The 72,089-nt window shown below is 40.8% G+C and overlaps 1 protein-coding gene and 1 long non-coding RNA gene across 2 annotated transcripts in view; both read right to left on the bottom strand.

Moving 5' to 3' along the window:
* Positions 1–13,157, bottom strand: part of LOC137870469 (cadherin-2-like) — an 86,389-nt gene extending 73,232 nt beyond the window's left edge. Inside the window, exons 1-2 of the mRNA XM_068707774.1 lie at positions 12,987–13,157; positions 6,302–6,440 (exon numbers count right to left, since the gene is read on the bottom strand). Coding sequence (XP_068563875.1) covers positions 6,302–6,440; positions 12,987–13,028 — 181 coding nt within the window. The 5' untranslated portion in view covers positions 13,029–13,157. The remainder of the gene's footprint in view (positions 1–6,301; positions 6,441–12,986) is intronic.
* Positions 13,158–46,212: 33,055 nt separating this feature from the next.
* On the bottom strand, positions 46,213–54,586 carry LOC137870158 (uncharacterized). Its single transcript, XR_011102687.1, has 3 exons — positions 54,472–54,586; positions 53,487–53,599; positions 46,213–46,568 (listed from the first exon to the last, which is right to left on the bottom strand). It is a non-coding gene; the product is annotated as an uncharacterized lncRNA (long non-coding RNA).
* Between the last annotated feature and the right edge of the window lie 17,503 nt (positions 54,587–72,089).

Genomic DNA, 72,089 nt, shown 5'->3' with positions numbered 1-72,089 from the left:
CACAGATGCTTGTGATAGCCCGTGGCCTGTGATCTTTGACCTCAGGGCCATAAAGATCAATAAGTTCATCACACTGAGTGTACGGTTGTGTCTGGCAAATTTGATCATCTTTTGAATGAAGTTGACAATTTGTCTTCAGCGCGGTGCTCTGGTCCTCAACGAATCCACATCAGTTCCAACTTCAACGTGGCTGGCAGTGAGGTCTGCCTCATGAGGAGATGAGGGGATTTACTCTCTTCCTTCTGTGGTTGCCATCCCTGTAGCATCGTTCAGGCCACTACCGTCAATGTCACAAACCAATGAGATGGACTATTTTACAACACTGGATTAACAGCATCAATGTGATGAAGCACCTGTCTATCAGATATTATGCATATCTGGTTATATTACCTATAAATCAACAGAATTTCTAGAAAATGAATGATGGCTTTTATCCCTACTACCCACCACCGAACTGGTCGTCAAAATATTTTTGATCTGAAAGAGCTGATGATGTAGAGCGGACATCCATCCAAAATCAAATGAATAATTTACCACCTCGGAGTGGTACAAATTGAGTACTTTCTGCTACAAAATTCAACATTACATCAGGTGCAGAAGGGGAAACGTATAACAGCAAAGAACATCCCACTGCTAAGACGTTAATAAGCCCCTCTGAGAAAAAACAATGCAAGAGCAGTTGTCAATTGACAGGGGGGGGAAATAAAGAAGAGTGGGACTGATTCAAATAGAGAGAGCGAGAGAGGGAGAGAGAGAGAGAGCTCATTCTGTATATCGGCCGCCCTTTCCCGAATCCGGCTGCGCGGTTAGACAGTGATATATGAGGCTAGAATAAAGTAGGGCAATCCCCTGCATGACAAGAGAAGAGTACGGAACGGGAAAAGAAAGGGAGGGAAAAACAAAAAAGAGAGGGGGATTTAGAGGGAGGACGTGGGGGAGATGAATGCTCTTCGTGTCTGCTGGCTCGTTGATGGGGATGGGGGTTTTCCGCGGCCGTGTCTGTGGTAGCGCTGACCTGCAGCCGCATCGCTGGCTCACACTAACCGCCTGAATAGGAAGGATGGATGGGAAAACGGGAAGGTCAGAGCCGTCAGCCCTGCTGCGCTCCACAGGAAGTACAGGATGGCCGCTGACCTCAGTCTGACTCACACACACACACACACACACACACACACACACACACACACACACACACACACACACACACAGATACTCTACACACATGCAGACGCAGCATAAAACAGCACTGGAGTTCAAATGTACACGCACAAGAATATCACAAATCGAAACCCACGATGACACACAGGAAGAGGACCCACACAAACACCCAATCATGGCTAGAAAAGCACACCAAAACTACCTCATGTATTTCTTTACAGATAGTCAGTACACACACACACACACACACACACACACACACACACACACACACACAGTTATTTTTGCTCCTTTCCACAGAAACAGAGACCTGACTCACCGCTGCTTTCAGACAGTTTTCAGTTAAGTGTTGAACCATTTGTATTCACATGACAATGTGAGCTTCACCCCAGAATCAAAGCTACATATCTTTCCTCTTACCTATAGTGCCATTTATCAGTCTAGATAGTTTTGGTGTGAGATGTTTAGTTTTAGGGGTTTTGGCCTTAGAGATGTCTGCATTCTCTCCAATATAATTGGACTATATATTTGAATACTAATGATGAGTATTCAGTGCCTTACCTTAGAAATATAAGGATATTTATATAATTTTTCAGCCAAACTTTTAAATGTCTTCACACAAGCAGCTTATGACAAACTTGGCTAAATAAAATCGCTTAAAATGAGCCCTTGATATCTACACAGGGAGCCGGTCCTCTTCCACAGAGTCCGCTATGTTTCTACAGTAGCCCAGAACGGACAAACCAAACACTGGCTCTAGAGCAGGGGTCACTAATAGGCGCCGTTGTATCCAGACCTGGACCTATAACCAGATAGATAATTGAGAATTATTACATTTTAACAGAGCGCTTGTATTTTAACCGGCACAGCTTTTCTAGCCTTTACGGCACTCGATCAGCGGGACAGGAAACACACCGACCAATTGCGGTTGTGTTGTTAATCGTATCCCTTGACGCTATTCAGCCAATCAAATATGTATATTCTGATAAGCGTCTGACAGCTTAACCAGAGCCTTTAACCAAGAATGGACAGACTAATATCTTCATTCTTCCTGCAGGCATTTAAAATCTGTGTGTCTCATATGTAGAGAGACCGAGTGAGCGAAAGGGTATTCAGTTGGTTGCAATCCGCAACCTCACCGCTAAATCCTACACACTGCTCCTTTAAATCTTTTTAAAACTAGGTGCCACAGTAATGACACTCGAAAAAGTATCGCGGTTTTGTACTAGGATTGTCCTCGACCGAAGAAACTCATTAACTAACACTCATACAATTTTGTCAATTCATTGATTAGGTGATATAATTGATGGATCTGTTCCCCCATAAAGAATCACACAGAAGCAAAACTTTAAATCTTTCTTTATAAACTACAAAAAGTATAAAAAAAAAAGAGTATTTGACTAAAGACAGCCAATTAGTCGACTTATGGACTGTGAGGGAACAACGCTGCCCCATACCCAATAATAATAATTCCATGTTATTTGTGTGCATCACGGGGAAGCAGTAGCTGGAGAGGTGCCTGTTCTTCCCTGCCGAGGTGCCCTTGAGCAAGGCACCAGACCACCCAAAACTGCTCCCTGGGCACTGTATAGCAGCAGCGCACTGCTCCCAATACTAGGTTAAATGTACAGACTATGTTTCACTGCGACTATAAAAGTTGATTTACTTTCACATTTACATCATGCAAATTGGATTGGGCCTGATTCAGGGAGTGGTTGATGGATCCGATAGGCTACATAAAACCTGATGGGTATCCAGTTCAAAGACTACGGAGATAGATGAAGAGAGGACTTTGGATGAACTCTTCATCAAAAAAAGCCTGCAGTTTTAAAAACAACAGACTGTATCATATAACCTTCCATGCTACTTCCTGTTTCCTCTATACCGTCCGTCTCTATCAGTGTGACCGAGTCTCTGCACCTCTAACCTCCTTCCCTTCACAAGACACTCCGTCAGTCGGTTTATAATTATGTATACCCCCTCCATCCTCTCATTAATTATTCAATCTTCCTCTGCTCCAATTAAATAATTAACAGCGCCCAGAGCCGTCAGACTGTAACCCTGCAAAGACACCCCGCGCCGGTCCTCCAATCATCTTCAAGCGGCTCAATGACTCCTTCACATCCCGCTACAGAGAGAGCAAACTGATCACGATACACAATTTGATATATTTTCGATTATGTCAGTGTAAAAGTTTCAACCCAACCATGTATAAAGTAAGTAGCGCGGTACACTTCAGCACAGTGAAACAATGCAAGCTGTTTTCTTTGTCTCTGCCAAAACTCATTATTTTCCAGGACACCTTATGATTTTTTTTTTGGCTTCATATGTATGAGAGAAAACAGTTTGGAAGTTTTTGATGGTGAACAGTTTGAGGTGTGGGATGTCAGACAATAACCAACAACACACAATATTTCTCTCTTCATCTTCGCAGCTGCATATGATGTAGCAAATTAGTATTTGTTACACTGACTGAATAAACAACACGGCCCCCCTTTACCTACACACACTGACAACCCCCCACCCCCCACACACACACACACACACACACACACACACACACACACACACACACACACACACACACACACACACAGAACGAGTTTTGAAACTCTCTCCTCTTGCTTCCCTCGCCGCTCCGTCAGCTTCAGTCACTGTTGCTTTGTTACACTTCTCAGAGCTCATACAGCTCCACTGAAGCAAACATGTGATCTCACACTCACACACACATGCGCATGCACGCGCACGCACGCACACACACACACACACACACACACACACACACACACACACACACACACACACACACACACACACACACACACACACACACACACACACACACACACACACACACACACACACCTTCTCGGCGCTGAGTCGTTTCCTGGTACTCTGATGTGGTCTGAAAACGCCTGTTCGGCTGGTCAGCTCTTTGTCATGCATTCATTCAGTCATTATTTCTCCAGACAGCAAAAGCCTGCTTAATATTCATCCACTTTCACACGCTCACACTGGTTAGCTTCCCTGCACGACCACAGGCTCCTTCTGTTAAACTGCAGAGCATCTCGGCATAGGAAGTAGAGTCCCGGGGGTTCAAACTGGCAACCTCTCCAAGTCCAGAAAGTCACGAGCTGAACTGTGTGCGCACGGCGCTGGCAACACGATCGCTCTCCAAACACAATGTCAATTTATGGCAGACGTCCAATAGCGGACACCTTATAGCGGACGTCTTATAACAGACGTACTTCCTGAGCGGAGGCAGCTGCCGGCTAACACATCGGTGTGGAGATATTGGTTGTCAACACACGTTTCTACCAGGACAGACTCATGGAGACACGAGATGCAGATTAGTCAGACTATTGATGGCCCTCTGGTGAACATGTTTTAAACCGCATCCAAAACTATTTTAGCACGTTTCTCTTCTACTAGATATTAAAATCTGTTCAAGATGGTTTCGTAACAATGTGAACACCCACTGGCCTCCTCTGGTGTGGTCAGAACAACCCCGGAGCTGAACGCCGTTAAAGCTGTGGAGAGGACAGCGGACTGCTGTGGAAGCCTTTGGGTTTCTGGGATTTAGACACCGTCGGGGAAAAAAAAAAGGCCCGGCTGAGGATGCACTTCCTGTTGATCCGGCACTACACTGCAATAATAGTTCGGTCTGTTCTCTGCTCATCCATCACTGTGTGGTTTGGATCTGCCCAACAAACAGGACCAGACTACAACGGTCTGCTGAGAGAATCATTGGTGCCAACTAGCCTGTGTATCTGAGATTTTATTGTTAATAAATATAAACTATTGTTTGTAACATGTACATATCACTTCACATGTGAATCTTAGCAGCTGTGCAATATTTGCTGAATCGACTGTAAGCGGACAGGTGTAAACATATGATGTAGTCGTCCACCTCGGTCCAGGGCTGGGTGATGCTTCAGTATGAGGATGTATTGTCTTTCAGTGGAATCACGCTGTGATGGAAACACATATCCAGATATCACGATACACCATGACGTCATCCAAACTGATAACAATAAGCACATACTGACTCAAATTTATCTGAAAATCTGAATTGATAACAATTCTGCTTACAGGAAGACCACAGTGTAATTAAATCAAACTATGGTCTCAATCTGATTACTCTGCATTTGTGTGGATGTGTGTAGATATAGTCAGTGTACAGCTGGAAATATTTATTCATTTTCTCTGTATGATTATATTTAAAACTGTTATGTCTATTCTACACTAAAGTTCTTAATAAATTGAGAAAATGATTTTCATGTATCAAGTGTTAAATTTCACACAGGGGTTTAGGCTTCACAATGTGGTTATTTCATACAGACTGTTTATTAATTTCTGTGTATGTACAATGACAGCTGGTATGTGTTAATGACATACAATGGTGGATTCAAAAAGCAAAACAGGCTACAGGGTCACCAAAGGGTTTCAGTCACAGGAATCCAAGCCAGCATCATCACCAAAGAGGAGGAGCCTTAAGCCAGCCTATCTACAGACACACTGTTCATTGATCGGCCTGCTGCTGATACCCTGAAGCCCAGTCAACAATACTGATCACTGCAACCCCCCCCACACACACACAGATGCTGATTGATCCTGGTTCTTCGTGTGAAACGCGGTCCGTTACCACGTCAACGGATCGCTGCAGTGACGTTCTTCTGGAGGCCTGCAGTCAGCTGAAGAAAAATCCATTTAGACGTTCCTTTTCTCTTTGGCTAAACTGGTGGTTTTATTATTAAAGATCTGTGCGATCATCTCACCGCTTACGTTTGTTGGACCAAACAATCTCAACAATTTCTTATATATCTTAAAGAGATGAAGACGGAAACATACGTCAGTGGTTTCACCAAACCACTCCAGACCTGAATCACAGTTATGCGTCACTGAAATATCTAAAGTGTAGAAATCAGGCCAACGTGGACTGGACCACATCCAGTGTATCAGTCTAATCCATCTCCTCACTCAGTCTCTCTCGACAAACTCAGTCCTCTTCAGGCTCCATTATGGTTCACATATCTGCAGGACTCTTAAACAACCCCCACCCAACAGCAGGGGATTACTACTGGAGCTGTCCCCGCTGTGCGTGTGTGTGTGTGTGTGTGTGTGTGTGTGTGTGTGTACTGACCGTTGAAGACGGCCTGTCCCTTTGCCAGCTCCTGGTCCACTTCGATGACGTATTCCTCCTGAGTGAAACCCCTCATGCACGGCAACGATCCCAGCTCGCTTGACAACGGGCGCTCGGCCTCTCCGCCCAGAGCAACAAGCTGGAGGAGAGAGAGAATAAAGAGAATATTCTTTGAATGCATTTAAGTTTGTGTCGCGATGCCCTCGCGACATCCTGATGCTGGTGTTTTTGTTGCCTTTTTAGTGATTTTGTCTGAAGTCGAAGACTCTTTCTCCTGTCGGCCTTGACGTGTTTTTTTCCATCAACCTCATTTAAAACTGGAAAAATGTAAAGACACTAACACAACAAATCTTACTTTTTTTTTCTTTTTCTTTAAATAAAGCCGAGGGCTGAATATCATTGTGGGTAAACAGACCAAGGACAGACGCAATCAGCACGGACTGCAGATTTAGTCAGCGTTTGTTGTGCAAACTTTGCAACAGTGAAGCAGAAGAAGAAGAAATGTTGTGCGTCAAAGGGAACATAAAAAAATCCAGTCGAGCGGTCCGAACCAGGAGAGCGTTATTAATCACCATGAGGAGCAGCACACAACTGGGTCAATTCATTTTGATGATAATTAGCGTCTAGACTTTTGTCTCTCTCGTTGTTCGAGCCCAGGCCCGACATTACCCCCCTCCCACTCCTCACATCTCACACACACACACACACTACTCCCGCTACTCCTAAAGGCATCTGTTGTAGTTTGTTGGTGTGTGTGTGTGTGTGTGTGTTGTTGCATTGGCGAGGGGGGGGGGGGCGCTCTTCAGTGATTAAAGTAATGAAGCAAAGAGGGGGTGCTGTGATTTGCTTCCACTTAACCTAAAAACTTTAAACCCTCACATCCTCGCTGCCCATCCTGACATGTTTGGGAGGAGGTGGGGGGGGGGGGGGGGGGGGGGGGGGATTTAGCACGTCTGGCTTTCATCTCTTCCCCTATTAGCAGAAGGAATGGGGAGAAAAACACTTAGTACAGCTCTGGTCGGATGCTGTGCTTCTGCGTGATGCTGCACAGGCTTCGGCGGGGACATTTAGAGGGCAGGCAGTGAAGTGAAGAGGAAGAGAACCCAGAGGTCATGCCAGGGCACGCAAATATCTCCGCTCGTGTATTATAAATAGAGGAATAGGGCTTTAAAAGGAAAGGGTGACATTTCACTGTTGAGCTTGATAGTATTTGAAAACAACCTCACCACAAGAGCCACTTAGTAGCTACTAAGGAGTAATTAAACGATAAAACAATAATGTGATAATTAAAACATGAAATTGCTACTTTTTGTGTTAAAATGCACTACTTAATTTGGCAAATGGTCATTTATGACTACTTTCTGATATTTCATAGGCATCAGAATCAGAATTAGCTTTAGTGGCCATGTATGCGTGTCCGTACATGGAATTTGACTCCGGTTACACATTGCTTCCCATTGTACATACATACATAGAATATATAATAAACAATAGAAATATAAAAACAAGGACATTAAAAACAACAAAGTACAAGAGAGAAACTAAGCATAAACATTTAAGTACTATGTACAATATAAATATATATCGAAGAATATATATATGAGCATAAAGAACATAAAGAACAACAACGATGGATTTGGGATCATTTATCAGATTTTTGAGGATGTAATTAGCAGATCAGCTGAAAACAAACATTCCTGTTTCAGCCTTGTTTTTGTCTGAGAAAGAAAATCAAAGCATGTAGTGCATTCGTTGTACAACACTTTATGATTAATGGTGGAGGGCACTCTGATTTATGGCCTGTATTGCTTCGGCCGGTGGTTTTGACTTCTGAACCAAAAGATGTGTTTCATGTCAACATACGTGTGATCAGCGTTTCCACCTTTGTTGTTTTAAAAAAAGTAATTCTCAATTACGTTTCGGCAAGAGAACTACTTGGTGAGGTTAAGTCAGTGGTTTCACATGAGACATGAACAGTGGTCTCCTGGGTGAAAGTCCCATGCGATGAGGATCTCCTGCTCTCCTTAGAAAATCCAGAGAGACCTCCACCGTAAGCTGCTGATGTCCCGACACAGTAGTTCCACCCACAGTAAATATGAGACAAGGCCTTTCCTCCGTGTGTTATGTGTAGACACAAAGATAACAGAGTTTCAACATCCGGCCTGACCTCTTCTTTAGAGGCCGGGCTCCCACCAACACGCTCTGGGAAGAGACTAAACGGGTTGTCATGTGCATGATGACCGGACATGTGAATCATGTCATGAACTCTCACCTGGTTCAGCTGATGAGCAGAACACACTGTGGAATCTAAACCCTGAGAGAACAGTTTGTACACTGAACATCGCTTGAGAATACGTTGATAAGTTACACCAACAAATCACCACACAGGCTGCCCATTGAGCCGAGAGGATGGAGTTCAACGATGTGTAAGCTCATGACACCGACACACACACAATGACCTTCGTGTACTATAATTAGGGCTGTAACTGAGGACTATTTGACTTATCTATTCCTCTGCTTTTGCTTCATTGTGTTCTATTAGAGAGGAGGAAGTCATCCTTTTACATATGCGGTAACTTAACTATTGTGTTTGCAATAAAATAAAATCCCTTTTCACCTGAAAACTTTTCAGATTTTAATGTAAAGCACAGTTATGATGTTCTATTTAATTAAATATTAAATTGTATTAAATAATCCAAAAACTGCTCAGATGTCAAATTAGAATATTGCAGTCATTTCATGTAATTGAAATTCCAATGATCACATTCATCTCCTCAAGTAAAACAAACTATGATAATTTATAATAAAAATCATTTGGTTAGCAATTATAAAATATTCCAGTGAGAAACGGCGATCATAGCAGTGAAAAGGCAAACAGCCATATGTATGCAGACAGAGAGTTGTCTGACCCTAAACCAGGTCTTTCTTCCTCCAACGGTTTGTTTAAAACTGTCCAAAACCTTCCAGAACATTGCACCAAATAAAATCCAGAGACATAGCTACAGTCATAGACTGAATATAAGAAGTGGACGTAGTCAACATGGTCATACCACCGCATTGGGCCTCTGGTTCGGCATTTTGCCGCTATCTTCGCTATCTTGGTTTTTTGCAACCACAAGTGACTTGCTAAGTATAATGCTGAATAAGACATTTTTAGGCAACTAAATTGTCACAAAAAATACGAGCAACTTTCAGACCGGACAACGCTGTGGTAGCCCCGCCCTAAAGCATACTCTGCTTTATTGTCTGTGACTCTAAATGGACCATAATTTACTAAATGAACATCATGCTGTATTGAAGACTTGAAACTAGAGATTGAGACCATAAACTCATGTTGATAATATTTACTGAGGGAATAAATCAAGAGAGAAGTAGAGTCATTTTCTCATGGACTTCTATACAAACAGAGGAGTCGGCCCTGATGGACATTAGAAATAATGCAAGTTCAAGGCACTTCAATAGCTAATTAGCTATTAGCTAATGGGTGGATTGAATCTTGGGATAGTAAACACAAAAACTACTAATTTCTTTGTTGTTAGCACTCAGTCATTCTGGTGTGTTTTCTACCTCCCTGATGGAGATTTATGACTTGCAGATCGACTAATACATGGTGCAGAGGGAGCACAGAGTTCTGCAAATTTTCTTTCCAACCATATAAGAAGGTTATTCACTATGTAGGCAGTGAGTTAAACACACCTGGACATCTGGTCCAGCTGCTTACCCAGACCTTATCTGTTTCATTATATGGCTCATCTATTCCAGCATACATAACATAGAAGGAAAAGGTTTGCTATAATGTGTTCCAGTGAGACAAATGAATGGCACTTTTCTGGGATCAAAATAAATCTGCATCAATATAATCATCAAGTACAGGATTCACACATGAAAGAAGTTTGCCTCAACCAGCCCTTTTGGGGGAAAAGTCGACCGACCGGGTCGTGATCAGAAGAGCGGATAGTAAACATCAAACCTTATCTACTTCCATTATCCTCCCTTGATTTAACTAAAGGATTTGGGAAATGGGGGATTGTTATCTCTACAGATGCTCTGCCCATTGCTGTTAACTAAATTAAAGCTATCTCAGTAAACGGTGAGATACAGAGATATGTGGAACTAAATCACTAACCATATCACGACACCTGATATGTACTCAAGCCACAACCACATACAGTAGCATACAGTAAAGGTGCCTTCAGGTACACGTATAAAACGTATGATCAAAGCCATTGTAAAAAGCTACAAAGACAAATGTTTGGAAGCTTTTAAGGGATTTAAGGTAAGCCAATGAGACTGCTGACCTGGCGGGTTTTGGAGGTATAGCAAGGCACTGGTGATGTGATTTATTTAGGACCTGACCTTTGACCCCCCTGACACAGCGCTGTGCTCTCTATTGATTTTTCCACAAAGTGTGGATCACCTCTTTTTCAGTCGACATTGGATCCTACTCGAGGGGCATTTACACGCTCCATTTTTTTTACACGCTCCATTTTTTTTTTGCTGGCTGTGTTTTCTGAATAAATTTGAATAATGCCTCTTTAAAGGGACAATCACCCCGAAATCAAAATGACATTTTTCTCCTTATCAATCTAGATTGTTTTGGTGCGAGTTGTTAAATGTTGGAGATATCAGCCGCAGATATCTGACTTCTCTCAAACATAATGGGACTATGTGTCATTCGGCTTGTGGCGCTCAAAGCACAAAAAACATACATATAGTTCCTTCATCAAACTGCTCACTGTGGATTATCTTGAGTAACCTGGTCCAGGTTCTGGAAAGAGACATTGCTGTTCGAGTTTTTCAAATGTGGTTTTTCCACCTAAAGTCGAGTGTCATATAGTCCCATTATATTGGAGAGAAGGCAGACATCTCCAGGGTCGATATCAGGCGGCAACCTCTGGTTCTGCCGAGTGAAGCTTTCTCTCTATTGGCCATCAGGGGTCGACTCCTCTGGTTTGAAAAAGAAGTCTGATTGTATAGAAGTCTATCAGATAATTAACCTACTAACTAAATCTCACTTGATTAATTACCTCAGTAAGCATTGTAAACATGAGTTTATGGTCTCAATCTCTAGTTTTAAGTCTTCTTCAGACTTCAATACAGCATGATGTTCATTTAGTAAATTATGGTCTATTTAGAGTCAAAGACCATAAAGCAGGGTGTGCTTTAGAGCGGGCTTACTGTGATTGACAGGACGCTGCCGCTACCAGAGACGAATACTGAATCTCTACATCACGCATCCGCATTCCAAATATGGTAACCTCCGTTCATTGGTTGCAAAAAAAACAACAACATGCCGTGGCCGTAATCCAAGATGGTGACGGCAAAATTGTCGAACTCAAGGCTTCAAAACATCAGTCCACAAACCAATGGGTGATGTCACGATGACCACATCCACTTCTTAAAACAGTCTGTGGTCAATATCTCCCAAACTAGACAAGTGGCACCAAAACAATCTAGACTGATGTATAGCACTATAGATGAGAGGAATGATATACATTTTAGATTTTGGGGCTGAACTGTCCCTTTAATATTGTTACTGGACATTTTTCAAAACCCTAGGGTTAGCAAAACACATTTTAAATGAAACCTTGATTAAATACTAAAACAAATAGTAGCCCTACACTCAGGATAGAAGCTTCACGAGAGTTTTAGTGACTAGAACAAACGATAAAAAATGCTGGCGTGGTTCTTCAACAATTGTAGTCTTACTTCTGTACAGCAGTTGGCCCAAACACCATGTCTGGACTGGAAGCCCCCCCCCCCCCCCCCCCCCCCCCCCCCCCCGTCCTGTTCCTCAGCCTGCACGTCAAACTATTAAAAAATGTGACAATTGCTTAATGCTCAACCCGCCAGGTAACACGATTCGAGACGTGAAAAAATGGTGTTGTGGTGCAAGACTTTATCTCAAATCACACCATGTCCACATGACCACGACGCACACAGGCCAAGGGGCCAATACAGAAGTATAGAATGTTGAACGTTAGCATAGAACACCAATATGTGGAATGGTTGCAGGGCACAGACGCTGCACGCGCTATTGACTAGACAGGACGCCCAATTGAAGAACAGACACGACTCATAAAAACGTCTTGCTCCAACACCGTGTGCCCGGTTAACGTTAGAAAAGGACACCTTACAAATTGGCAATTTTTTTAAATGGAGAATGGCGTGTGCTCACCGAGACGCTATGTATCGGGGGGGTTGATTCAGTCCGGCTAAACTAGACTACAGCCCGACCAAAAGTCAAGCACCTGCTTCCAGCAGAAAAGCACCGTGAATTGTGCCACGGATGAGACGGGATGACATGCGCTCATCAGCGGGTGAGTGGGTGTTCATTAACGGTTATCTCCCTCCTATACTGCCGCATTTCGTTGGTTTTGATCATGCAGAGGACCCCATTCCAGTTCCAACGCGTTCCTCTTGTTTGTTTGATAAATTACTCAGCGTGCAGCGGAAACCGGGAGCAGGTCTGGGATCAGCAGCATTGTACTGCCAGTTGCTCTGTGTGATTCTGTCGGCCCTTTTTTAAATCACGATAGTTGCGGATCGCGACGACTTAAAAATAACGAACTAAACATGAACTAAGCATGAAGCAAGCGAAAGCAGCCGCATTGTGACCGCTGTGTATCCCGCTGCAGCCTCCGCTGAGCGGAGCTGACTCGGTGTAAAATTATTGTTTTTTTACCTGCAGAGCCGTCATCAGCATCCAAATCCCCAAAAGATACATTTTTTTTGTGTTGTGATATAATTCCCCCTTTCCGGAACCGACAGAGTCCGCTGGACGTCAGGTGATTAATTCCCGGTAAACCCCGGCGGCATGAGGCAGCCTTCCACCCTCCACCAGCTCTCCACTGTGTCTGGCTGCTCTACCCGGCGCAGCGGCGCTCCAGCCTGCCCGGGTCCTCTTTCACCACCTGCCGCCTCAGTGCCGCCCTCTAGCGGGAATCGGGGGCACTGAGCCCGGCTACACAGACGGAGGCTTCCTCTCCGTTCATGGATTATTATCAGGCACTGGCTCCTGATATACTTAAAGCTTCAGCCATAAGGGGATTAATATAAACATAGAGTGATAACAATAAGCCAGGTGCAGCTAAAAAGGGTTTCAAGTTTCAAGTTATTTATTGTCATATGCACAGCAGTTATGAGGAGCGGTCGTTCGCGATGAAGATCTCAGATCTCAGGCTCCTTCCAACGATGCTCATTAAATATTAAGAAAATCACGCAAGTGAAAAAAAAGTGAATAGAAGAGATAAAATAGTGCAATGTTAAAATACAGAGATAAAATATAAGACAGAATATAAAATAAGATAATAATAATAAAGTCAATGTGATCAGGGATTAGTAAATGTGTATAGTGAGGGCTAATAAGTTATAATATATTATGTATATACACTTTGGCTTCGCTCTGATGAATGGCCTTCCTTCTACACTGCTGGTTGTGGTCCTCCATGGATGGCTCTGTGATGATGCGCTGTGCAGTTCTCACCTCTTTAGAACATTACAGTTGAGTTGAGGGTGGTGCAACTGCCAACCAGGTGGTGATGCAGCCGCATTATACTCTCATATATCCCTATTAAGCTTATTTTGAGCAGCAGCTTCCCATGGGAGCTGATTATTAAAAATACAAAACAATAGTTCTGCTGCAGTTACTTTCAGACCTGCCTTATCTAAAAGTTCAGGATATTTTGTGAGTTTTATTCAACATCCTAAAAAAGTGGCCTCAGGTTTATAAGTAAAGGGAAAGGCAGTGTGTGACAGCAGAGCTGTCATCGAGCCATGATTTCATGTCTGCCCAAAAAATCCTGAAAAAAAATGTTTTTAAACAATTTCATATGTTTTCAGATAAATCTCAGATTTTACTTTTAAACTTTTGACAGTAAAGGTGGAAAAATAAGGAATTCTTTGCAAAGCAGTTTGAGCCGGTCAGCTCCTCGATCTCGCTCGGTTTAATTAACCACAGAGAAGAGAGCTACATACTCAGACACACATCTTTGTTCTCTCTTGCTTCAATCGCTGTGAGGGGAGCTGGCGTCACATTTTGAACTATCGCGTCAGAAAAGCTGTATAGAAACGGCAAAATTGGATAATGCTTCTATAAATTGCGAACCCTGAAAAAAATGAAGTTGTGAGGTGTCTAAAGAAAACAGTCATATTCAACACAGAGGCACATTCTAGTGGGATACATAATTGGGTGTCTTCTGTGGCATTGAAGGAACTTTGTCAAGAAATTACTCAAGGGACATCACTTGGACGTCACTACCAGGCAGGGGGAGTGTGACTTTAAAAGCAGAGCTAGAATAGAGGACATTCTTGAGAAACATCACCTTTCATGCACGTTTTCCTGATCCTTTCAGTTTCCAGCTTTGGATCAGAAACTGATTGAAAGTCGAGAAAAGAAAAGCTCGAGTTTTATTCCACTGCTGCGACATCTCCAACTACTGTTGGCCCAGTTGGTCCTGCATGCTGTTCCCTCTAAATCCATGACCCCAGCTCAGTCCTCACACATTACTGCAGATAAGCACATCAAACGGTTGGGCCTTCATATTTGTTGGCAGCTTCAATTTCCTGCTGTTTTCCCTTCGGAGCGACACGTCTTGTGCTCAGTTGGTACCAGCACTTTAAATGTCCCCCTCTGGTGTATGGAGCCAGAGTTTAAACTTCAGTCACCCACGACATGTGTCCTTTTCTATTTTCAAAATGAAAGTCAAAGACAAGATAGTGTGTGATATATATATATATATCGCATATATATATATATATATATATATGCTATATATATACTATATATAGGCTATATATATATAAAAAAATAGTGTATATATATATATATATATATATATATATATATATATATATATATATATATATATATATATATAGTGTATATATATATATATATATATTATATATATCCAACTTGTTTTAGGATATGTAAAAAAACAAAAAAAAAAGTACAAACCTACATTTTGTCTGTCAGGCTTCATAACGCTGTAGTATTTAGTGGAGGTGGAGCGATGACAGTGGAACACCTCGTTGGCAGAACGAACGCTTTCATTTGCACAATAATGACCCTCAGCCATCATCTGACAGGAACACAGATGGTCCTCTAACATAATTTAACACAGCGCAGCAAAAAGCACCTCTGATACACGATTAAACATGTAAAGGACTCTCCCCCAGCCAAATGTTAAGCGCGTTTGTGAAATCAAATTTGGAGTTCTACTTTAAGCCACTTAATGATTGGCACGAGTTTGAAAGCATCTATTATATGTTGGTACTGGAGAGCTGCTGTGTGTTTCTTCACCGTTAGTCCCCGGGTCAAAGAACCTGAGGGGAGCACAGTGGTTGTAAAGAGTGTCTCACAGGTGAGATCAATCATCCTGATGACTTTAACCTGTGGTTGGACACTTCACTGACAGCTGGAACTCCAGAGAGAACACTGGACTTCCCCTGGAACTAAGAGTTGTTGTGTATCCATTAGCTTAGAATGAGCCCGTCATATCTACATAGAGAGTCCTCTTCTCAGAGTCCTCCATGTTGCACCACCATGTTTCTACAGGAGACCAGAATTGTTTTAGTTGTTGCTGTTTACATTCCTTATGATGCAAATTTAAAAAATTACTGTTTTTGATTTGTTGTTTGTCATGTGTTTGCTGTGTTACAAATGGGCTACAACTGAATTTTGTTGTGCATCCCTGTGTTGCATAATCCTTGAATCCTACCTTTAATTTCCTTGGACATGATAGTGAAGGGTTAGGTGTGAACACAAAAGGAGCAAAACTGGACAAATATTAAGAAAGCAGACTGTTCCACTTATCAGAGTCCTTCAGCTCATACGACCACAAAGGGCATTTGTTCCTCCTCTCTAATACAACCCACAGGAGTGTTTCCTAAATCAGCACTCCTAATGGACTTCATTCTTCCTATGGGCAGTTTAAAACCAGCATGTCTCATGTGTTCAGAGACAGTGACGATGCGCCACAACAAGGCAAAGCACTAATCTTTTGAGCAAATGTACAGACTCAAATCCGAAATGTAGGTACATAAAGATAAACTATCTAAGAGCCAAATATGATCAGAATCCTAACACATGAATTCACTGTCCAACAATGAAGTCAACAGAGAGGAATAGAGCTGAAACAAGTGGTTTAATAACCACAGATAAAGCCCCTGCACACACATTTCTCCTTTTAGAAGATGAGAATGGATATTGTAGCTTTTATTATTGACATCACTTCATTGACATCAGTCATATTTTTCAAAAGCTTTCTGTTATGTATTTTATTGTTTAAACAGCACATGTATGTATTCAATTGAGTATGCATTATTTATAATTCATTGTGTTCAATTTGAAATCTGACAATGAATATTGTTGAAATAGTAATCAATTGAACTTTCTATATTTGAAATGTCAGTTGTTGACTACATACAGATGTTGATACAACTGTTAAGCTAATTCAATATATATGGGAATAAATCATAGTGCAAGTTAAACATTATTGTGATGCTCCAGAATTTTGCACAAGGAAATTCTCTATAACTGCACCTCGCTGAATTTGAATTGAATACCCCTGACCTATGGGGTTGTCTTTGGGTAGATGACTGTCTCTAGCAGACAGTTATAATGCTTTTAGGAGTTTTGTACAAGAAGATCTGTAAAGTCAGGATTATATACTAGAAGCATTGAAAGTTCAACTTGGCATTCTAAAGAGATCAATGCGTGCCATAAAATGAGGATGAAAGGTTTGAATACATCCTCACTGAAGGCACGATAAAGACTGTGTCATTATTGACCTTGATGACTTTACTGCAGGCGGCAACCTCCGGTTCTTCCGAGTGAAGCCGATGCAGAAGTGTCTTTGCAATCAGACTTCTTTGTAAAAAGAAGTCTGATTGTATAGAAGTCTGTCAGATAATTAACCTACATCTCACTTGATTTATTAAAAGCTGCAGCTGCAGCAATACAAATGCATATGTTGTGCTGCCTCCAGTCACTATTTAAGACCTGTAGTTAAGGATTACATGTTGATAGTCAGGATGTTACATGGACCTGTTTTTTTTACCCTTCTACATGCATGAAATCAAATAAGTTTGCTATATTACCTGTTTTAAACAGTTTATTATATTACTCCTTTGTGAAATACTACATTATTGTTATATTATTATTATATATCTCCAAATCAAAAATGTTTTAGTTTAAAGATTTTAAACTTTAGTAGTGAAAGCCCTCCTTAAAAGTATAGCACCATATTCATAGAAAAGAAAAGAAAATAATGAATAAATTGGTTACAATGCACAAAGTAGCAACTTTAACTTGATGTAAACCGTCCAGATCATGTTGCTAAAGGCTTTCTTGCAAACTGAAGTTGTTGGTGATGGACCTCTCAGGTCACAGTGGTCATCCTGACACGTCTTCCTGTGGACACAGTGTTCTCCTCAGGTGGTGTTGTTCCTGCTGGAGAGAAAGATGGGAGCCAGCCGAAGAGCTTTTCTCTCTCAGCTCGGTGGAAAGAACGGATTCCAGGTGGAGGAGCTGTTCAGGTGACATTTAATGATATGCAGAGAAATTAAAGTTTATAGTAGAGATGAGTGGTGGTGGTGGTGGTACATTTACTCAGATGAGGTACTTGTACTTGAGTGATTTCATCTCATGTCACTTTATACTTTTACTCCTCTACGTTTATCACAAATTAAGATTTTTCAACAAAAGTTGATAAATATGATGTTTTGTTCAAATTTAAACTGTCGATTGACATTTCACGGTTCCAGCTTCGCAAATGTGAAGATTTGCTGCTTTTCCTTTTTTCATAATGTGAATAATGTTAGTGTTGTAGTGGCCATTTGTTGTATAAAACAGAATAAAACAAATAATAAACAAACGCCACTGATGCACCGTGGTTGGTAATTTACGCAGGCAGGAAAGAGTACATTGTCCATGCAGGCTTCCGATTTTCTTATTTATTTGGTAAAGCAAACAAAACGAGCAAACAAACAAAAAGAACAAAGAAACTCCTGTCTCACGCTGTCTCTCCTGTGCTGTGCTGGTAAAAAACTATAGGCCCACCCCGGTGCATGCTGGTCCTATCTACCTACTCCTATATATAGCCAAAGGTGTCCACAGTGTTTACCCAAAGAACTAACAAACTAAATAACCCAAAACTAAGTATACTTAAACAACAAAACATAATATAACTAAACAAATTACTATTAAAGAGAAAAAGCAATCTTAATACATCAAACAATAAATCTAATCTAAATAAACAAATATCTAGCATAATTAAACAATACTACTTATTAATTAAATAACAAAATACTAATATCAAATAAATAGCTCCAACAAGTGTATTAGTAATATTGTTAATTATGTTAATGTATTAGTAATAATGTGAATAATGTTAAAATGTTAGTAATAATTGTACTAATATTCAAATATGAGTAACATTGTTAATAATGTTACTGTAGTAATAGTAATAATGTTAATATATTATTAATACTTTTAACGATAGTAATATATTAGTAATATTTTTAATAATGTTAATGTCTTTTTTAATAATTGTAATATATTCATATTAATTTTAATAATATTCAAATATGAGTGTAACTGTTAATAATGTTAATGTATTAGTAATATTGTTAATACATTATAAATATTGTGAATAATGTTATGGTCTTGGTAATCATTTTAATAATATTCATATATTTATAGTCATTTTACTAATATTCAAATATGAGTAATATTGTTAATAATGTATTAGTAATAATGTTAAAATATTAGTAATACTTTTAACAATATTAATATATTAGAAATATTTTTAATAATGTTGATGTATTAGTAATCATTTCAATAATTTTAATATATTCATAGTCATTTTAATATATTCATAGTCATTTTAATAATATTCAAATATGAGTGAAACTGTTAATAATGTTAATGTATTAGTAATATTGTTAATATATTAGAAATATTGTAAATAATGTTAATGTATTGGTAATAATTGTAATAAATTCATAGTCATTTTAATGTATTCGTAGTCATTTTAATAATATTCAAATATGAGTAAAACTGTTAATAATGTTAATTATATTAGTAATAACGTTGAGGTTTGGACTAAACAAACATTGTGAAGGTGTCACTTTGGACTCTTTAATAACTGTGATGCTATTTTTCACTATTTTAATAACAAAAAAATCAATTAATGTAGAAATTAATCAGCAGATGAATCCATAATGAAAATAGTCGTTAGTTAATAGTTTAAAATGAGCTCCAGCTCAACCAACTACAACAGTAACATCCTGCTTTTACATTAGTGCATGAGTCATAATAATCTGATCGTAGAATATATAGCAGTAGAACATTCACAGGGGACATTTTTCTTCTTTAAATACTTATTAAATCAAACATACAAAACTATCATATGCTGATTGAAAGCATTAAACACAAAACATACCACCTGTACTACCTGCAGCTACAGTCGTGTGTGTGTGTGTGTGTGTGTGTGTGTGTGTGTGTGTGTGTGTGTGTGTGTGTGTGTGTCTGTGCATCACATGTTGTCTGCTCACAGTGAGAGAGTCACACATGTGATCTGTGAGAATAACTCCGGTTAGGAGGTCAGGAGATGGCTGCAGTCTCAGGCCTGCTCACCAGCTGGACGTCAGCGGGCAGGACGTCCCGTTGAAATACTGGACAGACACAAACTACAGGTACGCTTCACTTCAACTCATGTGAAGACACATCATCACGAGACTCACTTCTCCTTCTATATCGGCCCTATTGTTTATTCATATTATTACAAATCTTTACATTTCAATCACTGATGTTATTCAGCAATTCATATGTAATTTAGTTGTAATTATTTGTGTGAAATCCTTAATATCTCCAATAGGCAACTAACATGTAACAACAATATATTATATGTATTATTTATACTCAGTTATGGAGAAAACCAATGTAGTCTTAATAATCCTTCATGGAGGTACTTCTGATTGTTAAAACATTTCCCAAATAAATAAGAAAATAACCGGAATAAAAAACAAAAAAAGGAGCAAAAATGTACTGGTCTGTAAATGTAGATAGATTTGTGTAAAAACAATGTTGAAATGCTCCTTTAGTCGCGTTACTGACTACATCACAGCCAATAGCCCTCAGTTGAGGTTAATCAGTCTGCGGAGCAAGATAGTTTTTTGACCGTTGTGACAAATCGAGCACAGAATGTTTCTTGTAACTTTGTTTTTGTTGAGTAAACCTTTTTAAATGGAGTTACTGCCTCTGAAGAATCATTTTGCGTCAAGCTTATTGCCAAACACAGTCTGTAACAGTAGTGGTAATGTGGATCATCGGACGGAGGGAAGATTGCCGCCACAGGCCTATTCCCCTTAAAGAGGTACGGCTAGTGGGAAAACACCAACACTCGACTGGCCAATGGTGTAGCTTCATCACTCAGTCAGTGACTCAGTGACAGACTCCATAGAGCTGACCTCGCCTTGCTGCGGTCCAGCCCAAACCAGTTGAATGCTAAATTTTAGAGGTGCCATCATCCTTTTTGGAACAGCACGTGTCCAGCTCTGTTTTTATTGCTCCGTTGTTATATAAGCTCACCAATCACAGCTATATGCATATAATGTATTTCCAATCCAAAATGGAACTAAAATAAAATGTATAGGTTATGTTACATTACATTACATTACAGTCATTTAGCAGACGCTTTTATCCAAAGCGACTTACAATAAGTGCATTCAACATTGGTAATCAAAAGAACTACTAGTCACCAGAAGTCATAAGTACATTTCCTTTTCCAAACAAGCATCTAAGAGCATGAAGCAGAGCATAACTCAGAGCCAAAGTACAGTGCAGAAACAAAGAAAAACAGTTAGTGCTATAAGTAGTACGAATACAATAAGTGCGACAAGCTAGTATGAATACAATAAGTGCTAAGTGGAAGGCTCAGGGTAGCACTTCCTGAAGAGGTGGGTTTTCAGCCTGCACCGAAAGAGGGGCAGCGACTCCGCTGTCCTGAAGTCAGTGGGAAGTTCATTCCACCACTGTGGGGCCAGGACAGAAAACAGCCGTGACCGGGTCGATCGGCTGCCAGGACCTCTGAGCGACGGGGCAACCAATCACCCCGAGGCAGCAGAGCGAAGTGGTCGGGCGGGGGTGTAAGTCTTGACCATGGCCTGGAGATAGGAAGGAGCTGTTCCTTTCACTGCCCTGTAGGCTAGCACCAGAGTCTTAAACTGGATGCGAGCTCTTACAGGTAGCCAGTGTAGAGAACGGAGAAAGGAAGTTGTGTGGGAGAACTTGGGGCGATTATGTGTCATGTAAACTAATCCTGACCTGAGACCCTTTTAGTAGAGACCAGGCTCTGTTTCCAAAAGGGTTCAAGAACAGTAAGTCTTCAGTTTTGGGTTTATTTGTTGAGCTTGTGCACAATAATGAGTGCATGTTAAGTTGATTTATTAAGATGATTTGTTTTAGTTTCTTTATGCTGTTTATCTACAGTACAGAACAGGGTTAGCATTTTTTCTGCTGGATGTGTGTGTGTGTGTGTGTGTGTGTGTGTGTGTGTGTGTGTGTGTGTGGGCTGTTTATTTTGGTGTTCCCTTAAATCCCATCATGGTATTTTATGACCGCTTTCACAAAAAGATTTGCAAGAGGACTTTCGGCTTTTTAAATTGGAATTGAATTTAAACTCACATTTAAAGTGTCAGTATGGCCCTTAAAAGCTACACGGACACAACGGACCACACTGGGAGGCCACCGCGGGCTTACCTGATCATCTTTTATCACACTGCTCCAAACTGAAAGCTGAGCATTTGTCAGAGGAATCGTCTCCCACGGATGAGAGTTGCTAGCGGAGCTGGCTGTGGATGAGAGTTTAACGGTGCAGCAATACCCCCAGACCCCTATTAGAAGCTATTCAGTGTCAGATCAAGTTTAAGTGCTCTGACCACTTACACAAGAAGCGGACCATACAGTACATTAAGATAAGCTTTCTATGGCGAGGCTCCTTGGTCAGCCGGGATGCTAACTGCTCAAGTCCACAGCATTATACCTCCCATCAAAGCAAAGTGTAGGCTCGATAAAAATAACCCCCCCATGCATTGGTTCTGGCTGAGCTCTGACTCTTTGTCTAACACGCAGTGCTCAGCTGCTCCTTGAGCGCACACACTGTCGGAATGCTTTCCAGGCTCCTCCCGACTGATAAATGCACCTTGCCTGGAGGCAAGATTAGTCATCAGCCTTCTCATCTCTTAAGGCTGGTTAACCATTTAGCGCAGTAACCCCAACAGGCTCTCTGATAAACTAGGCCAACTTGTAAAGAGATTTTAGTGGAATCACAAATCTCCCTGTGACCGTGTGTAAAGGCATCGTGGATCTCTAGTGGTGAACTGGTGTTACACATAAGTGTAACAACCATTGGAGAGAGATGGTGTGGTTGTGGTTAAAGGTCAACCTATAAAAGTCCATTTCTGCCAGAAAAAGAAGAAAATAATATAAAATGTGAAAAAAATTATGAAGTAAATCAAACATTTGTACCTATGTTTTGTCAGTCAACATTTTGGTGTAGAACATTACAATTATGATGATATGATTTTTTTTATGATGAAAAAATCAGAAAGCTCTTTGCACGGGTAACAAAAAAAGCACAGACTAAACACAAAGCACAACAATCTGGAGCCAGCCTGCAGTCAACCACTTCATTATCAGTCTGCTCTCATTCCTTCCAAGTGTGTGTTACAAAAAAACAGTGCTGGAAATAGATTGTTTATTTAAGTGAAGTATTTGTTTCACTACACACTGATTTTCTCTGTCCTGCTGTCCTGTGCAGCTTTATTCGGGATGAATGATGGAGTCAGGTCTCTGTCAAGATATGGGCTCAACAGTCACCGACCTCCCGCTGCTTTCATCCATCTTATTTTTCTGCGACCGGGCATCAGACAGCTAGGAGCAGGCTGGGTAGTGGAGTGGCCTCAGGTCCTAGCTGGGTTAGCTTAGCTTCCATCTCAGCTCTCCTCCCTCTCCTCCCTGGGCCAGTTTGGTGGCGTTTGGTCCGGCAGGTCTGCGTGGTTGGTAGGCGTTGATCGTCTCAAATTCTGCTGGACTTAATGCAATCCCCATGCTTCCTTTTCACATGTTGATGAATGTATTCTGTCATATGCCATTAGTGATAAACATGAAAAAACAAAACAAATAAAGACAAAAATGTAGCATAATTCATGTCTGCTTCTAACAAGAAGAAAAAAAAGGTAAGATGTCACACTTACACAATGATTTTATATCAATTTGAAGACAATAGTTTGTCTAGACTGGAATCAACACAGTTTTTCCACAAGATATTCCACCATTACTTGTTTTGTGGTGGTAGAAAACACTGGCCACGGCATCGCTCCAAAATCTTGCACAAGTGCATTATGATCTGAATCCTTGTGGGCCAAAATACAAGATTTACATCATGGTCATGGAACCATTCAGTGACTGACTCTAAACTCATGAAAGGCTTTGTCTGTTCTTTTCTTCACCATTAAACCAAGCATTACATGTTGTGTTTGGCAATTTTTTCCAAACCCATTATTTTTGTCAATTTCGACTTATTTATTGGTTATGCAGAATCACTTGATTCTTATGACATATGGTCCACTCACATATTAGTGAGAAGTACTTAAAATGTTGGTCCAGACAGAAGTATTTACCCTGGCAGAATAAAAGTATAGCATTGTATTTTGTATGAGACTGTGGAGGGGGAAAAATCAAACCCAGATAACACAAAATATGCAAACAGTGAAGCTGTGAATCTGAAAATGCAAAATCGACAGATTCTTTGTTCAGGCAGCTGTTATCATAATGGGTGATTGTAAAACAATGACTTTGATTCATGTGGGTTAAGTGCCTTGCTTGAGGACACTTTATTAGCATCTACGTTTAGAGGTAGAGTGTTTGGCTGAAAACTGGTTCATGTTTCTACATAATTCCTCTCATAAAAGTGGAACAACATTATGTGATGGAACTCTGTCCAGCCTCAAGCATCCTTCATGCCATGTGTCATTGCCATGCACACACGCACACACACACACACACACACACACACACACACACACACACACTGCATCAGGGTGTACAAACCCAGCCCATCAGCTGAGATTGTGGTCTAATTCAAGTTGGCAGATAGGAGTCGGGATGAGAGCAACGAGTAATCAAGGAGACAGACAAGAGCGAGAGGAGGAGGTAAGTGCAGAGAGAGAAAGAGAGAGAGAGAGAGAGAGAAGGCAAACTATAAAACATGAAAGCCGAGGGAGGAAGATATTCAACTCGACAGTATCTGAGTCCCCTTTGAGAGGCGGAAGAGAGAGATTGGAACAGAATTAGAAGCTCTTCATTTGCCAAAAAACTAAAAACCATGCGGCAAATTGAGTGGGCTGTGACACAGGTTCACTGAAGCAGCAATGGCTTACTGTCAGAGCACATACTGATGTACTGGTTCAAGTTGGACCACACATACTGGGAGCCATGTCAGGCTGTCAGTTATTTTATTGACAGGAATTGACAGTATACATTATCAGAAGCATTGTCAAACTGATGAGAGCTACATGATAGGCTCATATGTTCTTTCTCACTCTGCCAATTAGAGACTCATGAAATCCATTGCATTTACATTAAAGTTGAAAGAGAAACAAGAAGAAAGGGTGATGACATGTAACAAGCTTTTTTGTTTGTAACCCCTTAATAAAAGGGAATGTCTACTTTTAACTCCTTGTCACAGATGGCTTGTCCATGAGCAGTTTAATCAAACAGTGATTTTTCCTTCTTTTGAGTTTCATGGGAACTTTACCAAGGGGCCTGAAAAGGTCTACAGTAGAGTTGAATCAACATAATATTGTGTTGCAGATTTTCTTTATACTGATGTAAATCCCCCCCCAACCATCTGGATCACTCAACCACCTAGATGTCCACTTGTAAACGCAACAATAGAGCTATATGGTGGAGGTAGATATATCAAGCTTTGACACAGGTGTTGGTGTACTTGATGCCTTAATAACTCTTAGTACCAAGTAGTATTGAAACTTTTCCAGTCAAATAATACCTGCAATCGATATTTTTTTGTGTCCAGCTCTAGAAAGAAATGACTACTTGTATGGGGTTTTGCTCGTATCCAGTCACTGCAAGCATTCTTAACTGCTGTATGAGAGCTGTACAGTGCAGTGGCAATTTGCTAGCCAGTTTGCGATACACACACACAGCATTGATGAGTTTTGAATACACTTTAAGAGTACTGGTATTGGTATTGACCTGTACTGCTCTCGTGCTGTGGTGTTGTGATGTGGTGTGACTTAATCGTAACAGTCGACTCGGTGGTCTAGTAGTCTAACATCTCACGTCAGGGCTCCTCTCTCTGCAGGGGGGAGCAATGTTTTGACATTTTTTGTCACCTCTTCGTAAATCCTGGGCACTACACCGCTACATCCATCATGTGTCGGCAGGAATGATTCTGGATCACATAGCTCTCTACAGTAAACGGTTGCTTGCTTGTGAGACGCCATGTTGTGATTTTGGCCGGATCATGTGACAGGCCTGAAGGTCAAGCCTTAGCTTAGAAGGAAATAGGCAGCGACAGGAGGAGGTTGCTTGACACACACAGGGATTCGTGGCAATCTAAAGGACATTTTAAATCCGTTCAAAACATTTTTTCCCGCGTTTGTAAGATATATCGGTATTTTTGCACAGCCCTATAATAAATACTTTAAGACACAACACACCCAACTCACGATCGTGACCTTGAAGACTGCATGCGGGATCCTTAATGTAGATGATGAAAAAAAAAAGACTGAACTCTTTTTGCAAGGGCAAGGCACCCTTCTTCAACTGTCTTCTGGCATTTACCAGGAAAACCAGGATCTGTGAACAAAAGTGTTCTTTTCATAATCATGAGAAGTCATTGGTGACCTGGCACTTCTTTTAGCTAGAACCACAGTTTGAGTAAACTAAACTACGTGAGACTAGAGAGAATGAAGATGCCATGGAGAGGTGGCAATAGGGACAGAATCCTTGTCCAAAGTGAGGTGTATTGAACAAACTTCTTTGATACCCTCACTCCCAATGAGAAAAATTAGGAGATTTCATTTTCAATTAAAGTCATTAATTGATGTAGTTTACCCTTTTTCCATATAGAGTATTGCACATCATGTGATGTGCTTGGAAAGGTGGTGGCTCCTCCTGTTGGGATGGATTCATTGCATGGATTGCGGTCACCTATAATTAACCCCTCCTGTGTATATATGATTGTGAAATTTGCAGAATACACACCGAAGAACGGCGTCTTCTCCAAAACATCCTTGTTGAAGTGCTGTCCTTGTCTCTGCCTTTTAATCACAATACATACATGAAATAATACGTGCCTAATCTTTCAAAGAACCCTCTATATAATGTCACCACAATACCATGTAGCTTATAAATATATACATCCAATTACTTGCATTGCACAAAAGCAGCCCAGCATAAAGTGTGTTTGCAGCTGAAGGGATGCATACCGGGTGACGGGAGAGACATTAGAGTGTTAGTGGAGAAGAGAGGGGGCGAAAAAAAAACATCGAAGCAGAGCGATGGAGAGAAAATAGACGTGTCGAGATGAAGAGAAAGAGACGCCTGAGGGGAAATGGAATGATGGGGAAGAAAAAAGGCTTTAAGAGAGTGAAGGCTGAAGAAATGGAAAGGACAGAGGGGAGATGGGGGAGTAGATGTTTGAGATAAAGAGAAAACAAAACAAGGGCAGAGATGGACGGAGGGACAATATGAAACAGCAGCGGAGAGACAATGGGGGAGGGAGAGCCGGGTCATGGGAGGGAGAGGAGCGAGACAGTGAAGAGGAAGAGAGAGATGAGAGGAGCGAGTGAAGTGGAGGATGGAGGAGTGCGGTGATCAGTGCTGGGCTGCAACCTCACTTAGTGACCGGGCTGAAAGCTTTCCACTTCAGCAGCCTGCTGGCTGCACGCCTGACACCGCCGACACTCTCACACACACACACACACACACACACACACACACACACACACATACACACACACACACACTGCGACTGATGCTGACTTCAATACCGTCACACACCTGTTCACATCACACAACGCAGTTTAAAGCCGTGCTAGGGAAGATTTTGGGATAAAGTCACAGCTTTCTTATCATTCCAAATCACAGCATCAGGCTCCATCCATGCTGCCTCCTTCATCCCACATACACCACGCATTCCTCCCACACACAAATTAAGTCTATCTCACTATGCTCCTGAAGCTGATGAGTCAGAATAGGAAAGGGACTGAGCTGTGAGTTGTGTTGTTACCCTTCAGGAATTATGGTTATTGAAGTCTTTACAATTCTGTTTCCCCTCTGCCGTTTGCAAGAACGCATGTGCATGCAGCATGTGACGTGTTGGGCATCAACTGGGCATGGTAAGCCGCATTACCGCCCATGTTAAGTTCAAATCAAAATCTCTATTAATGTGAGCGGACACCATATCTTTAAAATGACAGCAGACGGCATTAATAATCACTAATCTTCCTCCATCTTGGTGACCGTCATTTAATGATTTACAGCTGTGGATCTCATATAGATTACATGATAAAGATGGTTGATCATGGCATAATTGAATTAATTATATATAGTTTTATATGCAATTAATATAAAGTTTTGTGATGTTCAATATTTGTATTCTTTTCATCACATTCCATGTGCAGAGCCAAACCAACAATGAACGCATGTGCCTACATTTATCGTGTGCGCATGAAAGCCTGACATCTCTTCTTCCTCTGAGCCACAGAGCTCCATTAAGAACACATCAATGAGCCTCACTGTTTCACTGGGTGACATGTTCCTTCAATACCACGAACACACACACACACACACACACACACACACACACACACACACACACACACACACACACACACACACACACACACACACACACACACACACACACAGTCCTGCTGCCACGAATACTCACTGGAGCACCAACAGTGGAATAATCCGCTGCTGAAAATAGTCCTCCTGTCTGAGTGACGTTTTGATAAAAATAAAAAAATAAAAGATTTTTTTTCTTTTTAAATATGAATTAATTTCACACGATTTGTTGGCAATGACAACAGTATAGAATGCATTGTTTATGGTTGATGTCTTATCTGGTAGTCCACGAGAACTACATTATATCCCTAATGAGTTGGGGAAGACCTTTGCGTTTTTGCAATATTATGACATTGTTGTGTCGAAAGATAAAAAAAACAAAAACACATGGGCTACTTAGAAATTGCACTATACTGTGAAGTTTATATGGCAATGCCATATAGACACTAGATTCCTGAAATGAATATTGGGAAAGGCGAGGATGATCTTGGATTTAAGAACAGGCAAGGCAATTTGCATTCATTCAATCATTATGAGAATCTACAGTGGATGTGCTTGTGCTGGTGTTCATTTGCTTAGTTTATGTGTTTCTGTGTGAAGTATCTTCATGTGAATCCTGCCAGGAAGTAGTTGATTGCTCATTAACACCACCTTTTCCACCTGGGTCAGAGGACTTTCCTCCTTTAATTAAACAGATTTTTTTTTTTTTACAGAGTTTTGTCCAAAAAAGGGGGCAAAATCAGATCCATGGTTTAACAGACAAATCCAAAGATATCCATCTATCCGTTCACTTCCGGCCTCTTATTCAGGTTTTGGCCAGACATCCTTTCCCTTGTCAAATCCACTCGAAGAACACAAGTACACCTTGGGTTAGCTGAAATATTTAAGAACCATGAGACATAATATAGGGCAGGCCCTGTGGTTTAGTCATACCTCTCAGCTCTGACTAGGCTCGTTTGGGATTCCTGCGCAGACTCGATCACCAGCGATCGCCGCACAATACATGGCGGTACATTTTTTGTCATCATGCACTTCGCCCCCTAAAAAGAACAAAGGATAGCAGACAATGCAGATACACGCACATTTCCACATAAATATATATTTACAAACAGATATGAATGAGGTCCGAATGAGGTCTGCAAACTACATGTAGCCTACAGATCGGATCTAACAGGAAGTAACTGTTTCTGTGACTTCCTCTTTATTCTGTCCGATTGAAGCGCAGCTTAACGCCCCCTGCTGCTACTGCCTGCTCTCGTCCATTTTCCATGCGAGGCGCAGCTCATCTCGAACGAGCCTGATGTTATTAAGGTCCCTGATTTCCTGAAGAAAGCGATTCTCTATTTTTTGAGCTGTTGTTGTCAAACATCACAGTGATTGGCTTTGCTGTTTCAGAGCCATGACACCAGTGATGTGACTGGCTGAGAGGGGAATTATTAATTACTATATTCACACAGCTGTTATGCACTTTGTGCCGCTGCACATACATTATGACAATAGCAGGTGAGGCACGCGATCTGTATGTCGAGGCTGCTTTGGACTTCACGTTGCTTGTCTAAATACGGCCGTAAGTCTGGATCGACTCAACTGAAGGATAAGGCTGGCAACATTCTCAAGAATAAAAAAGGGTTCACCTACCCAAAATCAATGTTCTGAATGTTATATGATTTAAATAAGATAATGAATGAATAAAGTTGTTCTTACATTTATTTATCTTATATCATCCTTGTATAGCTGACAGTGACAGTTGCTCTACAGAGAAAGTAAAAGCAACCAGGGGGTCATGTGAGGTTCTGAACCAATCGATACGTTGCCCTTTGGATGATCATTATCACACACAAGACTTTCTCCAGACTTCCTTCACTGGCTACACACCATTTGATAAACAGTTCAGTTCTGATTTATTTCGTAAGTTGATTAAATGTTTGTTGATTCAGAGCAGAGACGGGGCTCGTTGTCATGTTAGAGCCTTCAGTGTTTCCCATTAATTACCAATAGTCTAGGCCAGCCACAGTTTCATGAGAAATAAAAAGTTTCTTTATCTAGTGAACAAACAAATGAACTGTTGCAAAGACGAATGTTCTGTTGGAGGACCCTGTGGACTTTTCTTTAAACATTCAAAACTTATGTTTGCATTCATGGCTCACCGAAACACACTGTGTGTGCCCTTGAGGTCTCATTTCCTCCCTCATTTGCAGTGCACCGTAGTCTGACGAGAAGACGTGATCTCGGTCTGGATTGAACAGAACCATGGTTCTCCTCTAGTGGGAAAACATTTTTCAATGGTTCTGACTTCACATTAAAGGAGGTTCTGGCAGGCTATCCCCATGCTGGAAGAGTAGCGTAGCTCCTGTAAGAAATAGCTCCATAGTGTGTGTGTAGGGCTAAAGCGAGAGAGAGAGAGAGAGAGAGAGAGAGAGAGAGAGAGAGAGAAAGAGAGAGAGAGAGAGAGAGAGAGAGAGAGAGAGAGAGAGAGAGAGAGAGAGAGAGCTGTTTGGCAATCGGTGTAGAGAAGAAAATAGACATAAAGTTGTAAAGTAATAGTAAATGAATAGTTTAGTTTTCAGTTTGACCTTGAATGAACACAGGAAAGTTACCTTTATAAAGAGTCAGGTGGAAAAAACACATAAAAACTTGAAGGATACGAGAGGACGGCAGAGACCGAAGGTATTTCAGAGCCCTCGCATATTTGCAATGCGAAACCAAAACTAACCCAATCGGATGTATAATGTAAAGTGAACCTTGGTTCCGATTTTCAGGTGTTGAAAAACATTAGCAGCTGCCATTGGAAGTGTTGTCAAGATGCGAAGGAGTCGAAGTATATTTGGGAAGAAGTGCAGCGGCAGCTTTGGGAGATGCTTCTTAGAGGATCTTTGCAAACTGCCTCTGCATTAGGGATGGTTCATTGAATGTGAAGATGGCTTCATAAAGGTCTGCCCGTCTCATTCACACAGCAAGCCAAGCCCACTTTCTTCCTCTAGCTGAGGTGTCTGTATTTCTCAGGTATGTAGATCGGAGAGCTGAGTCATGGAAAAAGTAGCAGGTTTCAGAGATTATTCCGAAGCAGTTTTTTTCTGACTGAACTGTGCAGCGTTTGTTCCAAAGCTGGGACTTGCACAGTGAAACTATACAGCATGCTTATACTTCTCCCCAAGTTCTAGCTAAGCTCCGTTTATATGGCCACTCTTAGCTGAGACCCATTAAAGTAACCCGACCCACCAGACCACATCTAAGCATAACATCAGTACCTTCTTTAGTGATCTGCTCTACAATAGAATTTACAATGACTTCTCCTCTCAAAGCTCCAATAATGACAAAAGACAAGAAGTCTGATGACCTACTGTTCATCACCCCGCTTGTTATCAGCAGTGGTGGAGAAAGTCATTAGATCCTTCACTAAATTAAAGCAATTAGTACCTGTCATTGGCTACTGTGACTCGGTGTTGAAGCAGGTTGTCCTCCAATCAAAGGATCGGCAGTTTGATCCCCGGCTCCACCGGTCCACCTTGATGCGGGCAAGACCCCCAAACCCAAGCTGCTCTCGTAGCTGCGCCATTTACCTCCCGTGGATTCCTGTTGTGGTAGCAGTCTTTGCAGCTGAGGTAGCCGGTGTCGAGATCGGAGGTGTAGGCCGAAGTTGGCCAAGGTGGGTGGGACTTGAAAGGTGGAAGCAAGAGAAAAGGGAAGGATGCTGGGATGGAGGGATGAATGTGCCTGGGTTGATAGTGAAGTCTGGGGAAAACAAATTGCAAGGTGAGATGTCTCTGGGACAGAGGGGAGCTAGAAGCGGGTGGGTTACGACCTGGTCCTCTGAAGGGACTGATGTGGATGGCTGGGCTTCTCCCGCCGTGAGATGCGTAATGACGTCATCGGTGCTGCGGCTGACGTGGGGAACCCGGAAAAGCTCTGGGAGCTCGGAGAACGAGAGTGGTGGTGTGCTGAGAGTCCGTGAATAGTTTGGAAAGTTTAACTTTTTTATCAAACTGATGGAAAGGAATGTTGCGTTGGGTGATTGCATTCGTCGGTTGAGAGACTGTCCACTCAGAAAAGTGGGATATGTAGAGACTGTCGGAGCAATATGATTACGCAAGGAAGGAACTATTGCTGACTTTAAACACTAATGAAGAAAAAACTGCAGAATGACACAGAAAACTGTTTTTTCCTCCCTCAAAACCGATAGATCTTATTAAATTATTATTTAGTGCCCTACATAGTGGAACGGGATATAACAAAAAAGGGCTTCACCTTATGGCCTATAAAAGAGATCAGTGCTTTGAAATTTCATCATCGGGGGCTTTACAAGCTGAAGGAGTCCTGAATCTTGACGGATTCTGAGGGGAATATTATAGTTCAAATCTCTCTCTTCAGTGTTTACCTGTTCTCTGGAACGTGTCTCTTCTTTTCAGTGTTCAACTTGAGTGAAATGTCATCATGACTTTTTTTAAAACGCTCATCTTCTTCACTGACATTTACGTGATATTTAATCTTGACACAATCTCTAAGTGCTTTTAAAGCCTGCTTCCTATGGATTTATGGAAATCAGACTAATTTTCCATTCTTTACCAGACTTAGCTAGGTAGCTCCCTATAGCTATGTACGAATATGATATCCCCAATGTCAATCCTATAAAGGTGGATGAAAACAGTACTGTGAGAAATAGCAAATTGTAAAATGTAAATTTAAAAAGCTACTAGTTGCTGGTTGGTTTTAGGGCTGTAACCAAATACGGATTCAACATTCCGATTTAAACTGAACAGAGTCCAAAATGCTGCTCCTTAACTTAATCACATTTTGTGTCATGATCATGAAACCCAGACACTTTCTTTAGCATCAGAGTAATCCATCTGGTTGGTATCTGTACAGTGCAAACAGGAACTGCTAATAGCCAAATCATCAGGACTGGACGTTACCAGAATGTAAACAAATGTTCAATGCTCAGACATGAAGCATGCTGTTACTTTTTATTCGGTTTTCTTATTGAAGTCTGACAACTGAAGACATCCAACCCAGGAACTGAAGTTAGAGACTGTCTCAAAAGTGCATGCTAGTGGACCAAAGGAGCCTTTGAGATCTGTTTTAGATGATTCAGGTACATAGCTGAAATACATTATCTTTTTGGTTGTCAAACTTTGAATAATGAGAAAAATAACTGCAAAAAGTAGATCCAACACTTTCTAATAACTTCCAGTATAAGCCCTTCCCACTTCAGGTGAAACCTGACTAAAGGTATTTTATCCTATTGATACAACTTATTTGGAGTTTGGTTCTTTATGGATACTCTTATCAGCTTGTTTTCATTACCAAATAACTGATTTTAAATATATTATTTCCCCATATATATCCCCATTAGTACACCTTGTGGTAGTAGACCAACGTATATTCCTCACAACTGGTAAACATACTCATAAATCACACCTGAATCTTTCACTTGGCAATAACCTTAACTTTAAAAAATAAAAAAATATGAAGAATAACAACACTTGTTAGTTATCTTTGTACGGTTATAGCAGGCTGTTAATAGCTTCAAATGTACACCGTTATCCTGCAATCAGTTTGTGTGTATAAAACATGGTAATACAGTTTGCATTTGTTTCTAGATTGACATCAAAGCTTCGTTCATAACGTTGACATTTAAATTCAAAATCAATATTTCAATACTGTCTATTCATTGTGTTTAAAGCAGGTATTTCTGCACTGTGTCAGGTAAAGATCAGGCCACACTAATATTATTAGCATTATACGATTAGTATCGACTTGTGGTTGATTAGATTCCAGTGGTGGCTGCGTAGGATTGTTTCTGACTTGTGTGATCCAAATATTTCCAATACTTTCAAAGCGTTGTCAAAAAGTCAAAATGTAATGAAAAAAGATTGAGGTTATCATTTCATGAATTTACAACATGTTTTCATCGAATGAACTATTCTGCTTCAATCCATATTTTTTTGTACTTTAGTCTTTCAAAAGCAGTTCAAAAAACTGTTTGCTCTCCTTTTACATAAAGGGAGGCACACACGGAGAACTTCTATTCATTATAGAAAGTTGATTTAAAAAAATACATTTAAAAAAAGACCAATCCACTTTCAAACTAAGGATTTAGCTTTAAAATATGAGGACAGACGTTCACAGCTTCACTCGAAAACCTCAACAGAAGCGACAAATGGAAAAAAAGGCATTTGGTACAGCCTTAGTTGGTACTGCTTCATGCTTCATGTGTGGAAAGATGTCAATCTCAGAGTTTAATATTTGAATTGCTTTTTGAATAACTGAGGGAAAACCCAGTAACTGTTTGCATTACTTAGTACTGATTTGTGTGTGGAAAGATGTCTACCTCATAGTTCTGAGGCGACGTAGTTTTTTTACTTTTAGTTTCTTCGTACTGCTTCGTGTTTGGCTTACGGCAACAGTCTAGTGGTCGGCTGTCTCAATAATGCTGACGGACGTTGCTTTAGAGCCACTGTGCTGCAATGCTGTACAAGTTTCACATGTAGCTATAGAAAATGTACTACATGAGTGTGTAACCTGTCGCATACACGCAAGTATCCAGGGTGCAAGTACCCTCCCATGCTGAAAATACGTCTACACGCATCTGTACATACTGGTATAACAGATGAAGAGATCGAGAGCAACGATCAGCCTTTAAGAAGCAAGGTCTTTTGCTGCCTCCAACCTTTCCGCCTTTGTGTACTTTAAAAGCAATTCCACGATACAAACAAGCAACAAAGGACTTCATAACAGAAAAGGCAGACATTTCTTTGAAAGGAATGTCAAGCTTCTATTTAAATGTGTGGTAGACAAACCTTGTGCTACAGAACTGGCAGTACACAGATGTACAAGGGCACACAGTCATCTTCTCTTGCTTTCAGGGCTCCGCAGACGGCACTGAGAAGGAGGGAGAAGAATACCTTGACTTACTGGTATCCTTCAACTCTTTACATACGTCTGATTTTTTAGCTATTTTTCTATTTAATCTTTTTTAAAGTTAGTTCTTTATCCATCAGATGAATGGTGTTTTGAACTTCATAGCATCGTTAAAGAAAAGAGGCACATTGTGTCCATGACAGCAGTTCCATGATCGTGGAAAGCAGAAGCTTGTTTCTCAGTGGATTTGTCATCTATGAAGGTTAAAAAACAAATGTAGATCAAATGTTAATGCTAAATGGCTGCTATTGGACATGTGGGAAATTATCTTTCCAGTGGTTTAGCCTCACAATGTTGTACAGTGGCAGTCTGGAACTTTTTGGTTCAAGGAATTTATCATTGATTTTTGATGATTTCATCTATTTTTCTTAAAATCCAAGATGACCGCCAATTTTTTGTTCGGAAATGTACACTTTTTTATTCTAGAGTCTCATCAACCTTCTGGAGGGCTGTGGTTTCTCTCTAAAAGTAACTGGAAAAACTCATAACATGGGCCATAACTAGACTTTATTATGTCCAAAGCAGTTAATGTCCTTTCTGTGTCAAAACTTGATGTTACTTTATCAAATCATTACTGCATCTTTATTTGAACAAATCTCGATCCTGTAGGAGTCAACTCTGTCAAAACTGCTCAGAATGCTACTATTGCAGGCTAAACCATTTGTTATTTTAACCATACATCCACAGTTACGGGATTGCTGGGGATGACCCAACTAATGAGGTAAACATCCCGGTAATAATCTAAATAACTCAAGTTGGATGTTTTTGTAGCGCCGCACACACAAACCCTGCTCACATGTTGACCTTCCATTCCACAAAGATCCCGTCAAAGCCTTCACAGCTGATCAATAATCCTTGAGAATGTTTGCTTGTGGGTTAATTATCACCTCTGAATGTAGTCGATGTTCTGCACAGGCTGAGCATTAATCAGGCTGGGGTGTAAAGTAGGCTGGGCTAATGACCCATTCACCACTTCTTACCCACCTACTCCTGACGGCCGTGCTCAGACTGCACACATCTTTGAGGGAGGGAAGAGGAGAGAAAGAGAGGATGACATTCAGCCAAGGGCCCTGATTCATTTTGAACCAGGGCTGCTGAGGTAAGACTCAGCCTTGGTGCATGGGGTGCTCTACCATGTGAGCTATCTGGGCGCCCCAGCATTTTTTTTTGATATCCTACTATTCACCTGAAAATATTTGTGACTAAATCTATTGTGACACTATTACTGTGACAAATCTGACCACAGACAGACATCCAGGCAGACAAGCAACTGGCAAGGTACTAAAGACCGCTTCTGTGGTAGTTCTGCTATAGAAGTTGCCTACAGGACAACATTTTTTCCATGATCGCACAAAGTGAAAACAATAACAGCCCAAACAACTGTACTTGTAGTAATGTAACATAAGTGCCTTAGGATGGAGACGGCTACATTAAGGTACGGATGAGAACCTTGCAAGTTGTTCATGTACCATGACAATTTCTCCAAATTTCACCTAAGTGTGCCTGTAACACTGCAAACACTGGATATTCTAATACACTGAGTAAGCAGAGGGGTTAAATACGCCCTGACTCTGTGTGTCTCTAATATCACTGCTTCAAACGTGCCTTATAGATACCCTTGTAGTAGAGGAAGGTTAATTGAGGCCCACCGCTATTACAGAATTTACGGTAATAGTTGAACAGGGGACGCCAAAAGAATGAAACAATGTTACAGTTTGGACAGCACCTAAAACTACTAATGAAGCAGCCTGACATCATTTATCTGATTGAGAAGACAGTCCGGGTACGACACTCTGATTAATGTCTTTACCTTGATTAATGAGCGGCTTGAAGTGGAATGAATGCGGCGCTCATGAGGCCGCTGCCACGAAGAGCCGCAAAGGAACGCCAGTGAGGGAGAAGCTTAAGAATATTCGGCCCTGTGGTGTTCATGGATAGTTTGCTGGATTTAGCCGGAGACTGCGTGGTGCTGATCAGCTTGTTCCCTGCACAGAGAGACCCGGAGTAACCAGTGAGATTCCCAGGCAGGGAAACAAGAGGAAGAAGATTTCTCCTCTGCTGAGAAACCGTGTCGGATCGTAATGAAAACACACAGAGCTGATGGAGAACGGGTGTAACAGCAGCATGAACGTACTGTAGGTAGAGAGACAATCTTATTTAAAAAAGACAGCAGCAAGATGATAGGCTAACGATGTCATTGTGTTACTGTGCTATCGGACAGAGGAGACCAGCTGATCTAAACAGCTGATATCATGATTGACAGCCCCAAACATTGACAGCAAGGAAAGAAGGAGTGAGCATGCTGTGGAGTGATTGGCAGATGTATGAGAAATAAACTACAGGCTTAGGCATGCAAGAGTAGAGTCTTAATGACTGAACTTACGCTAGAGCTTCATAACCTCTTCTGTTACTTGACCACCAACTCTTTTTTTCTCCTGTGTGCTTGGTGAAGCATTAACCCCACAGGCAGCAATTCAAATCACACAAATCTTCTGCCTTTTTATATGTTATGACCTTTTAAACCAGTATCTTCTTGATTGTTCATATGCCCTAGTTTCATTATAGTCAGTGAAGCTTTAGGAGTGATCGAACAATAATTGACAAAAGCAGAGCCACTGACCTGTATTTTCCTTCTCCCTGCTATTGGTATAGCTCTGTATTTTTTTTCCGTCCCTGCCACTTAGACAGCCTGAGTCCTAACCTGACCCACCAGATGATTTGATACACAGAACTATCGAAGAAGCCATCATTTGAAGCTGTTTAGAAAAGTGCAGTCACTTTCAAAAAAATACGTGGGAGGTGATTGGATGAACCATCAGTCAATCAAACTCTTACCAAAGTGAGAAGAGGGAAAACATCTCTTCCTTGGCTAAAAGCCTTCAGTGTTGTTATTTGCTCTTTTTTCAATGAAGGATACTCTCTAGTTCTAATAGAACTAATGCTGTTACTGCATTAGTTTGTGGATGGCGACACACCACCTCAAGCTCAACCTAGACAAAACCGAGCTACTGTTCCTCCCGGGGAAGGGTTGCCCGCACCGGGACCTGTCCATCACCATTGATGATACCGTGGTGATGCCAACTCGGACTGCGAGGAACCTGGGTGTGACCCTGGATGACCAACTGTCATTCTCAGCAAATATTTCATCCGTTACACGCTCCTGCAGATTCCTGCTCTACAACATCAGGAGGATTCGTTCCTTCCTCACTGACGAGATGGCGCAGGTGCTCATCCAGGCTCTTGTCATCTCCCGCCTGGACTGCTGCAACTCTCTACTTGCCGGAGCCCCGGCGTCGGCCATTAGACCTCTGGAGCTTGTCCAGAAAGCTGCAGCTCGTCTGGTGTTCAATCGCCTCAAGTTCTCCCACACAACTTTTTTTCCAGAGATAGACCTGTTCACATGCGAGTTCACATACATAAATCTAAAGATTGATTCAGATTTTATGAGCTGTATAAGTTGCCCCACATTCTGAAGGTTATTCATTTCAACTGAAATTGGGCCAATAGAACATTTGATCGCTTCACAGTGAATGTGACTTAGTCTAAAGTTTTCTATGACAGCTACTCTTTGTGCTGGTTGTTGGAGCCGTTGACTGTAGTATAAAGAAACCGCCATGTCTAATAGCTGATGAAGTTCTATGGCCAAAACTTTGGCTTTCTATAATTATTTTTTGTGTTGCCAGTGTGTGGGAGTAAATTCATTTTTTACTAATAAGTCTCCTACACAACATGAAGGTGTGTAATATAATAAAGCAATATAAATGTATAGCTTTTTGTTAGAAAATAGTAAAAACAGAAACTTCGGAGTGGAACAAAACTCCAAGTTAGTCAAAGATCTGTTGATCCTGAGTATAGTAACATCACCTTTATACGTATAGGGAAGTGTAACCAAAAGTTTTTTCATTTAGTAACTTATAATGCTATTTAGAGTAAAATAGACCACTGTGGATAAGTGGATAGCAGGGCCGTCCTTCAATCAGAGGTTCGATTCCCGGCTCTGGCGCATGTTGATGTGTCCTTGAGCAAGAAACTTAACCACAAAATTGCTCCCGTGGCTGTGCCTACGGTGTAGAAATGTGATAGAATTTGAATTGTAAGGTGCTTTGGATAAAAGCATCTGCTAAATTACTGTAATGTAAAAAGCAGAGTATGATTTAGGGCTGGTTTACTGTGATTAACAGGTTCCTACCCTACCAGAGCCATATACGGCGTCTCTTTGTCACTCCTCTTCCTCTGCCATCCAGATATGCTCACATCCGTTCATTGGTTGCAAAAAAGATTGCGACGGCCAAAGCGTAAAACTTGAGTCTTCATAACTTCAGTCCACAAACCAATGGCTGATGACTACATCCACTTCTTGTGTCTGACACAGCTGCGATATTTGACGAGTTCGGGGTGAGAACGCGTTGCTACAGCGACAGACAACGCATCAGCCTACTGAGACCTTTAGAATCTACTCACAGAGACCGTGGGACCTGGCACAGTTTGACTGCCTCCACACCTTCATAACCAGCCACGCTCCACGGCTCAGATCAAAGATGTCCGGTGGAACTACATAAAACATGGTTTACACAGTTGTTATTCACCCTGATGGGTTTGCTCTCCACAGTGAAGCGAGACGTCTTAAATTTTCCCAGGCTGTCTCGTACATTACAGGGTGGAAATGGAATCATGCTGGCACTGATCTATTGTTACCCCCCACACCCCCTCCCGTCACGTGCTTAGGAAAAGAAAAGCAGAAATTGGTGTTGAAGCCCGAAATTAGCCCTTAAACAGAAATCACTGTTCATTTAGATTTTATGGGGAAAAAAAACGCACCACACAAGCTCTCACATGTCTCTAAAATAGACCTGTAGGACAAAAAAAGGCTACAGATGAGTGTTGTGTCTAATGAGATGGCGTGTTTGTGACAGAAGTGCTAATAATGTGTGGCATTGCTCTGCAGACACCCACTCACATGCAGCCTCTCCATCTCCGACACTGTGTGAATGTGATTAAAAGCTCTTACTGGTAGATGGCTGAATTCTCCAATCCCTCGCCTCCTTCACAGTAGCCTTGAGTCTGAGGGGGTGTCTGCATGTGAGCATTTCCATGGGCTGAGGTCTGGAGAACTAAACTACAGTACACAACATAACGTGTGTCATTTGCAGCAGTTGGCAGATAGAGCTTATTATTAGCCCCGAGAAGTATTTCTACATAGAAGCCCACTGCATGTCTGCATTAGAGTTTTACAGAGTGATTAATCATTAAGGGGACAGACAAATGTTTCATGTAAGATTAAGGGGAATGTTAGACGTCTCTTGACATTATTTGACTTATTTAGAAAGGAGTATTTTTATATTGTTGTAGCAATACATTTCAGATCTGAGTACTGAGTACCACTACAAGTAAGAGCTGCGTGAAATATGCTGGCAACTCAACAGCTACACTACTTCCAAAGCACATTGTCTTCCGAATCCTCCTGGTCAAAGTCACGACTTCAACCTATGAGTCGACAGTCTGACAGGCAGCGTTCTGTGCTGTCATCGGAAACTGCTGACATCAGAAATCAAAAAATAAAAACGCTATGACCATTCAGCCGCTCTGGGGTCCCGTTCCCGAACTCCTCGATGGCCAGTCCTTTCCTGAATGCAAAGCTTGCATTGTTGATGTTGCTGATTTCCACACTTCATTGTCCATTTCTCCACCTTATATTGAATAAATTCTACTCTTCGTTCAGTAAATCTCTTGAGTGGTCTCCTTATTTGTCACATTCCCTGAGCCAGTTTGTGACTAACGGAGGCTTAATTATTGGTATGTTCGACCAATCTGATTTATGATCCTTGTAGTTTGTTACTGCTAAATCGAGTTTATTTGCCTTTTAGCTGTGGAAAGCACCTTTGGTGTTAAGCATTGTGGTTTAGAAGGTTATCACACAATGTATTGAGTTACAGGGTTTGCAAAGACAGGTAATAATCATGTCTTCTGGGTGAGAATGGTCACATTTCAGTTTGTAGGATCCATGCATCTCCTCGTAGGCCAAAGTAGTTGATCCCAACAAGCGACCAACCACTTTGTTTTCACATTAGTGTGTTGAAGAATGTGGGGTGAAGACAAAAGTCTAGATAGCATTTCCCTGGTTATCGGACAGTTTCTGTTTGGCTGGAGTAGAATCTGTCTGAGGACTAGGGTTGAGACAAGTTAGATAGTGAATGGAATTAGTTAGATAGGGCTGGGGAGCTTGGGCTCCGTCGTGGCCATCTGTAACTTTACCATTGATTGTGTTCCAGTATGCATTAGGCTTTTTGTGTGGTGTGGGTTTGTAACCTAAGACATGGAGTGACTAATGGAGTAAAACAAGTTCCTTTTGTTTACTCTTGATGGCGTGATGTAGTGCTAATGGCCTCGAACATGGTTAAGTAAGGAAGTACATTATTGGCATTGAGGACATTGTTAACTGTCATGTTATGTTAGTGTCTGCAACCTGGTCGCTTGGCCTGGTAGGTTTGCTGATATAGTAGTCTGACTCACTGGATGCAGACTGTAGGTACAAGCTTGCTATTGGCCATTCTCCTCCCTTTACGTACTCTGCTCCTTATTTTGCAAAGGCTCCATCTTTGCATCCTGTACTTTGATCCGCCCAAGACGATTGTGAATGGTTTAAAGAAATACAGACAAGCCTCAGTATTTTTTTTCCCTGTACCAGAATGATAATGGGGTAAGCCAGACCAGGTCCAGGCCAGGTCTGCCTATGCAAGACTACCAATATAGTAATACTAATTACTTACTTATTTACTTACCTAATACAATGTGCCACAGTTTATGCTTTGTTTGGGTTTGTTGGTGTGAGCAAGCTATTGTAGCTTGGTTTCCTCTTTGTGTTTTGCGTCTTTGGTTGATTTGGTTGGTTAGCCTTTGTTTTAGAGAAGATGTTTGGTTTTGCTGCTTGTGTGTAGTGAATTTAAAGCTCTTTCTTGCTGCAGGCCAATGTGTGAGCCACAGCTTTGGTGCTCATTCTGAGCTCAGGGTTTTAATGCTGTGTACTTTGGGTCAGGGGTTGAACCTGCTGACCACACTAATCTATATTTCTCACTTTCCTGTGTTCCTGGTAAAAAAAAAGAAGCATCTATTCACCAACAGAAAATGTTACTATGCACTAATTATTTAAGCCTCAATTATACTCCCACAACAAATGATGACGAAATTTACGTCACCCAGACTCCAGAGGAACATTGCATACTTGCAAGGTATAACTCTTTCTTCAGTGTGACTGTCTTGGAGGCTGTCCTGGCCAAACTCAGCATTACTTTATTTCTGAGGTACACATTCTGTTGTTCATTTGAGTCAACTTTAGTTTAGATATTTTTTTCTCGTTTTTTTTCTCTTTATTCTCATTTGTAAAATGTGCACTGATTCTTTGAACTAAAGGTGCCCCAACTCTATTTTGCTCTCCTAGCTGACAGCAGCTCCAACTGGCTTAAAACCCCCACATTTCTTCCATAATCATCAAGCATGTCTTCACGGACTGATTGCCAATGAGTAAAAGAAAAGCCTGGCAGGAAGCCTCTCAGTCAATAATAACTAACACTGTCGAGGAGGAGTCATTTTTTAAGAGCAGAAAGGGAACGCATAATAACACACCTTTTTAACAAGTGCTGGTTGTGCCATTTTGGAGGGTTTAGCTTGTCTTCACACCGAAACGATATGCACCCTCAAAAGTCAACTGCAGTTTTACCTCGGGGCCCATTTCACCAACTGTTCCTCAGTATTTATGAGGTGTGAAAACCCGAAGTCAGCCCGAGCCATGAAGCAAAGTTCTAAAGTGCACCGCTGCCTACAAAGTGTCGTTACTCAAGACCTTCTGATGCAGATCGCTTGCTGCAAGACTCTAAGTATCTTATACTGGATATAGTGGAATACACCTCCTGCCAGAGTTGTTGTGAATGTGTTGTGTGAGTGGGACAGCTGTAGTGGGAAGCCAAAAACCTTTGCTGCTCACTGGTTAAACAAACTATCATCTTTTAATGAGGCCTCAATGCACACATGCTAACATTCACACTCATATTAATAGATTAATCCTCATGCGTATGAGAATGAAATCATGAAGAATTATGTACAGAACTCAATTTGGGAAATTCAGCGTGAAGTCTGTTACCCTACAAACAATAACTTCACATGATGCTGTAAAATATATTAAATGAATTGAAGTCAAGGAGATGTCAAGCTAATGATAATATGACATAACTGCCACATTGGTATATAAATGTAACAGCAGTTATGATATTCAAAAATTATATTTTAATTCTTAGGATAACTGACTTAAAATGGTTAAATTAAATCATAAAACAGAATACGTAGATTTTAGTATATCTTAAATTTCAAACCAAATGAACCAAAATTATACTAGAAACACAGACAGTTGGATCACTTTACCTCCAAATCAAAAAATAATAGTTTTGAAGGAACAGTTCAACATTTTGGGAAAATATGCTTATTTACTGTCTTTCTGTGAGATGTTCAGATGGATCCCACCCTACCAATGCAACCACGTTGTTTAAAAGCGAGGCTGTAGTCAGTCTGAATGAACATTTAGAGGTGTTAGAGGGCAATTGTTTCAACTTTATACATTGCCAGGCTACCTGCTTCCAGTCCTTATGCTAAGCTAGGCTACCTAGTACTGTGCCACATAGACGTGAAATTATATCTATCTGAAGGTCTCACCCTTAGATTTAAAAAAAGCAGATAAGTACATTCCTTCAAATATTGACATGTTCCTTTAGTTCCCCTTCGAAATAAAGGAGCCGTGGTTCTACAGATGCAGCCACTCAGAGTTTCTTCTCCCAACTGAAAGCCTTTTGGGTGCCATCCTGCTGCGAGGAGTCTCCCCTTCTCCTGTTTCCTGGCAGGGCGTGTCTAGATTCTACTGTAAACACACCCATTCTTTAAATTGCAGGGTGTCACCAAAACATGGCGCCTTCTTCACAAAAACCACACACTGTATGAGGTGGACGTAGTCATCATGACGTCACTCATTGGTTTGTGGATTGCCGTTATGAAACCTGGAGTTCAGCAATTTCGTCGTCGCCATGTTGTTTTTTTACGCAACCAATGAATGAAGTTACCATATTGTGACGTAAAGATGCCATATACGGCTCTGGTAGCAGCAACAACCTGTCAATCACAGTAAACCCAACCTAAAACATATTCTGCTTTTAAGGTCTATTTGACTCTGAATGGACCATAATTTACTAAATGAACATCATGCTGTATTGAAGAAGACTTGAAACTAGAGATTGAGACCATAAACTCATGTTTACAATTTTTACTGAGGTAATAAATCAAGTGAGAAGTAGATTTTTTCTCATAGACTTCTATTCAATTGGACTTATTTTTGCAAGTGGAGGACTCATCCCTTGCTAGTCAGTCAAGAGAATGCGAGTTTTAAGACACATCGGCTTCACTCTGCAGAACCGAAATAAATCTTTTTCTTTGTTTAGGCCATGGTTTGCACTGCATATTTCTCAGACTTACTGTAGTTGCTGGAACTTCAGTAGTGTTTGCTGCCCCTCAGATGTCAATAGTTATTATTCACATATTCTTAACAGCTAAACCCTGATTTTCGGGGGTGGAATGTTGCTAAGTATTGTACTCAAGAACTGCACTTAACTACAATTTTATGGTAGTTGTACTTAGTAGTATTTCAATTTGATGTTACTTTATACATCTATTCTGCTTCATCTAAGGTAAATAACCATATTATAAGATTTAGTTACTAGTTACTTAGTCTATCTATATTTTGTATCAATAATCGAACATTTTCAAATATGTTATAATATGCATCTATGGATTAAACTACCAGCAGTATATAAAGTAATTAAAATGAGCTCCACCTTTACAGGCTGCAACATTAAAGTGATGAACACATGAATAGATCAATAATTAAAATTCAATAATAGGATATATATTATTCTGAAATAGACCATTCTCCATGAATACTTTTACTTTTGGTACTTAAAGTATATTTTAATGCTAATACTTTTGTACTTTTAGTACTTTTAGAATGTTTCTACACTGTAGTATTGCTACTTTTACTCAATAGAAGATCTGAGTACTTGTTCCATCACTGCTGATTTTACAGCTCTGGTTTTAAATGACAGATTTATTAACTCTTCACATTTTTGCTTTGCTCTTTTAGTGTAATTATAAAGATTCTATAATTGCTGTGGTGGCTGAAACCATGGAGCTTGCGTGTTGTTTGGATCCTATGTGTTTACATGGACATGTTTTGAGGCTTATCTCGGTTCTGATCATGTTCAGGACTTAATGTGTACTTGGAACACAGACAAATGGGGTTATTTATATCCCTGTATCCATGATAAACAGTAGGCCTATCCTGGTCACCGCTTAGGCCTGGTAACATGCGATCTGCAACCGCTGTAAACAAACCTGTGATGGGAGAAGAGAGCGGCAGGTGCTGCATCCTTTATTCATACAAACTAAAACCTATACTGTACATGGACTACCGCTTGACAACTTTACTGCCATGAGTGCATCCACTGTCTCTCTATCTCTTGCTCGACCACACACTCGTTACAGGATAAGCTGAGCTGTTATGGTATTTTATGTAACTGTTTGATGATGTTCTTCTTTCAACTAAAAACATGGATCTTTAAGTGCCCCAGGAATGGCGCATCAGTGTATTTCTTCCTCTTTGGAATTCTGTCAGACCAGGCTCTCTGCTGCCACCGCCCTCCAGGATGGTAAACGCGTCGAATGTAACAAATACATCAAACAACAACCACAATTTGATCATATATCCCCTGGTAGAAAAAAAATAAATCCCAAGACTCCCTTAAAAAACGCTTTTGTGAGTTGTTGAGTTGAAACTTTATAAACTTTGTGTAACACTGTCCAAGATAAAGGCATACATATTCCTGCCTTGTTGTATATTTGGCAAACATAGAACACATCAAATTGTATAAAAATAAGAATTTGTATACAAATTCAATAAAATTTAGTTTGTGCCCATATTGCCTTTCTTGTCATGCGGATCTGTTGAATAACATATCTCTCTGAGCTTTCATGGGAAGAATAGAAGGTAGACTATAATCAGGAACTCCTTCGGCCGCTTTATGCATCAAAACAACAATCTGTATCCAGGTTTTACAGAACGCTTCAGCATCATATTTTCATGGCCAGATCATCATATGATAATAATCATGAAACGCACACTCCATCATACACATCAAATATGACAACAGCTGATATCAGGTACAGTAAACCATTTCAGCTTCCATGTTCCCTGCTCCTCTAGGTGGATGGATAACCCATTGCTACTGGTTTACAAATATGGCACTTAGAGGTGATAAGAGTCAGCCACACGATGACGTAGTGAACACAGGGTCGACTCGGGGATCTCATCTCAGTCAAGGACCTGGCGAGGTCCCAGCGTGGATCCACCACGGATCTGCATGCAGTGCATTAAGTCTGCAAACATAAACACGAGTTAAAGATCTCTGCCTACGCAATAAAACATGTCAGTGTACTTAAGACTTAATGCTAAACAGCAGACATAAGTGTCAGAAAGGTAAGTCCCTGCAGGGATACACGTTTTACCCTTTGGCATGGTATATTTTTACGTTTGTCCCTTTTTTACCTCTAAACGAACAATTACGTCCCGAGTGAATTATGCGTTGCTAAAAGAAAATGTCCTGAGATAGAAAGATATGTTCATGAAGGGCTCCCACCTCTGTCGCACTACACCTTGTACCTTAAAGCGATAAAAGATTCCTTTCATATTCAAAGAACATGAATATATAAATATAAATGAACATGCATAGAAAATGTCCTTTTTTGTGCAATAATTATTAATTTAACCACACAGTGTACACACTGTAGTCAAACACCACCATTACAATGAGAACTAAGTTATGTCAGCGGCTGATTACTGTCAGACTGGAAAATGTCCAGCGCACAAAAGCCTGAGGTCCCTTTCACCTGAAGTTCAGTTCACTCCATTGTTGTCTTTTAGTTCTGGTCTGTCTGATGTTCACACTGATGTATTATTAACAAAAGAAGGAGTTAACATGATGTCACTATGGACAGACAGGAAAGTCATTCATTGAACAGTGTTGGTGATGTCATCCTGCATCGTCGGTGCTACATGGACCCACGAGGGAAAAATCAAGTTCTGGAAAACGACAGCAGCATTTGGTGATGTTTTTGAGATTATACAAGCAGTATGCACATGTGCTTCCATGGATCACAGGAGTGGCCTAAAGGGCCTGGGCCCAGACACTTGTACAACTGGCCCACCCTAAATGACTGGGAGAACATCTCATTTCTTTAGTTTTGTTTTCATAAATAAAATTGACATTTAAATATACAATAAAGAATTAAAGAATTAGTCCCTTTCTAAAAAAGTAAAAGACAATATTTATCACGCAGCTATCATGTCTCAAGTCTGGACCAATCACAATAGGCCATTGCTGTGGCGTCACGGTACTGACTCTACGGACGTTGGCTGGTATTTTATATATATTTTTATTAAGAACAGTATACAAACCGCACCGCTTTCTCTCTCTAAGTCAATCTAGCTCACACAGCAGTTAATCGCTCTCTTTCATTTTAATAATCCAGCCAGATCAAACAATATGCTTTTTCTTTAAATGGTATTAAAATGTCAGTGTTCCAAGTGAAGGGAGGTGTTGTTCTACACAATCCACAGCAAAAAATAAACATGGATATGTTTCCATCATATACTCAATTGTGCTGCTTGTCATAAATACCAACTGTCTCAGGTAAATAAGCTATCTGAGCATTGTAAATAATTTTTTTTTTTTAAAGTGTCATAATCAACCATATGCACTAGTCACCCTACACAGCATATCAGCCATTTCTATAATGAGACTATTAGTTGTAAACTAATGTAACTACTGTGGTGTAATAGTTTAGACCAAACGCGGTGCAAATTTTTCACGCAAGTAGATCACATACAAAGTCAATGCAAATGTAGAAACCATATGGTACAAACAATGAAAAACACGCTGCCGCATTTATGTCTAGATGACGTGATTTTGAGTGTTGATGGAGCTGCTACAATGTTAGCTTAGAATAACACCGATCAATACGAGCTAAGAAAACAAGTATTTTAAAAGTTATTTGCTTGTCTTGCTGAGAGAACAAAACATGAATTCAGACTTTTTACAAATCTGCATCATTCTGTAGTTATTTCGGCATCCTTTTTGTCCGTTTATTGCAGACCACAGCAAAATAGTTTATTTGGGGTTCATACAGCTGAAGTAAACCAGCCGACGTAAAATTTGCGTTGCTTTTGGTGTGAACACAGCATAAGAGGGTGTCACTGTATGGCAAACAAACAAGGGATGGACCCAAATGCAGAAGGATATTTACTGATTTTAATAAAGAATAGTCTATATATTAAAAGGGCAGCTCCAAAAGAGAGCACTAAAAATCCCAAAACAGGCAAAATGACATGTGAACCAGGATCAGGTGAATCAGAAAACATTAGGAGGGATACATACAGGAAGCATAGCAGACAAACAGAGACAGGGGAACACAGGGTTTAAATACAGAGGGAGGCGTTGGTGATTAGACACAGGTGGATTCAATCAGGGGCGGGGCAGGAAAACACACAAAGGCAGGAAGTGAAGTGATCTGAAATGAGAGGAGAGGGCCAAATCCCCCTAAAACCTCAAACCCTGAACCCTCAAGGACTTACTGACGTCACCTGGTAAGTGGTTAAGTGTGAGAGACTGAGGAGGGCTTGAAATGGTGTAAATAGGAATGGGACAGCACTTTGCTGCAACATATCACGTTACCATGTGTAATGTCATGAGAAGTCACTAGGGCAGGCTAGGGTGGGGTGGTGCAAGGTAATTAACAAAACAAGCAAAAAGCAAAAGGTTCCCAGAAAAAGGTGAAGGTTTATTCTTCTGCTAGAAGTCAACTCGGGTAACTCTTTTATCAAAATAAAAAGTCCAAAACAAACAAAAGCGTCCAAGCAGAGATAAGGGTTCGTTAACTGAACAGTAGTAGGGAAAAAAAAAAACTTAAAATGTCTCTTTTGAATATGATATAGATGTCTCCCTTTCTCCTCTGTCCCACCTATTTTGCCACATTTGGTTGATATTTTCCCAGATAATACATTGGACCTCTGCCTTACTAATACTAATCTTCATTTCCTTTCTTTAAAGCCTTCTTTGCCAACTCATCTGCCCTCTCATTCCCACTCACCCCTACATGTGCTGGAACCCACAGGAATTTAACCTGACCTCCCTGTTTATGTATTCTTGTGGCTGACTGAAGGACTTCATACAGTGTATCTTGACGGCTGTTCGAATGAAAAGATCTTAAGCTTGCTAGGACTGAATATGAGTCATAGCATCTCAACACTTTTTCCTGTTTTGCTTTTATCACGCATCGTAGTGCAACCAGCACTGCCACCATCTCCACTGTGTAGACCCCTTGCTTATCAGTTGTTCTTCTGTTGATTCTAATTCCTTTAGCTGGTATTGCCACCCCAAATCCTGTCACTCCTGTCTCAGGTTTCTTAGCACCGTCCGTATAAATATGTGTATAATCATTGTATTCTTTCATTACATGATATTGAAATGCACTTACCAAATCAACTATGCCTTTTTCTTTTGACATCTAACAAATACCAGGCTATATCAGGCCACACAAGCGTTCATGGAGCCATCACCGGGTAGACTACAGAGGGGCTTATACTCAGATCAAATACTTTTAATTCCCTTGCAATGGCATTACCCACATGCCCAAAGTGATCCCTCTGACTCCTCCAATTCTCCCAGACCACCTGCAACATTCCCTTTGCTGGGTGAGAATCATTGTGTCCCAGTAGTTTGCGTTCTCCTTAAATCCAGCGGCATTTCTACCTGCAGGGCAGGTATTGGCGATGTTTTAAATGCTCCACTGCATACTCGTAATGCCTGTGCCTGAACCACATTTAATTTACCAATGAGAGATTTGGCTGCTGATCCGTATGCTATGCTGCCGTAATCCAACACACCTTATCAAGGACACATACATGGTTTTTAATGATGAACAACTGGCTCCCCATTCCCTACCAGTCACACATCTCATCACATTTATTACTTTTTTGCATTTTTCCTCTATTCTCCTGATATGGTCTTTCCATGTTAACCGTGAATCAAAAAGAACTCCCAGAAACTGAAATGTTTCAACCCTTTAAGTCTTTCAAATACATCCTTAGCTTCATCCCATCCTTGATTCTTTTCCTGGTGAAAAAGACCATTTGTGTTTTTTCAACCTAGAACCTGAACCCCCAATCATACCCCCACTCCACCCCCTCATCAATTGCTTCTTGTACTTTTCTGACTGCATGTTCCATGTTTCTTCCTTTCTTCCACAATGCTCCATCATCAGCAAACAGAGACCTACCTATATCTGCTGGTACCTTTGTGAATATGTCATTAATCATAATGCTGAAGAGTAGCGGACTAATCACACTACCTTGAGGCGTACCATTATCACAGTTGTGTGCTCTCCTCCTGCAGCTCTTAAGTCCTGCCTCAATCAGGTGCCTTAAACACCCACACCTGGGTGAGTAGTGAGGCCTTCTGGGAGCTGTAGTTGGTGCATCGGTGGCCATTTTGTGGTGTGGCTGCTGATCATTAAAGGGAAGGTAGCGCCCATCTACCACCTGGCCCTTTGTGATGCCACACATGACAATGACAAAAAATATGATGTACAATTGTGGGCATTTATTTTATACTTTGTACTCCCTGATTTGAACGTCTTCCTGGGTCTTTCCTCACAAGATGAGAGGTAATTTTAGATAATCTATTTACTCGTTTTTGTCAAAATGGCTTCAATGACAAAATCTAATATTTGATGAATAAATATATAAATATCCTCTGATTTCATGTTTTTTTTTGTAACATCTTTAACCCTTAATGTTTCTGAGTATATTTAATATGACAGGCTGGACCCATGTGTGTCGTCCTCTTTGTTTACCTTTTTTCTTTTACGTCTCCATGCGTCCACTGGTTACCCTGTGTTTAACTTCACATTGCTATGAATTGTGGGTAATTCCCTTAGGCAAAGTCTGCATCTAATGCTGACTTGCGGAAAGGGTTCATAAAGGGCTCAAAATATCTGCCAGAGAGTCCTCAAAAGTTGATGATTTGACAGGGGGACAGAATTAAACCCTCACGGACTTCGCGGGAGCCTCAAAGTCTGTGAGTCCATAAGGGTAGAGATTGGGCCGAGGTAAGAAACACAAAATAAAACAGGAAATACTGAAATTAAACTCAACTGGGAAAAAGGACGAGACATGACAAACACAGGTGCTGCACAGAGAACAGGAGGGAAGATCATGACAGAGGAAAACAAAACTTTTAATGTAATCATTGTTTAGCTTTTGACATCACCCTAAATGATATATCTACTTACAGTCTTGTGGTTGGTTTGGTTTGTGTTGCACCACAAATGCATACCAGAGAGACCGTCCTTTCCAGGCAATCTTGGTCCAAATATTTGGTCTGAACCACAGTTTTTACACCGGACTGAACCAAAACAGACCAAAACTAAATGAACCATACAGGCAAACGCACCAGAGTAGTTAGTCTCAACCAAACCAAACAGGTTAGGTGTGAAAGTCAACCTAGAAAGGTACATTGAGAACCACCAACTTAACTTTACTTTGGGTGAATTCATACCAAACCTGTTTGGTTCCAGCAAACGGCATTTGCCACATTTACCCACCTTGGAAATCAAGCCCGTCTGTCCAGCTTCAATCAGACTCTGGTGCAGTTTGCTGTCCCACTGTAACCAGTCCACTCAGCATCTATGTCCCACTATACTATACTATGGACTAGCGGGTTGGAAAAGTAAGCCAAAAACACTGAGCTTTATTTTAGCTTTATTTTTGTTAGTAAATTAACCTGTGTTGTTAAATGGTCATGTTGTATAAAAGGGACTGTAGCTAAGGCCATTAGTTTACAAAAAGCTATGCTTCATACATGAAGTATGATTTGTAGAATGAATCTTCCTGCTGTGAAGTGTACCGCAGCTCAACATGTGTGTCTCCTTTATTCTTTGACACTGCGTGTTTACTGCTGGCCCAGGTTCCCCTAGGCCTGAGGCCGGCAATCCATGTCTGGTACAGATATTCACCTCCTCTTTATCTCTTTAACTGGCATTATGTTGAATTAACCACAGTGATATATTTGTCTTACATCCTTAAAAACACTGTCTGTATTTGGAGCTGAGTCGACCTACATTAATGTGTTCTGATACAGTAACTTTCTGACTAGACCTCAGCCGCTAGAACCAATTAGAATATTCATACTGAGTGTTGACTCAGTGGAAATTGGACTCTGGGCTGGCTAACAGTGCCATATGGACTGGACAGATGTAGGTACCCCCACCAAGGGGACACGATGAGCTATTTATATGTTACCCGCTCACTCTCTCATTCACTCTAAACTTCCTGGCTGTGGGTTGTGTAATCTGGGCTTTAGCAGAGATAACATGCAGGAGAGAGAAATCCACTCAGGTAAATTATTCATCACAAGGCTTGCATCTTACAGAGGAAGCTGGAAGTCAGCGGCGTGCAGGCCCAACAAACAGCTTTAAAAAAAACTGGGATAATATTTGTTAAGATCAAAGTGACACAAGCCAAATTATAATTGATGACACTGAAGGCGGTGACATCGCTCTGCTTAATGATCAAAGACAGACTAACAAGCAGCGCAATCAGTCAGGAGCGGCTGCCACACAAAGCTGTTCCGGCAGGCTGGGCCGAGGCGATATAGGGCGGCAGCCAGCATTCAGGGCCCCGCATGGAGACGCACACATCCAGGCTCTCACTTGAAAACTGCACCAGCATCAGATAAAAGGCCCAGCTCGCAGGAGCGCTTTCAATAAAGTTTAATGCTGGTACTCGTTTTCTGCTATAACAGATAAAATTAAACTTTATGGACGCATGTGTGCAAAATGGAACATGATACTGATATGACGGGTGAGAGGAAAATAACAAAAAAATACGAATGCAATTTTTTTTGCTAAAAGTAAATGGAAAATAAACAATTGTGGGGTTAATGTTCATTACATATTAGCAAATATTCCAAGTAGTCTGTAGGAGTGGAGGGGGAACATGGGAAACTGAAATGAAATAACAAGACATACAGAGAGTTGCAAGTCCTCATACCTAAACAGTAAAATAGGTTCTTTGTCAGGACCTTTCTAAGTACACATATGACTGTGCGTGTTTCCTCTGCCACTTTTATAATTGAGGCTTGGTGAAGTTTAATCAGCTCAAACTACTTTTTTCAGTGTAGGGAGGATACAGGTTGCAAACAGCAGTCTCTTAGCAAGTTGGAAACTTTGGAAACCTACCCTTTCGTCTTTCCACCCTGACTTCCTCCCGAAGAAGAGTTGACAACATCACACTTCTTCGCCTTTGCTTCTCAGAGTCAACAGTCATTGTTCGCCGGGCCACAGGAGGACACCTGTGGGAGAAACAACCAAACAGACCAGTGAGGAGTGTCTAGAGTTGCTCTGTTCAGTACATACAGTTTTTAGCCATGGTGGCATGGCTCATGGTCCACCACTTTGGGTCCAGACCGTAATATCTCAGCAACTCTCGAATGGAGTACCATGAAATTTGGGCTGAACATTCATGTTGACAAGTTCATACTTGGGCCTTATCATGGTCTGATTGCTTTTTTTTATTCATGATACCTGCTGCTTGGTCCAAGAGCTGTTGAATACCTTTTCTGGCAGGGTTTTCTTTGAATGACGTACTGGTGTTGTCCACAGACATTCATGTTCCCCTTAGGATGAATTCTAATAACTTTAGTGATCCTCTCTCTTTTCTTTAGTCATTTTAATATGTCCAATACTTTACTTTATGACCAAATACCTGCTGAACTGCAGACATTCCCATCAGCCTCAGCTACTTTGTATTTACTGCTATCAGCAAATGTTACCATGCTAACATGCTAAACTTTTGGTGACATAGTGACTAGGCTATGGAAAGGGCTAGTTTGCAAACTACTGCAGCTAGCAAGCTAACCACTAATATGCTAGCCAGCCAGAGTGGCACTAGGGTTATGGCTAGAAAGGATGTGTCTTGCGAGAGTTTGTATATGTTTGCAAGAGTTCTCGGTTATATGTTTATGTTCGGCAAGCAGCCTTAGTTATAGGAAAGCTGTATTTGCAATTCTGTGTGACATGGTTACATGCTAATTTGAAGGCCGTGTGTAATTTGCTTTATATTAAGGTTCTAGTGATGCAATGTTAATGAATCTACTTCAAGGTTAAGGATATTTCTATCATCTTAAAACAAGGAACTTTCATTTTGTTCTGATTTTGGCGGTACCTGTGGATTAAAGCAGTAGTGTTTCCGAGCACCAGTTTCTCTTCAGAAAACCTTTCATTTTACTGCAGCATGGAATGTCGGCCCCTCACAGTCCTGGCTCTGGTTCTCTCGGGCCTCCCTGCCCTCCAGTGGGTCCAGCAATATGGCCTGGGTCTCCAAGAGTGTGGTGTTGGTTTTGGCTTCCAACGGGGACCGGCGGAGCAGCGAGACAAAGCTCTGAACCTGAGAGGAGGAGCCGCTGATGCCGGGCGCAGACCTCCCAAACTGGAGATCTGACTCAGGTAAGCTGGCTCTATAGAGGCATCGGTATTACATTGAGACTGTTTCATAACAAGTTAAGAATAAGTAAAGAGTAAATATAGTAAAGGGAAAAAAAAGCTCTCTATCAGAAAGCTCATTAGCTCGGTCACTAACTTGACAATACTGTAAATTCATAGTCTTTTAAAAGATTAGGATGAAGTATTTGCACCATTGACACCGTCTGCACACCATTCTCTTTACGTTAAGCAGTTTGTTCTCCAACAGGTGAGGTTAAAGTGAAAGTTGTGTTACAAAGTTAAAAAGCTACGTCAGCTTCCTCCGTTTTGGACTATGTTCCATCAGCACAAATTTGCAGGTCAATGTTCATCAAACCTGAAGTCATCACAAAGAAATTTGCTCTGATTGACTTTGTCTTTGCAAGCAAATGCATTGATCGACTGTACATGTTTCTTGACCTGTTGGATCTGAGTGATTACTTTGATACTATTACTACTAATAGAATTGATGGACTTTTCTGTGGGACATGCTGGCCTGGTGCTGGCCTGATTTGCAGCTCTCCCATGACACTAAAAGAATAAGTAAGTATGCCCAAATAAAATTCATAGAAATTATTGGTTTGATTTGATATTAAACAGTGATATCACAATTTTTTTTAAAGAGCAAGAATACTAAGCCTGAGCATGTACCTCACATTTGCATTTTCATGTTTGAGACTTGAGGATAAAACACTGGAGTGTTGCGTGACCCATTTAAACACCGCCGTCTCTCAGAAGCACATGTAACAGCAAACAAAGACAGTGCTTCACATTTTAACGACGACGACCAGATCTGCAGCAGCTGTAACCCCAATATTTCCCACATGAACGTCTCCTCCCAGTTTGGCCTGGTGACATGCTGCCACAAGCCAGTAGCCACCGGGGCCTGAGAGATGGCCACCGTATGCTGCACAGTGGGGTCATCTGGGAGCTGAGGAGTATCAGGCTTCATTACAGCGGCGGTGTCACCCAGGGACGAGGGCGAGCCTCTACAGCAACAGCTCTGTCAGAGACAAGCAGCTCTGAATTCACTCAGCTAATATCTTTCACATCAAACACCTCTATTCTGTTTCACGGCTCCCGGCTTTTATCCAGCCTCCAACACCACGCAATTGTGATGTCTGTGAGAAGCCTGGAGTTTGACTTGTGTTGAGGGAGTCGGAGAACAGAAGGACTCTTCCAAAGAGGGTTTCTGTAAGAGAGAATTAGGTTAATATCACTCTGCCATTGATTTCCTCTGGGCGCTTCTTATCAATGTTTTAAAAGCAGAAGTTGATTTTCTTTTTTTTAATGTTTGAAAAAGCGAGAAACTAGAGCATGTGTTTCTGTCCTCGCTCGGCTCGCTGCAGGAGAGCAAGAAATCCTCTTCATGCAGGGGAAAAAGTATCCCAGTGAATGTGATGTTTTATTCAGAGCCTCTTCTCTTCATCATCCTCAGCCCCCCACTTTTTTCCCGGAGAAATCTGAATCTACCTCCGCAAACTGAAAAGTACCTCCGCGACAGTCTGGGCTGCCGCTGAACTCCTGACATCTTGTTGATTCTCCCTGCCTGAGCAGGTGCGTGCTGCTAAGCCAGACTGTGAGCGTATTTGTATGCAGCATCGAGATGCTTTGATCAACATAGCAGCTATGGCTGAGGCAGGGAGGGAGGGGGTGGGGGGGCAGATTTACATTCAGATTTACATTCTCGCACATTGACAGGCAGAATTTCTAAAAGTCAAATAGGGCACGTTCAGTGGCAGAGATGAAGTTGAAGCTCTTGCAGCTTGAGCAGCGTCAGCGTGTTAGGGAAGTTTAGACATGAAGCAGTTCACTCTGGAGGAATTCAAAATACAAAGCTGCCATATAAACTTTTGTCAGGTGATAAATTAAGTGAATACTGGCAAATAAGCCATCTGGTTGGATTTAAGATGAATTAATTAATTATAGGCACAGCAAATGCATCAAAATATTAATTATAAAATTGGTATGGTGAACTTGTTAGTAGCTGCTTAATTACACATTCAACAGACATAAAGCAACTTTCTGCAACATTCTCAAGTCATTGTTTCTCTTGATGTTCCACTTTTTGATAAGCTTGTCTCTAACTCTGTTTCTATGGGGATTGATCCGCTTTTGCAGCCAGCCTAGAGTGGCCATTTAAGGAACTGCATTTTTTGGCACTTCCTCGTTGGTTGGGGTTAATGCAGCCTGAATGTAGTCCAGCAAATCTGGAAAGATCTGGGACCAAAAAAAAGGCCACAAACTCTTGACAGCTGATCCGAACTTCCACGGTGAATGGTGGAGTGATAAGCTGGCTAGCTTAAAGGGGGTGGGGGGGGTCAGTATAGTAAAATTCTTGTGTTGCACTCGATTGTTCCGTTAAAAAGTTGTCTGAATAATGAATCGGTTTCAGAGAGTGACAGAAATGGTTGGACACTGCCCTGTCTACTTCAACGTCAGAAAGGTGGTGGTGGGTTGATTCTGACCTATTATGAAGCAGCAAAATCAGAAAATGTCAGGTTTTCATTTGCGGCAACACAACTTCAGCACAGCTGAAAGCGAACTAATCAGATATCTGAAAGTACAAACCAGGATATTGGACGTTAAACCATGGGGATTTGGTTGGAAGCCAGGCACTGAGAGCTGAATACACAGAGACTTTTAAAAACTTCTTTCTCTCTGGTCTCCTGCACAGACACAAGTTGAGTCTCGGCACACGCTTGTTTGAGGGGAAGAAGGGGGGTCGTCTCAACCTGCTTGAGGACGGTCCAACTCGGCGCCCTAAAAATAGTAATCCAAGCGCAAATCAGCGAAGCATGGTTTGACTTTGCCTAAAAGGAAAAGCACCATTACTGAAGTAATTTATTTTGTATATTTTTTAGGTATTGGAATTATTCAAATTGTACAATACAGTTCTAAAATGCAATCCAATGCTAGTCGGAAGTCGATAATTCGGTATTTCCGACTTCCAACCTAAATGAGGGCATCTGTATAGAAAAACATAGATGCCAACCCTGCTGTTTGTATGGCACATCTCTGAGCTTCAGAAGTATCAACAGAGGGCTTACATAAATTACCACAGCACCATTGTGTAGAAAAACAATGCATAAAGAGTCTTTTGTTCTGAAATCTTAATTCAAGACATTTTCAAGCGTCCACAGGAACCCTCTTAAAAGAGACGGGAGGAGTAAACTAGTACCACACGCTCACAAAGAAGCATAAATCAACTGAATGGACATTGAAATGGCAGCTACAATATTGTTACATGTTTCACAACACAAACACTGTGTAAAATACTACACATGATAAAAAATGAAGAATTCACTGTGTGTGTGATTTATTTTTGTACAGCATGGCCCAGTGTGCATTCCTGTCAGTGGTGGGCTTCTGTTGAAGTTGATGGTTGTGTCGTGATGGTGGTTGTTATGTACTGCTGACTACAACATAAGACATATGCTTTATAGTGCAATTGGTAAATGTTGCTGCTCCTGTGTGCTCATTCACCTTAAACAGAAAACTGCATTAAAAGAACATTTTTGGGTTTAGCTTCTGAATAACTTAACACACATCGTCACACATTGATTCTATTGGCTCTAGTTCGCTGGAAATATTCAGTGTCTTCGCTTTCTAAAGAAGTGTTTTGTCTCAAGATGTCCCTTGAGCTTTCTCGGCGTCATTGCCACATTTCAAAGTGTTTCCCTGCAGATGAGACGTTCCAGGGTGTGATAGTTAGCTTCCTCTCGCCACACGAAGGTGTAAGAAAAGTCTGATTTTAGCTCTTTCGGCTGGCTCAGACTGAGGTGAGAGCTGTATCAGCATGTCTTTGAGTTCTGTCAGAGCAAATGGTGGAGCGATTTGTTTCCATAAAGTCACTGTTTCTGACTGCTGAATACTTGGAAAACTCATATGCCGCAAAGTGCCTTTGCGTCACTATGACATCTGGAAACTCTGAGCTGTTGTGTTATTTATCTCCACCAGGCGTAAACCAGTGGAGAGATAATGTGTTCGGCTGTGTGTATGTGGGTGTGTATCTCTCTGTCTGTCCAAGGCTAATCTCACATACTAGACCGATAAGCCTGATATTTGTGTGCTCATTTATGACTCTATGCCCCATGACCTCCCGTGGTCTTGGTGATTCACAATTTTTAAAATACATATTTTATTGATTGTTTTATGTTGGCTTAACAACTGACATTGATAGAAAAGTTTTCCCTCATTTTGAACCATAACATCTGCAGATTTATTCCATACCTGACTGGTTAAGATCCTCTAAAGTAAGGCACACTATGAGATTCAACTGTTCTTGGTTTGGGAGGGGAGAGGGAGACACACCTGGTGGAGATCTGCACTCTAGTGTTTGCACTTTTCTGTTTTTGTAAATTTTTTGATGATGTTAAATTTCTAAATCATTGTTCTAAATTATTACCCATGTTTATTACACCTAGTTCATGCTGTTCTCATACAGTGTTCATAGCTATACCTATGAAAACTGCTGTAATTCGTAGCTATCCCACACGATCAATTCATATATAATCCACATATTCATGAACCAGGAAGTAAAAAGACTTGCATGGAACGAGAGGCCAACGATGATTTATTTATCATCTAAGATTCATCAATTCTGTAGTTATTTTAACCCAAACCACAATCTTTTCCTAAAGCTCACTAAGTTGTTTCCTGTGAAGACTGAAGTTTATTTTGAATAGACTGCACGAATTGTGAAAATGACAAATGTTGCTGGACTTTCGTAGGAAACCCAAAAATGGGACTTTTTCCGTAAGATATCATACAAATCGTTGTTTGAGGGTACATCACTTAGTTACATATTTGTTTCCAGGACAACATTTTGAAGCACCTGCTATTTCTAAATAGGCTCCTGCTCAGCTCTCCCTCCAACTGCCAGGTTTGGGCACCATTTTGACAGTAAGTCATCACCTGAAAAGTAAAAACTCATTCAGAACTCATATTTTAGTGGTCTCATATTACTGACTTGTTCTTATATCAGTGCAGCTCGCTGGCATTGTATCTATAACGCTATAACGTTTCATTTTGAAATGATTTTAAAATATATGAAATGCTCAGTATGACATGCCCTCTGTGAATTTAAAATACTTGATGTCATACAACGTACGTCAACAGGCAACAGAATAGTTTCCCAAGCCTAAAAGTAAACTATAAAATAAGTTAAACATCCCGTTCAGTCAGAATGATGTATTACGCTCCGACCCTTACAACTCACTTGCGGCTATATTTTGTATTAAATTTGTAATAGTGTCTGAAAGTAATGAGATTACGCTCTGTTGGACTAATTTCACCTCATGTCAGTGATTGCATTAGTAAGCAGGTAATTAATAACGTCTAACAGATTAAGTGAGGCCTGAGGCTTTACAGCAGAGCATTTAAACTGATGGCAGCTATGAGTCTGGGTCCGTGGCGCCAGACTGACGCCTGGTTGAAGACAAGACTGATTCCAGCAGCCTCGGAATATCATCGGAGACATTACTGCAGCCACTCGGCATGACTGTAAAATGAAGTAAAATAATATTAGGGTATTTTTGGCTGAGAGTGGGTCTGGAGATGAATTGAAATGGAAATGATTGGTGAAGATCGATGAATCATTCATGAGCGTGAGATGGGCCCAAAGCAGGAGACAAAGTTAGACTGCACCCCCACGCTCACCCTGTCCCCGCAGCTCCACCAGGCTGATGCTAACTGTGTGATTTCTACATAATTGGCTGCGACTGTTGTCGTCTGGTTAACAGCCCCAGTGGGAGGCCAGCTCTGATCCTCTACATGTGCCCCACGCTCACTCGCACCTCAACTCCCCCATTCTCTCCATCTCCCCTCCAGCCTCTCTTTCTTTCTTCTCCCCACTTTTATCTCCATCCTTTCCTCCCTTTTTCTCTGCACACTTGTCTTTGCTTGGTAGACCAAGAATCCTTCACTTCACACTCGTCTGGGCCCTGACTTAACAACATTGCGTTAAGAGATGGGTTTGAATTCTAAATGATCTTCATATGTTAAGCTAAAGTGTTGACTTTAAGACTTAAAGGGTTTGAAAGCCATCACAAAAAAAACCCTTCTTAATTCTTAATATACAAAACGTTCAGTGTATCAAATATGCATACACCTGGAAGCAATCTGCAGTTGTAAATGTTGATAATAATTTATGTGCAGCACCTGATCGTTTAGGACTGCAACAGGTGGATGGCAGAGTAAGAGCCTGTGTCCACATAGTGCCTTTTTCTGGCAGAAAAGCGGCTGTAGAGCGCTGGGCAGCGTTTCAACGAAAAAGCGCTCTGAGCGTTTTTTTCTGTTACTATGACAACAATATCTTGACAACATATCATTACTGTTGTATGATAGATTAGCATTACTCCTGTGCTTTTTATTAGCTATTTGGGCCAATATATATATTTGTTTTACATTTTTTTACCCCATCAAACAGAGGATGTCTGCTTCATACTTCATATCGCTCAAACTGACGGACGTAACGTAACGAAAAAAGGCTTACAGTAATAAAAGCACAACACTCACCAGCAACATTCAATGTCGGCCCAGCCGATCTGCTCCAAAACGGGAGTTTAAAGTCTTTGTCATGATAGTGTGTGTCCAAAATATAGGGCTCAGGATAGAAAGATACGGCCAAAACAAGCTTCTCATCTATTTACTACACTGACATCACCAGCACTTTTCTGAAAAGTTCAGAGATTTTCAACTGGAAGCTCTAGGAACGGCCGCATACGCTCTCTCCTCATTGGGAACAATTAAAAAAACAAAACGATCACACTGCAGACTGCTCACCGCGATCCTCGTTGAGTATGTTTTGGCCTGCATTATTTTGTGTTGTTTTCAGAGCCGGTCCTGATCTCTCTGAGGCCCTATAAACTAAATTCTCCTAAGGGGCCCTCCTACCCGACACGTGAACCATTTGCCATTGCCACAGAGCCACACCTGACAACCCAGTGTATTAATCATTTTATCAGCTGCATCAGGCCCATTCAAATGGGCTTCGCCATATATTTTCAATTATGAAATATCATTTTTTTCAAGGATTCAAAGATAATTTCTTGTCATTATGCAACACAGGGATGCACAATGAAATGCAGTTGTAGCCCATTAGCTAGCTGAAGAACAGCAACAAAAACAGATCTCTGGGAAGATAATATGGCCAACATCTTGAACATGATGTTTACACAGAGTCCACCTCCTCTCATCCCACCAGAGTCCTTCTTTCTCTCCTACGGTCCCCACTTAAAGTGCAGCTTGATCTGGAATGCCACGATGGAGCCAGGTCTGTGTAAACATGTTGGCTAAACAGTCACCAACCTCCCGTTGCTGGGTTCCCCTGAAGTCTTATTTCATCCATCTTATTTTTTTGCTACCGGGCATAGCCAGCAGTAGGCTGGGTTGTGGAGTAGCCTCATGTTCTAGCTGGTTTTGTTTAGCTTCCATCTCGGCTCTCCTCCCTCTCCTCCCTGGGGCAGTTTGGTGTTGGTCCGGCAGGTCTGGCTGCACTCATTCCAATAACCCACGCTTCCTTTTTCACCTTTTAAGCCCGAGCGTCCCCCATTTGGATGCACGCTTACAGACACGTACAGAGTTTAGCGTACAAAGTTAATAACTATGCATTTATGAAGAACGAATATAATGACGTTATAGTTCTGGTTAAATTGCAGAGCCTGGGCTACAACATTATCCAAGCTATTTTTACATGCTCCAAACACAACTCAAACAGCCAACTAAAAGAATGACCAAAATATCATATTCATATTTCGTCAGGAGTTGGCACACCTGGGACATTCCATGAGCTACCGATAGCTCTACGTGCTAACAAAGAAACCGAGACATGAAAAAGCAAGCCCGTTCCACATGGATTACAGACATATCCTCCATTTCTCAAACCATTACCGAGATATGAGCCAGCAAACACCAACAAGTCAAATCTTACTTTTGCCGTTTTGTAGTGGGAAGACGAATATTTCCGATCATCGCCGTGCTGTGTGTTGACTGTTGACTGCACTTTTTTGATTCTGATTGGCTAACAGTGCTGTCAATCAGCTTCACATGTTGTTTATTCAATTCTATTGGCTCTAACGCGTGCGTCAAAGGAGATGTCAATAACCAAAATCGTGTAAAGGGAGACGGATTTACAGCCATGGACAGAGAAAGAGGGCTGGATCTGAAAAAAATCCAAATGAACACAGAGACTCAGACAGGGCTTAGAAAGGATCATGGCCGTCAATTAAACATCAAACTGCTCTATTTAGATGTATTGAACACCATTAGTATATATACAAGTGATATATATAGTTTGGTACATGAGAACATAAAAATGGCACACATTTTGCAAAATGTATAAATGTGCACATTTTGGAGACCCCGCCTGATATCTCTGTACTAAAACCTCTCTAATTTTGTTGTGCTTCACTTTATCAAAGTCAGACTTTGCACAGAGACTGTTCGCATATTGTGCTATGATCTGGGAGATGTTTAAACCTTCAAGCTACATCATTCCTAAGAAATAAATATCCTGAAAGTACTAAAAATAGGGCTAGGGTTCAAGAGGATGAATTTATTCTGTCATAATCCTTAAGTACTCCAGTAATTCACATAAAAACAACAACAAATCAAGACTTAAAGAAATTCAACATTTTTGTGGAGCCTGACGAAACTTGCGTAGAGAGCTCATTGGGCCGCTGTGGGCTGTTACAAGTTCTCTCTGGGGACATTGCAAGCGCTCTTGTGGGCCCTCTGGTATATGTATATATATATATACAATTAATATGTTTTTATGTTAATTCATTCTCTGCTGTGGTACCAAGAGCTCTTTAACAAGACTTGAGCTCATGGACATCAGGGAAACAATTTCAGTGGATTTATTTCCGACTTTTATGTCATTATCTGTTGATTTATTGGACATTCTGGACAATGGTGCTGCCCTTTTTTTACCCACATCTCTGCAAATATCCAGGCAGGGAAGGATCAATCCTTGCAAATAAAATATGATTTTATGATCTCACAAATGTGTTATTTTTTTCTTGTAAATTTGCAACTAATCTCCATATATCCTTAAATGTACATTTCCATAAATGTACGACTATAATCTCTTTTCTAGGAATATTACACCCTACCCCTCAACGCTGTAATGACTTTTGTTTGACCTATAATAGCCCTAATACGTCATAATAACACCTTAGTAATTGATTTGTGATTTAGTAAATGATTTCATTGTGTGATTTTAGTATCTGATATTATAACTTTTGCAATTGTTGGTCTCAGAGTTAAAATATAGAAATTAGTGCAGCCAAATGGGCAGATGGTATCGTTACGGTTAATGGTTTTAATTGGTCTTTTAATGGTACATTAGCACTTCCTCTTTTTGCTTCTTATAGAGGTAGTGGGAATTATGTTAGATTTAGTTTTACTGTTAATACATTTCAAAGAGTTAACAAGGTTCAATGATATCTGTTATTGAAATCTCACAGTAAAGCCTGAAGGTTATACTTATGTGTTAGTTAGAACTTGGCATTCTCTCTCCTGAAAGGCCCAACGTTCCCAGCTTGTTCCGCTGCCCTCAAGTGGCCGAAGAAAAATCAATGGATGCACTTTTAAGTCTTACTGTCTTTATTATGAAAAGCCTCTTCACTGGGAGTGTGTTATGTCTCTCTCAGTGGTCTGCAGTCTTTAACCTCTTGGTGCTCTGTACTGGAGGTCCAGACATGTGCTACATTTCCACACAAGCTCTGCCACAAACCGTCCGACCACAAGCAGCCTTTGGACAAGATTACCACCAGGGTCATGTGTTGACCTGCATACCAACAATCTGCATTTGAGAGTTAAAGCTTCCAGATGAGACATTTCTACTTTGCAATCAATGTTTCTTTTAAATTCTCCTCCTCGCTCCAGTCTAGCCTGCTTTTTTTTACTAACCGCACTACAAAAGCGTAACAACAGTAGCGAGTTAGATTGCAATCAAGATGTGATTTACCTTAGCCAGAGCAGTGTTACCACGGCAACTGCACTGTATTCCTGCTGGACTATGAGAAATACCTCATTATTTTGCCTTCCTTCTGCAATTCGAGGTGCTTCTTGTGGCGCACCACCTGAAACACTCGGCGAAGTGAACATGTACATTTTTAGGATAAATCTGAAGGACAAAAAAAAAAAGTTTTCCACCACCACACTTTGCTAGTTAGCCGCAATCACCTGGAATCCCAGGTGAAAATCACTTCCTGATTAGGTGGGGGTATAGAGAAAACCAGCAGGGCTTGTGGGTGCTGACACTGTGATCCACTGATCATCATCATCATCATCATCATCAGTGAATATCATCCTACTTTTCCATGCAGACACGGCTCCCCATGTATGGCTGATAACTGGATGGGAAGAACAGGAGTCTGCCAACTGCAGCGGAAACTTTTAATGAGCCTGAACTATATTGGGATCCTAATTCACACTCTCACAGCCAGGTAGGAACACACACACACACACACACACACACACACACACACACACACACACACACACACACACACACTATACGGCAGTGCTATTTTTGCACCCTCACTCCCTTAACCAGCCCATACAAAAACTCCCAAACACACACATGTGCAGGTGTGCATTCCTGCTACATGGGGACTCATGAACAAGAGCAGCTCTTGTCAGGGCTAAAGCAATTATTCAGAACTGTCCTATCCAATCATGGCTGTGCCGTAGTAATTACCAGACCGACTAAACTGTAAGTGTGTCTGCACCGCACCGCTGCAGATTCAAGTAACTGCTCACCGACTGCTGCTGCAGCACAGAGAAGATATATGTTCACACATACAGTACATGCTGAAAGAAATGACCTTTATCATGTTGGTAAATGTACAACATGTACCGCACCTATGGAAAAAAGTGTTTGTCTACCTTTGACTTTTTATGTTTTTATATAGTATAACATAGTGATTCTGACTCATTGTATGTGTTCCAGTGACCAGGCGAGTCCACATTACATGACACACATATGATAAAATGTTGAACGTGCAACACTCCTCACAATCAACTGAAAGATCCACATTCCCACAAAAACATCTGAAGATTCCTCTTCATTCACCACTTGTATTGCCGTATATTCTGTATATGTGTGTAACTAGGAGAAATGTCATGATAGAATAATCAAAAGGCTTGACCGGTTTTGAAATAAAATCCACAGTCCTCTTTGTCTGACACTGAGATAAATCCTTCAAAAAGTGCTCCTGAAACCAAGAACAATCTCGCCTACAACACTGCCAAGGGGTACATGGAAATATATATGATTTATTATTTGGCAAAAACAAACAAGTTCATATATTTATGTCTGGGCGAATATAAAAACAGGTTACAAATTGGAGTGAGGCTGATCTCTTATATATTTATTGTCACATGACCAATACAGTTTATACAACAGGCTGATTGCACAGGAAAACAGTTGAAAATATCTTTAAGAGTAATAGATGAATAGTAACCAACTTTCAGCTTTCATGGCGAACGTCCAATATGGCGATGCCATTGACGGAAACTCCAAAGGCCAATGTGGCCTCTATGTATATATGTCTATGGCAGGGGTCACTAATAGGCAGACCGTAGTCTGGATCTGGACCCAGACGCCGTTGTATCCGGACCCAGGACCTAACCCGATAGATAATTGAGAATTATTACATTTTGACGGAGCGCTTCTATTTTATCCAGCTTTTTCAGCCTTTACGGCACTTGTTCAGCGACGTAAATCACATCACGTGATGCAGCTCAGCCAATCAAATTTGGGTATTCTGACAAGTTTCCTGACTCGAGTGAGATGTAGACACACGGGGGAGACGAGGAATGAGAATGAAGAGTGAGAGAATTATGTGAGTCAGAGAAGTTATTTCACATGATGTTCTCCAAAGAGAGAAAAGTGGTCAGAGAGACCAGAGTCTTTAACCAAGAATGAACAGACTATATAGGTTAATTCTTCACAGGGGCAGTTTAAAACCAGTGTGTCTCATATCATAGTTCAGAGACCATGATGATTATTAAAAGCGGTAATGTGAAGTGTCACTACGAGACAAAGCACACATCTTTTGAGCAAACGTACCCACTCACATCTGAAATGAAGACACAGAAAATAAACCTAAGAGCCCAATATGATCAGAATCCTAACACATGACTTCATTGACCAACTATGAGAGATAATAGAGCTGAAACAAGTGGTTTAATAACCACAGATAAAGTCACTGCACACAAACTTATCTTGTTAGAAGATGAGAAAAATATAATATTGTGGCTTTTTTGATTGACATCACTTCACACCTGAATTAACCTCCTTGGAATCAAATATGTACCCATGTGTGTGTGTGTAAAGAATGCTGATATGAAATATGAAAAACAACCAGTAGTCAATGTGCAAGCTGCCAATTGAATGGTGATTTAAGCTACTCTATTGGGTTCATATATTTGTAAATCTGACTTATGTAGTGTCAGTGCCTCACCAGCCACGAACCTCACCGCACGTGACTGACATCTATATATATATAGCACTAAATAGCGCAAGTTAGATATTATAGTAATGTTCCGGATCTTTGCCCGAAGAGATTTTGTCAATCTGGACCTTTTGGAATTTTAATTGAATACCCCTGGTCTATGGTTTCCCAATTCCCTTAACTGCATCCACATTGTCTCATGTGTCTTTGCCTTGAATCTTAGTTCCTCCCACTGAAGACACAAGGAGAGATGCAGGAATGAAGCCTATGTGAGGAGAGGGGAGGAAATGAAACTGAAACTTTCCATCTGAAACCAATCCCTCACTTTTCTTTATCTTTCTGCACACAGGGGGAAAAAAAACACAGAAGGAACACGTTTCTTTCAAAAATAAAGGTACTCTGTGGATCAGATAATGACTTCTCTTTCCGCTTCCAGCTGATTTCCTGATGTATGACAGTTAGACAGACACAGTTAAAGGGCTTCTATCAGTTTGGGTGTTTGCACTATTTGTTTGAGAATGAATAAACACGGTTGTAGGTTGTAACCCATTAGCACTATAAGTTCTGTTTCCGAATCACTGTTGCTTATGCTGTGCTCAAACCAAATGCGGGGCAAATTTGGCTGCTGGACCCGTTGTTTTGATTCGTGTTACTGGCGACCACGGCCGAAATAACTGCTATGGCTGCGTTATACATGGTGTGGAAGTCTCACATATTTTCGGGTTCAAAACATCATCCAGAGGCGTTTCACTAAGCTGTACTCACTGTATCGAGCAAGTCATACTTTGGCTGAATAAATCTGCTTTAATACAGCGGGAGGAACAGATAACTACATAATGATGCAGATTTTTAAAAAGTCTGAATTCATAGTTTATCAGGTCTTTCTGTAGGTCGACAAGCAAATATATTTTAAAATGCTTGTTTTCTGAATGGAGGACAACAGGACAATCTCAACGCTGATTATGCGTATTTTGCGTCAATCGTGTCTTTGCATTGACTTTGTATGTCATTGCACAGCATGACAAGTTCACTTTGCGTTTTGGTTTTTCATAAACATATATTAACGGGGCAACTCTTGGAAAGCTGCTTTCAGAGGAGCGTCCATACTCAGTCTAGAGTGACAGTGGGGACCACATTGTAATGCTAACAGGTATATTCACCAACACACAATAAGAAGCAGGCTATAAACAGAACTTTACTGAAGTGAATTTTACAGGGACCTGCTTCATGCAATGATCAGAAGAATACAGATGATGTGATGTATGCATGAGAACTGAAAATGAACTTGGACAACAAACGCCAAAATTCTGACTCAAAATATGAGTTATCGAGTGTAGTTGCACAGGGCCAGTGCTGTAAACTAGAATCACTTCTCTGTCTCCGTCTGAATGATGCAGTCTATCTCTAAAACGCAGAGGCGACTGACATGTGAGAGTTGGCTGTTGAAAACAAATCTTTTCATCTTCAGATGCCAATCAAACTAAAAAAGAGACCCTGCTGTGATGGTGGGCGATGCGTCCTATTGTTTACCTCTTTCTCTTTTGCTCTTACAATTTAGAAACATTTTCTTCATCATTCCTGACTCACTCACACACTCACACACATGCTTTCTATTGAGACCTTTGCTATCAGCTTTGTTGAAGGTATTTTAGAAAAAAAATGTTTTTCCTGAGGCATAGTCTACACCACTAATTATTGTCTGCCGTGCACGGCATGGTTCAAAATATATCTCCTCTCTCCTGCAGACAGCCTCTAGTTTAGGACAGTTCCAACACTACCACATAACAGTTGGATTAAATGAGTCTGTCCGCTATTGTAATTACACTACACCACTTAGTCACATTGCACTGCACGTTTCCTGGTCCACCTGTGTGAAGCGTGAGCATGACTGTGCAGTTAAGTTGGGTTGAGAGACTTAGATTAGCGGGCAAAGTCAAGACAACTTTATTCATAGCACAATTCATACACAAAGCATTTCCTATTCCTTTAGACATTTAAAGTCTAAAAGGAATAGGAAACAAACTTGACAATATTGAATCAAAGAAAGTGAGAACATATGGAAGATTGAAATGCCTCAATGAGAACAAATCAAATACAATACAATAAATGACACATGCAACATTATAAGAGCTTTGGAAAAATGCACATAATTTGATGCTAACAATCTAGACCAGGGGTCACTAATAGGACCTGGACCTATTACATATATATAATTGAGAATTATAAAATGTTATATATTAAATCGAAGATGAGAAGACAATAATGTTGTTTTTTTTGGTTGACATCAATTGACCCCTGAATGAACTGAACTTAAAGCTGCAGGGCAAGGACAATTCAGTTAAAATTCCTTTTTCTATAATTATGTATTTTATTGTTTTAATCCAGTCCTTATTTTATTTAAAATGAGAGTAGAACATGTATTTATTATTAGAGTATGTATTATTTATAATTCATCCTGTTCAATATGAAATCTGACAATATTATAAATATGTTTTGGATATTATTCAATTGAACTTTCTTTTTTTGAGTTGACAGCCAGTTGTTGACTACATACAGATGTTGATACAACTACTAGGCTACTTCAATATATATAGAACTAAATCATAGCACAAGTTAGGCATTATTATGATGTTACGGACCTTTGCATGAGGAAATTCTCTCGAACTGGACCTCACTGAATTGTAATTGAATACCCCTGATCTAGACCATTAAGGGATGCAAGCATATTATCAAAAGTTATTCACTGGAAATTCCTTCAGATACATTTGTTTCCCATATATATTGCACAGTGCAGTGAAGCTGTATTTCTTGAATTTTGTATTCAGAAAAAGCATGCACTGCACAAACATAACACACACACACACACACACACACACACACACACACACAGGTGCATACGTTTCACAGTGACAGGTGTCAGCGACAGGCACATACATTAATTAATGCTGCCAAACAACCCTGGACCAGGTGCATGTGCGCACTTGTATGTGTCTGTCAGGGAGGAGAGATGGACGTGTAGAACGTTTCAAATTACATGCGCACCAGTACCTCGAACGCTTCACTAGTCCCCGACCAGACCTCTGCGATCTGACCAGTTCCGTAGACTTACTATGGTTACACATGTGGCGTGTGTAACTTTAACCCTTTAACATGATAAGCTGTGCCAGACCTACGCTGCACTTTCTTTCTGAGAGTTAGATGAGGATTTATAAGACTTTCATGTCTGTGTACGTTACCAAGCTGCTTAGCATAAAGACTGAAAGCAGCGGGGAACAGCTAACTTAGCTCCGTCCAAAGTTAAAAAAACACACCAACAAACAGCTTTAACGGTAAATAATAAACAATTCCGGTCTTGTTTGTTTCACGTTTAAACAGACAATAATTAAAAGATGACAATGCTGGAACTATTTCTTGGCAAAAGACAGCTGGGCACTTTGGTATTCAGAAACACTCCTGCTTTTATCAACAGGGACTGCCAAAATAAAACACAAAATTGAAGTTCCTGTACAAGTTCCTAATACACATTATGTTGTACATACTGTTTAGAATTTGGATATAGTGTATATTTGAGATTTGTGGTTCTGCTGTGTTTATTATATTTTTAACTGTCTATTGTGAATATGACAATGTGTGAGTGCAATGACACACTGACTCCAACATTATCCTTTAAAGCATACTTTTGTTACAGCAGAAATACACATTTACAAAGCATAATGTAATTGTAATACTATGATACCCTCTTGTTATTTAATTACATTATATAACTAGTGCGGTAAAATTGTAATATGTAAGGAAGTTGACTCCACTAATCAAGCACTCAAAAATAGGATACATTTATAAAGTGGCCTTTGATTATACAAGGATGGTTATACTTTCAACAAGTATTCTGAAGTACAAAATGAAACCCTTTCAATGCATTTCAGTGAGAGAGTTTATCAGTATGCATGCCTTTGTCTTTGTATTTAGCGTGTGTGTGAGTGTGTGTGTGTGTGTGCAGCGTGTTCTGAGTATGTATGAATCATATGCAGGACTGGTCTTTGAATCCTTCATTGTGTGAATCTCCAGTCCTCTGGAGAAGTGCCAAATGAGATCAACTGCAGTGGAATTCCTCTGCTTCCAGAGACACAAACACATCAATTACAGCCCACCCCAGCTCTCCCTCTGATCCCTGCCATCCCTCCCTCTTCCTCTTCTCTCCGCTCCTCTTCTCTGTCATCTCCCTCTGTCCGCCATTTCCACCAGAGGAACCGGAGGGAATTAAGGAAACATATGCAAAGTGCTCTAATGTATATGGTCTACCCGCTGTTTTCTAGGAGCTTTGAATATGTAAATTAAACATGTAAATACTAGGGTAGGCAGGCATCTTTGTATGTTGAAACATGGCCCGTGGGAGTATCTGCACACTTTCATCTTCGGTTTAAACCTCTTACCATTGTGCGTAAATGTTTATGTGAACATACTGTATATATTAAAAACATACATGTATGTTTGCATTGACATTCTGGAAAGCCACGGTCCCTGATGGCCTCCATTCTTCACGGGAGAAATATTAGCAAAGCTAGTGATTGGCAGTTGAAAATGTTAGCGTGCCCTTCATAACGCTCAGCCTGATATTAACACGGCTTCTGATTGAGAAACCACACTCGTATCCAATTACATAGGCGCATATTTCTACACATCCTGTGCTAATAAATGCCCTGGATTCATGACTGCTTAATCTCAAGGGACACACACACACACACACACACACACAGAGAATGAGATCTGGAATGCAGCAGAGCTGAGGAGACGACTTTTTCGCTGGCCACCCACACATTGTGAGGAGAGTTAGTGCAGTCAGAGGAGACAGAGAGCT

Source organism: Cebidichthys violaceus, unplaced genomic scaffold (genome assembly GCF_023349555.1).
Source record: "Cebidichthys violaceus isolate CVI_PGR_0920_01 unplaced genomic scaffold, fCebVio1.0.p SCAF_13, whole genome shotgun sequence".
NCBI classification, from domain to species: Eukaryota; Metazoa; Chordata; class Actinopteri; order Perciformes; family Stichaeidae; genus Cebidichthys; species Cebidichthys violaceus.
The sequence above is the reverse complement of the archived record's forward strand: the minus strand, read 5'-3'. Positions and strand labels throughout refer to the sequence as shown.